This window comes from Cyprinus carpio, chromosome A13 (assembly GCF_018340385.1).
Source record: "Cyprinus carpio isolate SPL01 chromosome A13, ASM1834038v1, whole genome shotgun sequence".
Taxonomy (NCBI): Eukaryota; Metazoa; Chordata; class Actinopteri; order Cypriniformes; family Cyprinidae; genus Cyprinus; species Cyprinus carpio.
The window spans coordinates 421561-493283 of NC_056584.1; the positions used below are offsets into that span (position 1 = coordinate 421561).

Below are 71723 nucleotides of genomic sequence, written 5' to 3' on the forward strand. Positions count from 1 at the left end.
GTATGCTAATGATTTACAAATGTGTTGTAAGTTCTCTTAAAAACAATCAATAAATCAAACAGATCATTAGTAGATGGTTTGTAAGTTATTAGTTGATACATTATAAATCATTGAAGTATTTATGCCAAAATTGTTTTGTATCATTATCTCAATAAACAATTGCTAATGATCAAATTATGAACTAACCATTAGTAAATTATCAGTATATGATTTATTGACTTAGTTGTAAGCTGGTCTGTGATCAAAAGAACAAACATGCAGGTATGCTAAAGCACAATTTTTAAGAAGAGTAATTTATGTGTTTTGAAGTGGATAAACATTTATAAATGCCTTACAAATTTATAAATGCCTTGCCTTAGTTGTGTTAAATCAGGGGTGTCAAACTCAGTTCCTGGAGGGCTGGAGTCCTGCAGAGTTTAGATTCATCCCTAATTAAACACACCTGATCCAACTAATCAAGTCCCTAAGGCTTATTTGAAAACTAAATGGTATGTGTGTTGGAGCAGGGCTAGAACTAAACTCTGCAGGGCTCCGGCCCTCCAGGAACTGAGTTTGACACCCCTGTGTTAAATCCTTTCAATCATCAGCACAGACTTGTGTTCTGTATGGAGTGTGTGGGATCTAATGCTAAAGTGAACCTCTCAATCGGTTTACCTCCACTGAAGCTCAGAGTTAAAGACTCCATGTGTGTCAGAGAAGACCCTCACCAGTCAGTACTTACTGCACAGTTTAAGTGCTGCGCAGTAAGTGCTGCACTATACAGTGTATCTATAAAGTGTTCAACACCTGTTATAGATGATGTGTAAACACATGAATAAATCATTTACAAAGCTTTCTGCATCCCCTTATCTAAAGTGTAAACTATTCATCACTTCTAAATGTGTTACATATAATTTGCAGATCTTTATAAATTATGTACAAACTGCAGTTTGTAAATTTACCATTTATTTGCCATATGCAAAGGTTCTGGTATACCTTTCAGTTACAGGATATAAAAATTTATATGACACCCTTCACACAGAGAGAACGTGCTTTCAGAGAGCTTTTCATTTAGATGCCCAGGATTGAGATATAATATTTCAAGATATTTCTCGATTTCTTTTTTGTACTTCTGCTTTAATATGTGTGTTATTTATTGGTGTTTTGACGGTTGTGTGTTACTGTATTTTTCGACCTTTCAAATCATAGAAGGATGTGTAGAAAAAGAGATATGGAACATTATTTGATTTAGAGGGCTATAAAGACCCCATTTTTAATAAGTAGAAGAAATGAATGGTCAGTTCTTATACTGGATGTCCCATTCTACATGCACACCTCCTATAAAACCATTTTACTGCAGCATTTTCGAGATATGACACATCGTTACACTTTAAAGGGCTATAAAGACCCCATTTCTAATAAGCAGAAAAATCTAATGGTTAGTTCTTTTACGGGACATCTCATACTATATGCACACCTCATATGAAACCAATTTACTGCAGCATTTTTGAGATATGGGACCATATGGAGCTTTAGAGGGCTATAAAGACCCCATTTCTAATACTTAGAAAAAAACCAATGGTCAGTTCCTATAAGGGACGTTCCATACTATCTGCACACCTCATATTAAAAAACATTTTACTGCAGCATTTCTAAGATAGGACACATTATTACATTTTAGAAGGCTATAAAGACACCATTTCTAATAAGTAGAATAAATGAATGGTCATTTCTTATATGTGACTTCCTATACTATATATACACACCTCACACGAAACCATTTTACTGCAGTGTTTTTGAGATATGGGATATTATTCTACTTCAAAGGCCTATTAAGACCTCATTTCTAATAAGCAGAAAAAGCTAATGGTTAGTTCTTATATAGGACGTCCCATACTATATTCACACTTCATATGAAACCATTTTACTGCAGCATTTTTTGTGACATGACACATTATTACATTTTAGAGGGCTATAAAGATACCATTTCTAATAAGTAGAATAAATAAATGGTCAGTTTTTATACGGGACGTCCCATACTACATGCACACCTCATACGAAACCATTTTACACCAGCTTTTTGAAATATGGGCCATTATCCTACTTCAGAGGCCTATAAAGACCCCATTTCAAATATGCAGTAATAGCTTATGGTTAGTTCTTATGCAGGATGTCCCATACTTATATGCAGACCTCATATGAAACCATTTTACTGCAGCATTTTCAAGATAAATAATTTATTACACTTTAGAGGGCTATACTTTCTTATAAGTAGAAAAAGCCAATGGTCAGTTCCTATAAGGGACGTTCCATATCATATGCACACCTCATATGAAACCATTTTACTGCAGTGCTATTGAGATTTGGGACCATATGGCACTTTATAAAGACCCCATTTCTAATAAGTAGAAAAAAACAACAACGGTCAGTTCCTATAAGCAACGTAACCATATTATATGCACACCACATATAAAAAACATTTCAAACTGCAGCATTTTTGAGATATGACACAACTGAGGGCTATAAAGACCCCATTTATAATAGGTATAATAAATAAGTGGTCAGTTCTTATATGTAACATCCCATACTATATACACACCTCACATTTAATGTTTAACCTCATATTTAACCATTTTACTGCAGCACTTTTGAGACATTACTCTATTTCAGAGGCTTATAAAGACCCCATTGCTAATAAGTAGTAAATTCCAATAGCTCTTTTATGGGACATCTATATGCATATATACTATATGTTCACTTCATATGAAACCAATTTACTGCACAATTTTTGAGATACGGGACATTTTTCTACTTCAGAGGCCTATAAAGACCCCATTTCTAATAAGCACACCTCATATGAAACCATTTTACTGCAGCATTATTAGACACATTATTAAATTTTAGAGGGCTATAAAGACCCCATTTCTAATAAGTAGAAAAAGCCAATGGTCAGTTCCTATAAGGGACATTCCATACAAAATGCACACCTCATATGAAACCATTTTACTGCAGCATTTTTGAAATATGGGACCATTTGGTGCTTTAGAGGGCTATAAAGACCCCACTTCTAATAAGCAGAAAAAACAACAACAGTCAGTTCCTATAATGGACATTCCATATTATATGCACACCTCATATAAAAACATTTTACTGCAGCATTTTTGAGTTATGACACATTAGAGGGCTATAAAGACCCCTTTTCTAATAGGTAGAATAAATGAATGGTCAGTTCTTATACGTGGCATCCCATACTATATGCACACCTCATACGAAACCATTTTATTGCAGCATTTGTGAGATATGACACATTATTACATTTTAGAGGGCTAAAACGACCCCATGTCTAATAGGTAGAATAAATGAATGGCCAGTTCTTATACGGGACGTCCCATACTATATGCACACCTCATATTAAACCATTTTACTGCAGCATTTTTGAGACATCACTCTATTTCAGAGCCCTATAAAGACCCCATTGCTAATAAGTAGTAAAACCCAATAGTCAGCTCTTGTATGGGACATCCCATACTATATTCAGTCCTCCTATAAAACAATTTTACTGCAGGGTTTTCGAGATATGACACATTATTACACTTTAGAGAGCTATAAAGACGCCGCAATTAATAGAAAAATGCACTCCTCATATAAAAACATTTTATGCACTCCTCATATAAAAACATTTTACTGCAGCATTTTTGAGATATGGCACTTTAGAGGGCTACTGTATAAAGACCCCATTTCTAATAAGTAGAATAAATGAATGGCCTGTTCTTATATGGGACATCCCATACTATATGCAAACCTCATATGAAACCATTTTACTGTAGCATTTTTGAGATATGGGACCATATGGCACTTTAGAGGGTTATAAAGACCTCATTTCTAATAATAAATAGAAAAAACAATGGTCAGTTCCTATAAGGGACGTTCCATACTATATGCACAGATCATATAAAAACATTTTACTGCAGCATTTTTGAGATATGACACATTATTACACTTTAGAGGGCTGTAAAGACCCCATTTCTAATAAGTAGAATAAATGAATGGTCAGTTCTTATACAGATGTTCCATATGCACACCTCAAACGAAACCATTTTACTGCAGCATTTTTGAGAAATGGGACATTATTCTATTTCAGAGGCCTATAAAGACCTCATTTCTAGTAAGCAGATTAAAGCAATGGTCAGTTCTTATACGGGATGCCCCACACTATATGCACACCTCATATGAAACCCATTTTACTCCAGCTTTTTCGAGATATTATACATTATTACATTTCAGAGGCCCATAAAGACCCCATTTCTATTAAGCAGAAAAAAAAAACAATGATCAGTTCTTATACGGGACATCCCATACTATATGCACACATCAAACCATTTTACTGTAGCGTTTTCGAGATTTGGGACATTATTACACTTTAGAAGGTCAGAAAGACCACATTTCTGTAAGGTAGTAGACATGAATGGTAAGTTCTTATAGCTGATATTTCAGATCATATGCACACTAAATGAAGCCATTTTAGAGAAATTCACCATTATTTCACCTCAGAGGCTCATAGAGAAGTGTAATCTAGTAAGTAAAAAAATAGAGTTATAAAACTGTACATTTATCCATTCCAATAAAAAAAAAAACTATTCTTATAAAGGACCTCACCTAATATGTGAAACATTTATATAAAAATATTTTAGTGTAGCAATTTGGAGTTGCATGCATTTAGAATCATAAAAAATTCTGAGACCTTGCATAATTTCTCCAATTTTGAGACTTATGTCAGCTTATATAAGTAGAGAAAAACAATGACAATTTCATGCAAGGCACCTCCTACTCTATCAGCACAGCTAAAATGAAGTCTTTGTACTGTGGCAGTTTAGAGTAACGTATCATAATACAACAAAATGCTATTTAACCACATAAGTAGAAACACTATTGTTAAAAGGAACTTATTACTTGGCTCGGTGGGATTCTGACTGGTCAGTCGCGACATTCCGAGGTATGTTATCCCTGGATAACAACCTGTAAAAGCTAATAACACAGACTCATCTGGTTAACAGCAGTCGGCGCTGTACTCTTGCTTGAACTGTTGTTGTTCTTGGTGGAAGCTTTGCGTTTGTTTAGCTAATAAAATATTAAAAACTTGATTCAAAATGGTATACAATTCATCCTGGTATCGCGGACTCCCTCTCATTTCATACAAACCCAGCTGCTGCCATTTTGCTACGATTGTTTTGTACGCTGTAATGGATTATAAGAGAACTAACAAACTGGTAAGGCTTTAAAACATTTTCGTCTTTATTTTATTGCCTTAATTATTTTGTGGTGAAATGTTGTGTAATACGTGGTTTGACTGCACCGTTTCCCTTAAATGTATGTTTAGTTTGAATTTGCCGCTTGCTCGCAACTGCTGTCTTCACCGAAGCTTTGCGTTCAAATATTTCAACTCAAATCAGTATTTCGTGTCTAATTATTTACCTATGTGGGTGGCAAGTAGCCGTGTAATAAGCGGGATAATGTACATCCAGCCGGTGGTTCTCGCAGAATAAACCCCTTCAGGCTGATCAAGACAGATCACCCTGTCGGGGTTTATTCTGTGAGAACAACCGGCTGGATGTACATTATCCCTTTCATTTCAGTTTATGTTGGGTGTGTGGGTGGCAGCTGTTTGTTTATAGGCTGAGAGTGTAAACATTCGGATATATCCAGGTTCCCACAGCGGTTGTTAGGTAAGTGGGTGTTGTTTTTTCATTCTGTTTAGTAGATTATTTTATGTTAAAAAAAATTATTTTGTATATATCGTAGTGTGGATATTGCCCCATCTCGTTCTACATTGACTTGCATTGCGTTTCTGTATGTTTTGGGTTACGGTCATGTGGTTGGCCAAAAGAGTCTCGTCCTTTTGTGTGAATGTTTTACCTCTAACGGCTTGCGTGTTTGTCTATTTTGTGTTGCATTCATATTATGTTAATTTAGTCTCTGTATTGCTGACTCTTGATTTTCTTTGGTTTTCTCAGTTCTGTCCATTTCAATTCTTATCTTGTGGTTGTTTTGCAATTTGTGTATTGATTTATTTTGTTCTTGTTATATTGCAATTGAGTCCCTGTGTGTTACAGACACGCCAGGTTCCACCCTCCTAACCGGACTTCTCCACCAAGAGGAGATCCACCTGCTGGTTCTGGAGGAATCCACCGCTGACGTCATCCTAGGGCGCCCATGGTTGGAGCAGCATAACCCTGTCATCTCGTGGAAGACGGGCGAAGTCCTGAAGTGGGGCGACTCCTGTTTCCAGAGCTGCATCACCGGTTGTCCTGTCCCAGCCAAACCTACCCCTGCACCTCTTGCAGTTTGTACTACCTCAATTGAGAGCCCGGTGGAGAACCAATCCATCTTCAATCCAGCCCTCAGTGCAGTTCCTTGGTTACAACATTAACAGCAGTGGCATCCGGATGGAGGAGGGGAAGGTAAATGCTGTAAGGGATTGGCCCATACCTACCACCATCAAGGAACTCCAACGATTCCTTGGCTTTGCCAATTTCTACAGACGTTTCATCCAAAACTACAGTGCCATCACCAGCCCTCTCACTAGTCTCCTCCGGAATAAGCCAAAATCACTCTCTTGGACTCCAGCTGCCACAGAGGCCTTCAACTCCCTCAGGAAGGCATTTACAACCGCTCCACTCCTGGTCCATCCTGACCCCAACCGACCCTTCGTTGTTGAAGTCGACGCCTCTACTACCGGAGTGGGAGCAGTCTTATCTCAGCAGCAGGGGAATCCCAGTCGCCTCCACCCATGCGCCTTCTTCTCCCGGAAGCTCAACCCGGCGGAGGTAAATTATGACATCGGCAACCGTGAGCTGTTGGCCATCAAGTTGGCCTTGGAAGAATGGAGGCATTGGCTGGAGGGAGCCAAACACCCCTTTCTGGTTCTCACTGACCACAAGAACCTTGAGTATCTTCGGGTCGCCAACAGGCTAAATCCAAGACAGGCCCGCTGGGCACTATTCTTCACCCGCTTCCATTTTACCATCTCGTATCCCCCAGGGGCTAAGAACGTGAAGGCTGACGCCCTGTCCCGGTGTCACGCCCCCGAAGAAAACCTAGAAGAACCGGAAACCATACTCCCAGAAAAAGTCATCATCAGCCCCATTACCTGGTCTGCCGAGACTCTTCCTCCATCCGATCCGGCTACCAACACCCCGCCGGGTTGCCCACCGGGACACCAGTACATCCCCAGGACACAGCGCACTCCACTCATTCACTCCGCTCACACATCTCTTGGCACTGGTCACCCGGGGGTCAATGAAACCCTCTTGTTGCTAAGGGAACGCTTCTGGTGGCCCAACATGGCCTCTGACATCAGAAGGTACGTGAACGGATGTACAGACTGCGCCATCTCTAAAAGCCCACACCATCTACCATCAGGCAAGCTCCATCCTCTGCCCGTCCCTAATCGCCCGTGGTCACACCTAGGGGTGGATTTTATTACTGATCTTCCTCCTTCTGATAATAATACCTGCATTCTTGTCATAGTGGACAGATTTTCTAAGTCATGTCGTCTTCTCCCCCTGAAAGGTCTGCCCACGGCCATGGAAACGGCTGAGTTACTATTTAACCATGTCTTCAGGTACTTCGGCATCCCAGAAGACATCGTCTCAGACAGAGGTCCTCAGTTCATCTCCCGGGTATGGAAAGCATTCCATTCGCTCCTAGGTGTGGCCATCAGTCTGTCCTCTGGATACCATCCACAATCTAACGGGCAGACGGAGAGGAAGGTTCAGGAGATTGGACGCTTCCTCCGTACCTTCTGTCACGGCCACCAGAACTCCTGGAACCAGTTCCTAGGGTGGACCGAGTACGCACAGAACTCCCTGCAACAACCTACCACCGGACTCATTCCAGTGCGTGCTCGGCTACCAACCTCCACTCTTCCCCTGGTCAGGAGAACCCTCGGATGTCCCCGCCATCGACTACTGGTTTCTGGGGGGGGGGGGGGTGTTGTGGGAGGCGGACCACCAACTACTATGGTGGATAATACGGGGGCGGGGTGTGAGAGGAGATTTTCGGATACGAGGCTCCGGCATACCAACCCGGTCAGAAGGTCTGGCTGTCCATCCGGGACATCCGCCTGCGCCTGCCCTGCCGCAAGCTGAGTCCCAGATTCATTGGCCCATTCACCATCCTTGAGCAGATCAATCCGGTCACTTACAAACTCCAATTACCACCTGAGTACAGGATTCACCCTACTTTCCATGTGTCTCTCCTTAAGCCTCACCATCCCTCTGTTTCTCCCTCCACAGATCCTGGCGAAGCCCCCCCTCCACTCCTCCTTGAAGACGGTGCTGCCTACGAAGTAAGAGACATCCTGGACTCCCGGCGGCGTGGTGGACAACTTGAATACCTAGTGGACTGGGAGGGATATGATCCAGAGGAACGTTCATGGGTCCCACGCAACGACATCCTGGATCCGAACTTACTAAACACCTTCCACTCCAGTCATCCTAACAGGCCAGCTCCCAGAGGAAGAGGACGTCCACCACGTCGTCGGGGTCCTCGGCCCTCAGGAGTGGGCCGTGGGGAGGGGGGTACTGTTACAGACACGCCAGGTTCAACCTCCATTCAATCACAGCACACGCCCTCACCTGAGTACTGAGCACTTCCACCTGACCCTCATCAACAGTCAATCACCTCTGCACTACAAATACCACACACACGCACTCAGTCAGCATCCGCTCTCGTTCACAACAAGGTCTTACCTTTATGCTAACTCTAAGGACTAACTCTATCTCTACTTACCTCTCTCCAGCGATCTCCAGAAGTTCCCAGCCATCTCCGTGCGTGCGTGTGGTTACACCTCCCTACCTTGACGTCTCTACCCCTCTACTACGGATCAATTCATCACTGCCAGTCTCCATATCACTTTTCCCAGCACTACCCGCTCCTCTGCTTGTGCCTGAATAAAACTGTCTTTCTGTTTTTCGTAACACTGTGATAATGCTATGTGTTTGAGTTATTCTTTTTTCCCCTTTTTTGTAGGGATGCACGATACTGGATTTTGCCGATATCCAATATTTTTCAGCTCATTTTCCCCCCAGAAGATGCAGTGTTTGTTTACCCTAACATTTTATTTTAAGATTTAACATTTGTAGATGGTCTAAAGCAAAAGAGTTAAAGTTCAGAAAATCTTTTAGAGCTTATGAATTGTTTAAAAAATAAAACATATTATACATTAATGAATAAATCAGTATATATAAAATTATTTAATTTACAAGTGTCATGTTTGTGATTTTTTCATGTAAACTATAGCTTCTGACCTTTAAATCAAAACACTATTTTATGACATCGCTTACTGCTTTATTTAATTAGAAACACAGTCTAAATGTTATTTGTGTAGGCTATTTTACTTTTAATTTAATTAGAAGTAGGCCAGCAGTGCTCCCTACAAATTAAAACTCCTTTCCGAACGGGCATTAGGATCAGGGGGAGGCTGCCGCTGTTGCCACTGGACGTGCTATTACTATTTACACTATCCTACACCAAACGCGTCTTTCTGTATAGGTGCTTTCTCAGTTTAAATGCAGTGATCCAAAAGAGTGAATCCAGTCATCATTTAGACAAAACTTTGCTTCAAGACTGAGCCACACTGCTGACCTGAACTAATCACTAGCATACTTTAAGCACATTTTGGTCATTTGATTTTTTGTTTAATTTTGTAAGTAGAAAAATGAAAAACAGCTCCTTTTTCGTTTTTTTATTTTTTGCAAAAAACGAAAAACAAGAATTCGGCTTAATTTTTAGTTTTTCGTTCAGGGTTAGAAAAATGAATAAACAGCTTGAATATTCGATTTCTACACGTGGGCGGGAATTAAACTCCCCTTTCTGCTGATTGGTCAGACAAAAAAAAAAGATCAAACCATGCTGTCATCAGTCCTTCTGCAGTTCCGCACGGCAGAATACTAGTCCTCTGCTGCAGCAGCAGCAGTTGTACAGATTCTTATCTTTTTTATTGCAACTACATTTAATCTTTTTTCTCATCAAACAACCAGACAAATGAATGGCTCGACACAACCTGTTCTGTGGCAGAGCCTAGGGCTTTCTTCTGTGAAGATATAAATTCTATGCTTTGCATCAGCTGGGCATGCCAGGGCAGGATATATCCTACCCTGGTCCCCCAGTAAGTTTGTTTGTTTAATTAAGTAATTAATTATTATTATTATAAATATTATTAATTATTTCAAAATAAATATTTTAAACACTAATACAAAAAGGAAAGAATAATGCTTTGATTTGGGTATATTCAGAGCTGGGTAGATTACTTACAAATTGTAATCCGTTACTGATTCCAAATTACATGACAAAAAATGTAGTCAGTAACTAATCCACTACATTTGACGTTTTAGGTAATATAGTCAGATTACTTTTTGATTACTTTTGACCTAACTCGTTTATCACACTGATTTAAACAGGATAATCTTGTACCATAATGATGTAAACATACAAATAGTGAGAAAATATATTCCTTTCATTGTAATTAACAACATGAAGTGCATTAAACATTATATTACGTCAGGGTTTCCCAAATTGGGGTTCGTAAAGGAACTGCGGGTGGGGGGGGGGGGGGGGGGGGGGGGGGGGTAGAGTTTAATGAAAGGCTGAAAAGTAATTAAATCATAAAAATGTAAAATTAAAATAAATCATACACTTACTAAAAAAGCTTCATTTGTTTGTGCCATATCACCATTCATCTATGTCAGAGGGTACTTAAAGGATCACTGATTATGATTTCACTTTTTTTAACTTTAGTGTGTAATGTTGCTGTTTGAGCATAAATAAAACATCTGCAAAGTTACGATGCTCAAAGTTTAACGCAAGGGAGATATTGTCTTTTACAGAATTGCTGATTGACCACCCCTTTAAAGTAAATATGTTAGGTAAAAGAGGTTCAGAGGACAAAGAGTTTGAGAATGTCTGCAAATAAGAAATAATGAGAATTTGTGCATTTTAATGAGTTTGAAAGACAAAAGCCTTTCAACATAATAATACATGGTTAACCTACTGAGTGATCATTTAAATAAAAAATAATGCGTTCATCAGTAGTTGATGCAATGTTGAAACACTTCTTAAACCTGAAATTATTTTTGTAAACCCCTTGGTCAAATGCTGTATAGCCACCGGATTAATGACTGATAACTGTGTGAATGTCCACAAACTGGAAGACTTTCTGAGTGTATACAAGCGGTAGACTATTTTAGAAACGTACATAATTAAAAAAAAAAAAAAAAAAAAAAAAAAAAAAAAGAGGAATTAGAGAGAATCAATAAACGATGAATCATTTATTTCTATTGTGTGAATAATATGTAATCTATAAAAAAGTAACTGTAGTCTGATTTACATGTGCACTCGCACACAGGAATGTTACACAAGATTTACATAAATGTAATTAATTGCCATTTGGTTTGTTTCTCACCAAACCTTACTGTATACCTTCAGAACGTTTGGAATATAGCATACGCCACGAGATGCATATTATTTTATGACAGATTTGCATCCGCTTAAGAATGAAAAGTGAAAGTCACTGTTCTCTGCCATTAAATGGGTAAGTGCGAGCAGGACATTTTTTGTGTGTGTGTTTCGGAAAAAAGAAGGTAGACCTAATAAGCCTTTAGAACAACATCTGACTAGTTACCCTAGTTAAATAAAACAGAAAAACGCGACTTCTGTCAAGCACAGACCAGTATTGAAGTGCACAGGAAATATGCAGCAATCTAAACAGTTTATTTAATTAATATTGAGAATTAGTTGATGTTCACCTGGATTTGTTCCTCAAGAGGGGAAATAATTTAATAAGTTGTCATTTATAGTCATTTGGTAAAATGTATATTTTTATTTGTGTACATTCAAAATGACTACAAAATGTTGAAAAATAAAGAAAACAACAGAATCCACAGCTTTAGCGCAAAACATGAACCAATACACAGCTAGTAGGCTACATTAAGGTTATTTGACGTTAAATGCATTATTTAAGTCATTTTAGAATAAATCACAGTATATATCATGATAAAAAGTGACTTTACAGTTTGGAAAATATGGTAGGCTATGAAATCCCCCCCAGCAGCAGCAGAGGTATTCTGCCGCGAGGAACTGCAGAAGAACTGATGACAGTTTGATCTTTTTTTTTTTTTGTCTGACCAATCAGCAGAAAGGGGCGTTTAATTCCCACCCACGTGTAGAAATCGAATATTCAAGCTGTTTATTCATTTTTCTACCCCTGAAAGAAAAACAAAAAATTAAGTCGAATTCTTGTTTTTCGTTTTTTGCAAAAATTACAAAAAACGAAAAAGGAGCTGTTTTTAATTTTTCTACTTTCAATATTAAACAAAAAATCAAATGACCAAAAGATACACGGACCCAACTCATAAAAATGTAATAACTGCACATAATGTAAAAACTGCATGTAATGTAATAAGTATTACATTATTATTTAATTAAAATATTCATTATGTAATTTTCTCATAACGTAATAAAATGTTGAGCTCAAAATATAATAATTTTTAAATGTAATAATTTTTCACATAATGTAATAGGTTATTGTATGAGAAATCTATTCATTACATTATGAACACACTGTGGCAACTTATAATGTAATAACTGTTCATAAGGTAATACCAGCACATAATTTAAAATAATTATTATTATGTTTACAATATCATAATTATCTTTCAATATAATAAATTTGAGCACAAAACAATCATAGTTTTATTAAAAGAATATAGGCTTATTAAGCCCTATTCGGACGGGACTAGTTTTACAGGGGGTCGTTAGAGAAATCTGTGTTTCACAGACGTACTTGGTGATTTTAATCCCGTCCAAATCTGCCATGTCTGTGTTTTTCTCACACAACCTCTGTAATAATTCCAGAGCGAATTACCTACTGTTTTTTTTTTAGCAAACTCAGTGATCCTCTGAGAAAACTAATCCCGTCCGAATGCGAATGTCTGTGATTACCGGTGATATTTTATTTCACAACGCGTTTCCTTGTGTGTTTTGGCCAAAGGGAATTACCGTAGACACTCTTACCGCGCGCATGTTTGATATATTTGCTTCCCGGCAAAGAATTAATAATAATAAAAAAATAAAAATAATAAAATCAAGAGCCAGATCACGTACACTGTTAATATTGGCTATTGTAATATCAAGCGTCAGGTAAGATTAACGTTACTCACGTTCATTTATGCACTCAGTTACATAATGTTTTAATTACAGATGTACCTTTATGAAAATAAAAAATGGGTTTAGCCTACTACAAAAAACAAATTAAACTAAAGAAACCACACATTAACATGGTTTTGCTATACTAGCCATTTAGTTTTTAGTATTTATTGTGTAATAATACTAATGGTAATCGATCCGAATGACTAACGTTATATAGTACAATGAACGCGTACAGAGCGCGTGATCTCTGTGACGCCCAGATGCACAAAACAGACCCTCCCACCTCTGTAATAAACACGAAGATGTTAGTCCCGTCCGAATTGGTACATGAAAATTGCAGACGTCAGGTGGTAAGAATCGAAACTCAAACGTAGTTTAGAAAACTAGTCCCGTCCGAATAGTGCTTTAGGCTACATTGTGAACTTTTTTTTTTTTTTAATAAAAAGCTTACTAATTTTCAATATTCTTCTTACTAATAGTCAGAGCAAGATTCTTTGTTGAAACAGCTCAGACTTAGAAATTAGTCTGTGAAACCGGGGATAGTCATTTAAATGGTTGTTATAAAAACGTTTTTATATTGTACACAAACGTATAGGCCTAATGTATTTATAGTTTTGGCGACATGATTAGACAGTTTTATCTTCCTAAGGTAATGGTCATGTAACTGAAATATTCTTCACAGGCTGTTATACTGATGATTTCCTTGGTTAAAACCACTTATGGACACAGAAATGATGCGTGATTGTAAGTTGTACTTTATTTTTCAATATATCCTCTGATGTTCATTCACGTTATAACTTGTATTAAAGTGAAGAATTGTTTATTTAACTTGTGCTCTGTGCTGCCATTGCCTGAGGCAGATAACGCGATCTACCCCAGACTACATTAGACTTTGGAAACTTTTGTTTTTTACAAATTTGTTCATAAAAAATGCCTTCAATTCAAGAACATAGAATTTAGTAGGGGCGCAACTGAATTGTTCCTAGCAATACTTTTAATAAATTAAAATATATGTAACCACTGTCATTGTCATCATACCACGAACATTACCTGAGATGTTAAAGTCCACATGAAATCAAAATTTACAATATTTATTTTGTTAGTGCACATTGCTAGTCAACAATTAATCTGTGCAAGTTAATCCTCTGAAAAAAAAAAAGTTTGTTTTGGTAATCTTTAATCAAAATCTGATCATTTGCTTTCGCTCTGGAATGGCATGCCTTTCTGATGGCGTCAGTCTGACAGCTTGGGCAGAATATGATTACCATGCCCCTCCAACCATTAGTCTGCTGTGAGTGAGAGATGACCCCGCCCTCTACTCAATATTCCATTTCAGTTGGAAATACGCCACCACACTGAAATCCAGTTAGCAGCAACTTCCGGTTCATGCAGACTTTAAAGTATGTCAGCAAACTGTGCTCTTTCAAGGATGTGCATTTAATGCATGGCCAAAGAACATAAAGTGTTTAAAACATGTGCACTCAGTGCATTTGAAATTATAAAGGGAGCACTCTTTGCACACATACTAATGCATTCAGAATTTTAATTAAAGAGTTTTTTTTTTTTAAGATGCTAACACAATGTCCCCTCACTAAGATTCATTTTTTCAGAATAACTAAACTACAGCTGAACAGCTTTAGTTATTCTATATAAATGCTAAAATGAATCTCAGACGTTAACATATTTACTTAATCCATTCATGTACAAATTAATTCTAAAAAAAAAATAATTTGTATATGAAAAGATTAAGCAAAGAAAATAATATGTTCACGTCTGAGATTCATTTAGGCATGTATCTCTATCTATCTATCTATCTATCTATCTATCTATCTATCTATCTATCTATCTATCGGGCCGATGCCGATATTTACATTTAAAGTCATTATCAGCCGATTCCGATATCTTCAATTACTTTTGTCATTAATTTATGTGATTTAGATTTGTTTTTGTTTTCATTATTAAATTTTGTGTTTTTTGTTGTTGTTTTGTAGTTTTCTTGATTTGCTAATATTGTGCATCATTTTTTTTTTAGTTCCTTCTCTCCTTTGTGTTATTTTGTGGAAAGTGTATTGTGTTTAAGACCATTTGTAAATCGTTTAATATGTATAGGATTGTCTGTATTAATATGTGTGTACGTTTGTGTATTTTACTAGGAGCTACAGGCCTTGACTGACCAGGGAGGCTATTCCCCTTTTTAGGTGGCGGTGATGTTCCTCACTGAGTGCTGTGCATGGTCTGCTGTTCCACTGGGCTCTTTCTTGGTAAGTGATTGTGCAGTGTAGGTTAGGAGATCATTTATAATTGAAGAGTCTTCCCTGTTATCTAGGCCGTATCTCCATGAAGGTCTGTTAGTTACTTATATTGATGCAAGACTTTCTTAGAGTAGATGTGTCATGCTCTCACTCTTCCAACTTTTATGTCGTTTTAATATTGTCCTAATAAAGCATTTTGTACTTTTTGAGTAAAACCTGTGTCTCCATGTTTTGCTTGTCATTGGATATGCAACTTGTGCAAAGTCTCATGGGTAAAATCTTTGGCTGAGATTCCGAAGGTGGCATATCAGGCATTAATTGTATCTGTCCCTGGATTGGGGTCAAAATTATTGGTCAGGTCTACTGGGCCACATATAGCTCAACTACACTGTGCTATTTTTTAAATGGCTTCAAAAAATGGTGAGGAGTGGGGACAAAATCAACTTTGTCAAAAAGTGGTGGGGACATGTTCCACTTGCAAATTATACCTACAGTACGCGCACACACACACACACACACACACACAGGCTTGTCATAGTAAGCAAATATTTTACGCAGACAATATTCCTTCACTTCTGGCAACTTACAACAAACTTTACATTTCATAACTGAGAAAAGAGTCCATACAATCACTGAAAACTGTCCATGTATACATTTATTAAAAACTGCAGAGTATAAATCACAACACTTTTTACATAATTTGTACACAGACGTGAAATGACAATTAATGTTGAATATGTAATTTATTTAAAAATAAATAGGCTAATGCCTCATAATGGAATGTAGTGCTTGATGCTAGTTCAGGAAATCAGATCCCCAGAACAGATATGGTACTGTAATTAACAAGACTTTTTCAAAAGATTATTTTTGTTTTTATTTTTCAATTATTTTTTGCTTTTCAATGAGTTGGTTTTACAGCAAGTTCTTTATTTATTTATTCTTTAGATGCCAATGATAAAGATACTTACTTCAAAACGACACAAAAGAAGAGGAAAAAAAGGTACATCCATATAACATTAAATAAAAAAGTCTGTGTTGTCTTTCCTTATTTCAATAAATCATTCAAGCCCTAAAAAGCCATTTCAGATGGATACTGTACGACACAGAAGAGGTTCAGTTGTTAACAATTGCAATGGAGTGAGGGTATTGTGCAGCTGTGATTCTCTCAGCAACTGTCACAGTCAGAAGAGAACAGGGTAATCAGACATGCAGTATCAGTGTTCTCCAGCATATCTTTTGTAGGCTTTGGCTTCTTAAACAGAGATGGAAGGTTTCGAATATGCACTTCCTTCTTAAACTGCTGTCCAAGAGGTTTCTATCAGTACACACACACAGACAAACACACACAAACATTTTAATCAAATGAAATTAATTGTGCAAATTTCACAAATAATTTAAGACCAATTTTGTAATGTAAAAAAAAGAAAAAGAAATAAACATTTATTTTTAATAGCCACATGTTTCTAGGTTGAACTGTATGAATGAATAGGGCTGAGCGATACAGGTTAAAACTATAGTTACAAGCGGCAATCATCAGGGTCCAAGCACAAATGGTCCAAGTGGATTAAATGATACATCTGAAATCTATCTTTTCTAATATATTGTGGATTTTACAGAAAAGTCTGTTTGAATTCACATTGTTAGTCCGTGTTTAATGAAACCGGTTACAGCAGTACAACACCTGTGTCAAAAGGAAGACTTAACGTTTAACTAAATGAGAAGTAAATTTATATATATATATATATTATATATATATATATATATATATATATATATATATATATATATATTAATTAGATCAACTGCATGTTATAGCATGTTTTTTTTTTTTTTTTTTTTTTTTACTTCAAGTCTCTTGGCAGCCTCCTGAATAATATTTATTTTTTTATTTGTACATTTTTGACAGGTGCTCTGTTCTTTGGAATGTAATTGTGGTTCCTCACATATTGATGACTTTTACAGTATTTCATGGCACATCTAATGTTTTGGAAATACATTTGTACCCCTCTAGGGTACCATGCCCCATTATAAAAGGGCATGCCACAGTTGCTTTTGGCTTACACACTATATTTACTATATACTTAGGCACCATTATTTAAAGGGTCAAACTACAGTTTTTAAAGATGTTAACAGGTATAAGTTTATTAATAAAGTGAAAATGATAATTGTTTTGTGTTTTGCCAAGCTAATTTGTTCTATTTACAAAAAAAATAAAATAAAAAAATTACAAAATTTTTTATTTTATTTCATGGTGAAATGCATACCTAAATGGATAAATGTTATGCTAATTTGTAGGCCCAGTAGGGTACAATCCCATAGATATGAGGATCTCAATGTAGCTCCATGTTCAAACTATAATTTTCTTTTAAAAAAACTTTTAATTTTCTGTGTCAATGCCAAATGTGGGTCACTTTGCATACAGATGGAGGGAATTTTGAGCTTCAAAATTATTTTGTTCTTCAGACATTCCTCTTTAAACACAATAAGTATCAGCTGTTTGCAAAGTCACCTATTTGTTTTTTTTTTAGCACTGAAACTGGGTAAATTCAACTATTTGCACATGGAGTTCACCAACTGTATAGGGCCTTAAAATGAATATACCAAAAAAAAATGCTTGTTAAGATCGAGGAATCTAAAAAGATATTAAGATGTCTTTCACACTTCTTGAGCTGCAGACAAGTAAACTTTGGAAAAAGAATATTTATGGTACTCGTACACACTCAAAAAAGTGCTGGGTTGTTTCTGTAAACACATTGTTGGGTTGACTAAGCTGGGTCAAAATTCTGGGTTGTTTGGGGTCCTGTAAACACACTGTTGGGTTGCTCATGCTGGGTCAAATGAGTTGTAAGGAGTTCATTCACAGATAAACCGATAGTTGGGTTAATTTGACCCAGCAACTGGTTTATTATTCTTTGCCGAACTTGATTCTCAGCGAGCAGCATTTTGTGGTAAGTTAATATGAATATTAACCTATTAAAAATATAATTTCACTGTTCAAATGATCTTTGATGTGGAAGTATGGGTGTTTCTTTATTCAGGGAAACAGCCAATAACGTTATAGGCTATCGGTTATACTGTTTTGACAAAAATGGCTCATATCATATTTATCAGGGATTAAGTGAGAATTTAAAAGGCGGAAACGCGTTTTGTACGAAGTCATAATGCCATATATCCCTTAGCCCCTCACACGCAAAATCAGGCGGGAAGGCCTGTAATATACACTAATAGTGAGTTGTGCACGGAAAGTCTGCTGGCATAATTTAGGAATTCTTCTCAGAAGAAGAAGTATAAGGGGGTAACGTAAGTTCAAATACAGTCTTCGGCTAATGTTTCTGTCAAAACAGAAATCAAATCATTTTTGGGAGCTTTGTTCTGGTCAAGTGAGTTGTAAGGAATTAATTAAAAGATAAACAGCTGGTTGGGTTATTTTGACCTAGCAACTGGTTTATTTGTTTTTCATTCTTTGGCGAACTTATTGAATTTTAACTTCTGACACGAGGAGCATGCTAAATTACTCACCGCGGGTATTTCATGGTAAGGTTAGTTATGAATATTTACCTATATTTTAAGTTGTGGTAGTAGGAAGCTCATTTCACTGTTTAAAATACGTTACAATCTTTAATGTTGGAGTATGGGGACTTGGTGTTTGCTTAGTCTGTGAAACATCATTTAGCCATGCCTAGCTGGTCATGTTTTTTTTAAACCAAATCTCATCATTATATAATTTGAATACCAGCTACATCTGTAGCCCTTTGAAATTTGTAGTTTAAATTGTAGCTTATCTTATTCATCAAGGATTCATTTTGTATTAAAATGGGGAAAACGCGTTTTGAATTAATCCGAACGTCATATGTCCCTTATTTTATCCCCTCACATGTGGCGATACAATTAGTGGTAATCAGGGATACCTGTTTGAATGTCTAATAATCAGTCAAATAAACATCTCTTAGTATTGTGTTCTTGAGTCTTTCCTAACAGGTGCTTAGCCTACTGCAAGCACATATCTCTTGAAACAGTATTGTTCTAGTTACTTTTTTTTTTCCTTTCTGTTTTCAAAACTTAGCAGATATCACAAGATTTCAAGCAACAAGTGACTGAATTCTTGTGCATGCCCAGCAAGAGGAAAAACTATAATGGATGACACCAGGTAAGCTATTTTGTATGTTTTGTCATGATTTGTATGCGTAAGCATACTTGGCAATAAAGCTCTTTCTGATTCTGTTCTAATTCTGATTTTGTTTTTGTATTTCACACATTTCAAACACATACCAAATGGTAAATAAAACTTTGTTTATCTTATTATTTAGGAAATTGTCGCTAACATTGCACTGTAGTTACAGTGTCTGAAGTGTTTGAGCCTTTGCAATAAATGGTCCTCATTAATTTAGAAATGTGAGCATTATTAGTCAGTAATTTTACCATGATAAGCAAATAAGATGAAATATCTCTTGCTTGTCTCACATACTTTTGAAATCAGGCAATCCAGTGAACAGCAGTTATTAGATTTTTGTTTTTATAAAAGGCTGTCGAATCAACACTCATAGTTACTAATGAACACCAGGGCAGATAAGTCAGAATTACTACTTCAGAAATATGAATTGTTATATACAGTATACTTTTTAAATGTTAATGCAACACTATGTATTATTCTCAAATTGTTTAGCTGCTAAAAGCATCGAGACATCTTTGAAGGTCCTGCGAACTCTGCTTCCCCCATCCATCTACAAAAGAGGAGGAAAGGTCTTCAAACCCACCACTGAGGAGGTTCAGAGGACATTTATTGACATGCAACCGGTAAGTGGAGACGTATGTACTATTTGATAACTATGAAAGTAATTTAGTGTTTGAATGTTTAAAGCCTGAGACACACTGCACGATTTTTGGCTGTCCCAGATGAAAGATTGGCATCGTGAAACAATCGTGGCGATTTCTGTGATCATGGTTGCTAATCGGTGGTTCTGTGTCGTATAGAGAAAGATTCAAAGATGGCAGCTGTCTCAGTCTTGCATCCAAAAGACAGCCTACGATACGATACGATACGATACGATATATGATCAAGGCACAAAAAGGTAGTAAGGACATCATTAAAATAGTCCATGTGACACTAGTGGATCAATCGTAATTTTAAAAAGCTACAAGAATATTTTTTGTGCATAAAGAAAACAAAAATATTGACTTTAACAATTTCCTCTCTTCCATTTTAACTATTTTAACAATGGCTTTACTACCATTCTGGGCTTTGAACATGATAGTTGCATTGGTGTCTATGCAGGGTCAGGCTTTTTTCCATTCCACAAAAAAATCTTGATTTGCATGTCAGTTATATTCTAACATTAAGTTAGAATATGCCATGACATTGAGAGACTCTTTGCTGGAGGCTGATTTTGTTTGTTTTAAAGCTTTTTTTTGTGTGTTTGATGTAAATTACACCGTATCCCCCTACGCTGGAGTTTCTTAAGCATGCTGTGTATCAGATTGATGGACATGAGTTCTGTTGAATCTGTTAAATTTTTTAGGACAACAGCTGTTTCAAGTTTAATCATCCTTTTAAAGTTTGCTTCTGTTGCAGGGCTCATTGTCTGTGGGGGAGGTTGGGGTTTTAACATTGTATTCAAATCTTGTATACAAAAGTATTCAAAATGTAAAAAAAAAAAAGTAATTAAAATAATTAAATGTAATTAAAAACACATTTACAGGGGTCTCTCTATTTTACTGTATTACAGGGCAATGATAATTTTACATTAATTTTATTTTATGACAAATAACCCAGTACGTAAGTAACACTTAACCCAGCAAGTTAATTTCACCCACTGGTTGGGTCAAATGAATTTCCAAGTAATCTGGGTTAAATGGTAAAACCCAGCACTTGGGTAAAACCAACTGTTCCTGTGTTCAAGCCCATGTTCTGTCCAATAGTGACCCATCAGTGGGGTTAAGGTTGGGTTATTTTTTAACCCAGCAGTTTTTAGAGTGCAGGTATGTTGTATTACATTTTTTGATAGAAAGAAACAAGATACATTTCTAATTTAAACATTATAACACTTAGTGATAACACCTAGTGGTCAAAAGATATAGCAAAAGCTACAAATGAGCTTACAGCTTTTGAGAATTTTGTCCAATGGCAAAGAACTCCACCTCATTCCATTCCTTTGATCCTACAGAATGTATGTGAAATGTTTTTTGATAGTCTGCCATTTTGTCTGTCCGAAATATATATATATTTTTAAATTGTAATGACTGTGAACCATCCTCGAACTGCAACTAACAACCAGGCAGAACCAGGCCTCTTGTAACCATGGCGGTAGTCTCCCGTAGTCAGACGTCACATTGACGGCTGAAGGTCTGGTTTACATGGCAGCTTTCATTGGCCAAGGCCCGCCCATGAGGCCGCTTGACAGACATATCAAACAACCAATCATAGTTTGTTTCGTTTCAGCGTCACGTTTTGGGGCATGGAATTGTTAACAGAATAATTAAAACTCTCTGATGTATTTTAGAGATTCTATGCCGCAAACTTAACATATTTCACATACTTTTGAGAATCCAGCATTTAGTTGATCCTGAAAACATGAAGGCATCCTTTCGTGAGGGGGTTTGGCACCACGGTATCTTTGTTTCCAGGCAGAACGTTAAGGAACGCGAGTCACGCGACACACACGTCTCCCGAAATCCTGTATAATTCAACCAGTCCGATGATGACTTCAAAAGTCCCGAAGTGTTTGGCTGCAAAGACACTTCAGCAAGAAAATTTAGAGAGAGTTTTGACTCTCACCTAATTCATTTTGAAACCGACTAAATACATAAATAAATTAAAAAATCCTTTTAATCCTATAAATTCTACATAATGTTTTAGAATTGCATTCTATTAGTTAACCAAGATCACATCTCAAAATATATACCTGTACACAGACAGGTACTGGCCATTGGGAACACAGGGACATTCCAGGTAGGCCCGCAGAGCATTGGGCCGATCGCCGAAGCGAGGGAGACCTCCCCCATATCAGACGCTGTTTTTAAATTATAGCACATGCGAACTGCAAAGCTACTCCAAAAGTGTGAAGCAGCGCTACACGATGCAGCCGCCAGCCTTGCACAAAAGCAGATCGGAATCAGTCACCCGAACAGCGCTGCGCTTCCTCCATGATGTAAAGTGATAAACTTTGCAAGTCGCTTGATCCATTCAGATGTTACACAGAGTTGTGTTATACAGTCGTGTGATGCTGGCTGAAAACAGCTAAAATTGGCAAAAATTTATTTATTATAAATGTCATTGTTATAATTTATATTTAATATTAGTATAATAGGTAACGCTATAGATTACAGCCTGCAATGTACCCCGAAATTAAACAGAATTTACAGCGTACCTATTTGTAACTATAGAGTACCTCCACAGTACCTACTCTTGAGTATAAGGCAACAATATGCAATGTTTGGGAAATAAGGGGGTAATAACCTGCAAAATTATAAAGCATTTATACTGTAAGTATTTTATAACTAAAGTGTACCTATTCTGAAATTAAATGTAGAGTCCGCGATTTTCCACATCAGCCACTTAAAGCTGAACATACAGTAGGTGGACTTCTTATAAGTATTTTCTACCGCCGCTCGTACCGCGTACGCGGCGTCTGCAAAGTGCATTTGCAGCTTTTGACCGCTGAGTGGCGCTTTAATCACAGGTTTTCAAACAAGCTCATCAAAGCACATTTTCGCAAATAGACGTCAGCTTTGCCTCACCGAAGTGTTATATTTGATTGCAGTCGGGGAAAATGAAAGAAAAAATATTTAATATTCACAGATGAAAGTTTAGTCCTTATGAAGATATGTGCGTTTCTTAGAACGAATTCAAGCAGGATAAATGAGCCTGTGCTTATATTTTCTCTACACCATATTTTAGATTAGACACATTTAAATAGTGTGCAGTATTATTTATATAATATGAATTATGTGTTATATTATTAAAAAGAAAATGTGGTTTACTTTGCATCGGAGCATTAAAAGTGATAGCCTATTGTGAGCTAGGCTTGCGTGTTTTTATAAATTATTTTCTTTATTTTAGTAAAACGTAAGGCATTGTATAATTTCGCTCCCATTATTTAGGCCTAATTAAAACAAGAAACAAATTAAACCTGCACGATTTAACTAAATCATTGCAACTCTAAAGAATGGATGGATTAATAAAACATCCTCACTTATCAACAAAGTGCACACGATGTAAAAAAAAAAAAAAAAAAAGAGCTTTACTAATTGACAACTTCAGTGATTTTAAATGGAGTCTTCTTTGCTTGCTTTCATATAATTTAAGTAAAGTAAAAATAAATAAAATAAATAAATAAATAAATTGCAGCCGCATTTAAATGCAGGTTTGTATAATATTCCAAAAAATATCAGTGCAAGATTTGCTCTGCGTGATGCTGAGTGCACGCAGCATTTATTCTTATTTGTCTACATATTTTATCTTCATTACAAATCTTGTTTGGTTTTATTTTGGATAATTGCATGTAAAAAATTATTTACTTTGTAATTGATATGCAAAATGTGAATTATTATTTATATTCAAGTGTTTGCGCAAAAATTATTAGTGCATGACAGGGAGGCGCCCTCTCGATCACGTAATTTTTTTCCTAATAATGAAATAACTGAAAATTGTGGTGCCTCACATACATGAGAAATATATATCTACAGAAAGCTTGAAATGTCTTTTAAACTAATCAATTCAGAACGAAAGCATTATGTAATCTGTGAAGGTTGTATTTATGTTTAAAGGCGCGTCCATGTGGAGAGAGTCAGCACTGTGAATTTCATCTTGCAGCCGACAAGATAACATTTGTTTATTAATAAATAATTAAAATGTCTCCTTTTTCATAATTATTAGGCTACTTCTGCCTGTGCTTTGTGACGAACTTGATGCATGTTCTTGAGCGTGGAATATATTAAGGCTGGATTATAGTTGTAAATTTAATATAAACTTGCGATTAGTTGAAATAATGACAAATGAACGACTAGTAACTAGAAAAATCTTACGTGGGAAGCAGACCTATTAAATACCATCTAGACATCTCTGTTAAAGTTTTTAAAGCATTTTATACACGTATGCATAAATTCTTCATTATAATCTTCTGAACGGTCTGTAATGGAGAGATGCCTTAACACTGATTTTTCCTCTGAAACACAAAAACGAAAATTGAAAAAAAATAAATATTTTATGTTTTGAGAATGATTGGGCTCAAGCCTCCCCGCACGTTTGAGACACGCAGCCGAGCAGAGTATGAGCGGAGCGGAGTGATTCTGACTGAAGAGGAGCGGATTTTTTTAAAAGTCAGGAGCGTTGTGGTTTTCACTCGCTCCAGCACCGCTCCATCACGAATACAATTCATGCCAACAGCCCGTAATATAACTGCATATTTAGCAAGAATTCACATGATAAACATATTTAGCTATATCTTGATATAATCTCTCCGATCAGAAGACTATGACGGCAATAGTCAAACGGGATGTTACAGGCTAGTTCTCAAGGAGTTTGTCTTTATTTTACTGATTATTTTCGGGCTAAAGCATGATTTAAACAGATACAGCACATTCACACGTAATCGCTGTCGCAATGATGCATTCAAACAAATGTAATCTTACAGTAGGCTACTTCATCTGTATCTGATTTTGAATGAGCAGAAATCTGTAACAAATGCATCGATCTGTAGATAAAATAACTGACGAAAATGTAAACTGTTATTTTCATCACAAACAAAATTTGCACAGCAGAAAGCAGCAATTATACCTTTTAATGCTGACAATTTTATTAGTTTGGTGTTTGGTAGGACAAAAAGTTTACACACAATAGCCTAATCCCCTTTGAAACTCTCCTGTAATTTTATTTATTTATTTATTTTTATTTTATTTTTATAAGCTATTATGAACATAACATTTCAACTTTAGCCACGGAGTGAAGGCGGAGCAGTGTTTCTGGTATCAATGAACGCAGGAGCTTAGTGATTATTAAATGCTCGGAGCGCGGAGGGAAATTGTTGCTGCTCCACTCCGCTCACATAGGCCTACTGTACTGCCGAGTGAGAGATATGTTTCGCCCAATATGAACAAGGCCGTCCGGTGTAGACACGGTTAGACAGTGTCTGCTATATTTACAAATAATTGATATAAGAAATAAAAACTAAATACATAACATAAACCAGCGGCATAACGAGATGAATATATAGACTAGAAAACTGATTTAGGCCTACACTTGGTCTGTCCTCCGTCCATGACACTGACTCACTGCGGAGCTGCCAGTTTTAATCTGAACAGCTCTTAACGCAGAGTGGATGGCATGATGGGCTAGTATTAAAAAATAATATATTTTTATATTAAAACTTGTTTTGAACAATTTCTTTGTCATTTGAATATTGATTTTAAGTAGGGAGGCAAAAAAAAAATCGATTTAAATTGTAAATCGGATTTTTTTGTGAAAAAAATCGGGGATTTTTTTTAGGCCATATGCCTATCGCCCAGCCCTAATGCAACAGTTTTTTTTTTTTTTAAGTTAAGGCAACTTCCTCTGAAATTAAGTTATAATAACTAATAAACTGTATTGCGCTATACAGTAGTCAACATTTGAAGTGATAAAACCTTTCTTTAAAGTTGTCCTAAAACCTGTTCTGCAAGTTTGAAACCCTCATAAGACTGTCCATATGAAAGAGCAAGAAATTCACACCTTTATCTCGACCCCCACAAGCTATACATTTCTACCCCCAGCCCCCTCCAGCTGAACTGAACTCGGTCTGTTTTTTGGCTGTGAGGAACGCTGTGTTGTCATGTTACTGGGTTGAAACATGCCTTCACTCACAGCAGCTCTTCTCTTTTTATTCATTTTTTTCCGCAGCCCATATTATTATTTTCACTAGACCAAAATAATAACAAATTATCAATTGATAATTAATCATTATTTTTTGCCAAAATCATTGTTATTTGTGTACGTAGGCGTTTGCGGAAGGCTTTAAGACCAGGCGGAATCCTCCGTAAGCTGCTCCCGCTTCACAGCTGACCCAACATTTAGCAAGGCAGGAAAACATTCAGTCTGCCTGAAGGAAGACGTATTTCATTGTAAGTTAATGCTGTTAAATAGAGAGTAAAAAAAAAAAAAAATACAACTAGTGTAGACTATCCTTAAACTTGGAGCTCATTATATTGAAGTACAAATCCAAACACCAGAAGCAACCTACACTCTCAGTGTTCTTTCACTGAAAAATATGCATTTTATTTATTCACAGGCTATATGGTTGAAATAGTTATATTTTAGTTGAAAACTTTAAGTGCCATTGTTTAAAAAAATGCATCAAATGTTTCATAGACCTTCAGTTGTCATGCTTTAAAATCCCATGCCATTTGTAATTTCACTGTATTTTAACCTCCTAAATTACTACCCCAATTCTATAATGGTAAAATTTATTCAGACCGATTTTTTATGACATTATTTATTTTTATTTTTAGAATAGGCTAATTGTAACATAAATGGATGAATCAAGAACAAATATAACTTTTTAACTGCAGGCAGATATAGGCCTATATTATTGTACATTACAAATATTTGGATCCCTTATTTTATTAAAGAATAAATACTAATTTTCTTCAAGAATAAACATTATAAATAAATAATTAAAGAAAGAACCTCTATTAGCCCTTATTTGTAGGTTGTAGGAGATATGCGAGCGATTCATAGATTTAAAAAAGAGAAAAAAGTGGGTGCTTGGTTTCAGAAAACGAATACAGCTGGTAAAAAATGCTATGATGAAAAAGTAATCTTAACTTATTAATTCATAGAAATAATTTAATTAATTTTTTTTTTTTTTTTCGAGATTCAACTTGAATTTCAATACTATTAAACTGACTTTAAAAAAGGAGTTTATAAGTTGAAACGGTAAAATGTCACAGTGCATGCTAGCCTAAATGAACTTGTATCTTATATAGTATCCGAAGACTTGATTGCATGTTAGCATAAAACTAACAAAATAATTAGATTTTTTTTTTTAAATGAACAATTCCTGTATAAAATGTGACAGCAACCTTTATATTAAACATTTTGAAATCGTCCACAGCTGAGCAACGCAGGAAGCAGATCTGAAGTTATATTTGTTTGTTCACGAAGTGAATGTGATGCACAAAGTCATTTTTAGATGCAATGGAAAATATAAAAAGCTGGATAAAAACATACACGAAAACCCACTAAAAAAAATAAATTACATTTGTGAGAGTTGGATTTTATTACATTCAGAAATAATAACGGCAGGCCTAATAATGCTATAGGCTAATTTACCAACAGGACATTTTTAGTTCCCTTCACTTTACAACAAATCCTTTAAATTTAAAAAAATTATCAGAACAGAACAAGAATTACAAATATATAATTCTAATGGATAAATATAATTGCAGCAGCCTATATAATAATATAGGCTTATAAACAACAACACATAATAATAATAATTAAAAATAATATAAAGCGATACATTATGTTGGGCTTATCTCTCTCATTTCGGGACAAATCCAAACATGTTGCCCATTTGAAGCTAAACTCTTATTCATTAGGTAAAATAGGCGTTGGATTTCACACGTGTTTCAGTATCGACGAAAAAAAAAAAAATTATAATGAACAAAAATATGCCAAAGTGGACCGCTGCTCGTGCCGCATGGCTCGGTGAACGACTGCTGTTTCCAATGAATATGTGCGCGTGAGGCACCAGCGCGATCAAAGTGACAATTCACAATTATTGGTCACACAGTAAAGGCATAATTAAAAAATGCAAAGTGTTAGCAGTTTAAAAAATCAAGAATAATAACAGAGTTAATAAGAATTATTTGTAAATGCTGGACCGTTCTCATTTCGCTCTGCAAATGGAACCTGAAGATTATTATTATTATTATTATTATTATTAAACCAAGAATGAACCGAAATGAAAAACATTTTAATCCGTATATACGGATTAAAATGTTTTCATTTCGGTTCATTCTTAGTATAAGTATATATATATAAAATGACTGTTTAAAAACAATAGCATGCATAAGAGCCTTTGTGTAAAGGTTTATTTTTTATTTTTTGATGAGTAGAGTGTAGCCTAAGACTATCCTATTTTTAATGGCTTTTAAGGATGTTATAATGTATACTATAATGTTATTGTTGTTTAACGTCTTCCTTTCATTTTACAATTACATTCAGTTCGCAACCCGTCCCTTTGTGCCACCTGGTGGTAGTTTCGCGAATGATTTTAACACGCGACTGATTTGCAGTTAACGCCGCGGCGGCATTACCCATTTTGGTTGTCTACCATCTGTACATGTACTGTAGGTAAACGGAAACAATTGGGGAATAAGGGGGTAACTATTCTAAGATTACGTGGTATTTATAACCTACTATGATAGGCAACAATATTATGATTTATAATAAGTTGCCTTATTGTAATAACACAAAATATATGATGCAACATTTTTACACTATGTACTGGGTTAGCCTACTTATTGTATTATTATATATCTTACATGACATTGATACAAATAGTAAACTGTATTATACTATAGTATAATTTAGTAATTATAGTGAAGTTAAAAACCACCAATCTTTATAAAATTTTACCAGTTTACTAAAGAATATATGCTATAGTTTTTACTAGTGTTATTTATGTGGGGTCATGGAGATTACTGAACAACTCAGCTGAAAGTATGTGGTAATTATGTGATGAGCTTCTGATTTGATTTGGTTTATTATACACAACATGTATAATAACTGTATAATTGATGCTTTTTTTATAGCTGTAGTGCTGTTGGTGCACTTTGGGCTTCTGTATGTAGGTTTGAGGCAAGTAGAATAAAATGTACTACAACCTTTTTCTTAACTACTGTGCAAACATACACCCTTGTTATTTGTCGTTATTGTGTAAGTGTAACATACACGGCCTGTAATTTAAAGTGATCCCTGGTTACCCTCTTGTTACGTGTAGTTACTGTGTAAGTGTAACATCCGCGGGCTGTTATCTAAAGTGATGCCTGGTTACCCTCTTGTTACGTGTAGTTACTGTGTAAGTGTAACATCCGCGGGCTGTAATCTAAAGTGATGACTTGTTACCCTTTTGTTACATGTAGTTACTGTGTAAGTGTAACAAATAAATATTTTTTATTATTTAACAAAATTTTAACAGATCTTTTTCAAGAACAGAATGCAGAATTAAACTAATTTGCAGCCACTTATACAAAATACAAAGAACTGTAAAACACACACACAAAAAAATGTTCTACATTTATTTTTAACAGGCATATTGTCATTTTAGCCTTTCAGCTGTGGGCCGGAATCTACACATTTCTGGAGATCTTTTGCATATGCTTGCAATATGAGGGACAGTGTTGGGAAGGTTACTTTGGGAATGTAATAGGTAACAGATTACAAGTTACCTTATTTAAAATGTAATAGTTGTGTAACCTTTTCAATTACTTTATTAAAGTAATGTAACTGATTACTTTTGATTACTTTTCAAAATTTCTAATGAATGCTTATTTTCAACTGTTAATCATTTTCAAACATTTACACCATGCAGGGTTTGGTTAACCTTTGTGTTGTGCTCTGTAATGTTTTAATTTTAATTTATTTCTTGAATTGAGTTGATATAATTTGAACACATCCACCACAAAATCAGACTTTAGTACTGCCTTTTACTTTGAGATTGAAGTAAAATGCTCATGAAGTGACTCAGATCAGTTCTAGAGATTAGGTTTAGGTGTTCATGTACTCATATATTGAGGCGGCAGAGGCTGAAAACACAGCGAGCTTCAGTAGCCCTATGTGTAGTAAATGAAACCGCATGTCTGCGCCATTAATTTCCACAAGGGGTGGACTGGGAAATAATTTCAGAACAGGAAATCTCAAACTGATACAAACAAATTCTGAAACATGGACAAACCTATTTTTTGTATGGACCTGACATAAAAAGGTTTAAATCTTTAGGTTGGGGACAGGCAAAATAATTAAAAGTTCTCTCCTGAACTGCACCATCACATCCATTTTCCTTTTCAGTCTCTTCATTTTGCCCTGATATCTATCTCTCTCATGACTTTAATACTCAAGATTTAACAAAACTATACTTTCTAAATTGCCTTCATGTCAAAATTAGTGCATCACTACAATATCTTTATAGAAAAATCCTAATACTGAACATGAGTCATGTTTTTCCCTTACAATTTATTTTGGCAAATGGAATACCATTTGTATTTATTTTTAAATAAATTAATTTTTAATTTGTGGTTACCATGGCTTAAGAATAGTACCCATTATCTTTGGATTTATAGTAAAATCATGTTCATTTTTGTAAGGGTTATGTTGTTGTCTGGCCTAGCTCCCCCTAAACTTATCATAAAATATGATTATTTTTTTTGCTAAATTACTACTGTAACATTACAATAGATGATAATGATGTCCTTTTGTACAGTATTTTGAGTGATGACTGATGAGCAATGGGCTGCTGCTGCTTGACTAAGTAAACAAAGACAAAACTACAATAGCATATTTACAGATGAAACTGACCTGACCCTTGAAACCCTGAACAGCTTCTTGCTTCTCTGCTCCACCTGTGTGGTTCCACAGCCACTCCATTCTCTCTCTCGCATTGATTACTCTTATCCAAACCGTTTGGTGGAGGAGCTCAAGCATTGCCAGTCATGACTAACCGATTCGTTTTTTATTGTAGATTTGATTGTGGGATGGTGGATTCTGAAATAATCACTTTAGTACATTCGGCAGGCAATTATACAATAATAATATTAAAATAGCGGGCCAAATCGGCTGCCAGGGCAGGGGGATTTGTAATGGTTATATTGATGTAGAGTGCGCGGCTGATTTCCACAGACACGTAGAACGTGCAGGATTCATATAATTGTCTTTTTGCGGCTTAATATTCACAGACACTAGTCCATATATCATTTTGATTCAAGTATACTGACTTACTTTTGATTTATTCGTCCAAAATGTGGCATATTCCGTCCGCGTTAGGAGTTCCGTTTTTACGACTGGATTCTACGAACCAGTCTGTGTTTTCCGCATCGGTGAAATTATAGGGCCATATGTCTCAGAATAGTAAGTGCAATGTGGGAAAGAAATCAATTAAATCTGTATGTGGATGTGCGTCAATATTCAAATGTAATCCCCTTTATAATAGTTAACATTTTCATAAGTAACTGTAATTTAATTACACATTTTTTCTTAGTAACTGTAACTGATTACAGTTAAAAAATTTTTGTAATTAAATTACGTAATGCTGTTACATGTAACTAGTTACTCCCCAACACTGATGAGGGAGCAGAAAAGTCCTCCCCCTCTGATGCAGTTTTCACCTGTGATCACAATAAGTGCAAAATACATTGCAAAAAAAAAAAAAAAAACACCAAAAGAGAAAAAAAACAACTACAACAACAACAAAAAAACACTGTTAATACGTGTCAAGTTTGCATAATGTAAAGAAGTGTTGTACAAAGCTGATATTTAACCAAATATATAAAATAAGGACTTCTGTGAGGTCTCTGTGTCACAGCAATGTTTCAAGGAAAATCTGTAAGAGTTGCCAACAGTGATATGGTAAAGCAATAAATACTAAAATAACAAAGGACTACAAAAGTACACAGGTAACTGTCACGGGTCGTCACGGAAAGAGAACAGCAGACGATGATTTATATTCCAAACAGACTTTACTGAGACTTCGGACTTGGTACAACTCATAACATACGCTAATAACCGACAAACGTTAGAACAGAAACAGGACTATAAGTACACACATTGTAAATGAGAAAACTAAGAAGGAACAGCTGGACAAGGATTAACTAATCAGAAACCATGGAAACTAATGAGAGCTCATAACAGACAAGACCTTTAACTAAACGTAATTGTGACATTAGCTCCCCCCTCAGAAGGCGTGACCTCACGCCACAACAGTAGATGACAGAAAAAGTGAAACGAGGGTGGAGGCTTAGGTGAAGGGCGTGGTGCTGGTGAAGGACTGGAGCCTGGAGAATTTTGAGGAGGCCAACACCATGGTGGAGCAGACGGTGGGAGGAACCAGGGAGGAGCTTTGGCTGAAGGACAGGGCAACACCCAGAGGCTGATCCACGGAGGTGGAACCAGGGTACCTGGAGGAACCAGCGGAGCGGAGAGATCGATGGACCAGGGCGACATCACAGGCCTGGAAGCCCAAGGTGGAGCGGCTGGCTCGCGTGCCTGAGGCGGAGCCGGGGATTCGGCTGACCAGGGGGACGATGGAGCCAGTGAGGACGACAGGGAAACCAGAGGAAGGGAGGAGCCTGGCAAAGCCGAAGGGGTGGAGGGTCGAGGCGAAGCCGGAGACCCGGAAGTCCGTGGCGGAAGCTGAGCGACGACCGACCAAGGTTTGTCCGGATGTACGAGGGAGCCCAGAGGAGTCCTAGGGCAGACGGGCTTTGGTGGAGCCAAAGGAATGCAGAGCCGGAGTGGAGCCGGCGGGCTGACAGGTCGAGGTGGAGACATGGGCCTGGAGGGCCGAAGTGCAGCTGGGGACTCAGCGCAATCCCAAGCTGGTGGAGGAGAAGCCTGAGGCGAGGCTGATGAGCTGCACGGAGCTAGCGGCAGAGGCAGAGCCGAGGAGCTGGATGACACCAGTAGAGCCGACGAATCCAGGGGACTGGCTGAAACCAGTGGAGGAGATGGGACCATGAAATCTGATAGGGTCATCGGAGGAGGAAGATCTCCGGACGGGACCGGAGCCTCTAACAATCCGGACGGGACCGGTGAAGAAGACAATGGTTTGAGGGTGGGTACTAGGGTGGGAATTGGATCTGCGGACCACAGATCTATAAGGTTCATGTCCGCTTCTGGCTCTAAGGTGGACTGATCAGCGTGCTTAGTCTCCTTGGCTTCTGTGGGTTCTGGCTCTGGTTCCTGAAGGAGCCCTGTTGGTGTCTCGGGCTCGCTGATTTTGAGGGAAAGGCTGCCGTGCTGGAGCATCCAGCCCAAATACTCCAGCCACCTTCGGCTTTCTGGTCTGAGGAGGAGACGTAATACTGGCGAGTCATCCTTTCTGTTTATTCTGATGCGGTCGGTTATTCTGTCACGGGTCGTCACGGAAAGAGAACAGCAGACGATGATTTATATTCCAAACAGACTTTACTGAGACTTCGGACTTGGTACAACTCATAACATACGCTAATAACCGACAAACGTTAGAACAGAAACAGGACTATAAGTACACACATTGTAAATGAGAAAACTAAGAAGGAACAGCTGGACGAGGATTAACTAATCAGAAACCATGGAAACTAATGAGAGCTCATAACAGACAAGACCTTTAACTAAACGTAATTGTGACAGTAACTGGAAAATAAAAACTAGAACTTAATAGTACAACAAAATAGAAAATACGTGACAGTAAGTAGGTGACAGTCAAGTCCACTCTGATGGGCTCCAATTCACCTTAAAGGAGTAGTTCACTTATGGAACAAAGATTTACAGATAATGTACTCCCTTGTCATCCAAGATGTTCATGTCTTTCTTTCTTCAGTCGTAAAGAAATTATGTTTTTTGAGGAAAACATTTCAGGATTTCCCTCCATAAAATGGACTTCTATCGTGCCCCTGAGTTTGAACTTCCAAAAAGCTTCAAAGGGCTCTAACAATCCCAGCCATGGAAGAAGGGTCTTATCTAGCGAAAAGATTGGTTAAACGCACCTCTTGTCTAGCTCTGCGTGAACTGGTTTTTTTCTGGTTCATGACAGTTAGGGTAGGTCTAAAAACACAGTTAACGCATAGCTAGACAAGAGGAGCATTTGAGGTTAAAATGTATAAATTGTAACTTTTTTTTAGAAAATAACCGATCGTTTCGCTAGATAATACCCTTCTTCCTTTGAAGCTTCATTGAAACTGTGTTTTTAATCTTCAATCCACTGGCCACCATAAAAGTCCACTGTATGAAGAAAAATCCTGGAATGTTTTCCTCAAAAAACAAAAAACTTAATTTCTTTCTTTGTGACTGAAGAAAGAAAGACATGACCATCTTGGATGATATAGAGGTGAGTAACTTGTCAGGATTTTTTTCAGTTGTGTTTGTCATAAAATTATGAACAAATACATTAAAACAACACCATGGTTTAAAATTTAGAGGGTTTTCAGTCCCTCTTTATATTGAGTGGCCTTAACATTTAAATGAATCATTCGGTACTATGCACATATTGTGTACATATTTTTTTTTTTTCCATTGTACTTATATTTTAAAAATACTTGCATGTAATTACATCTGTAATTTATTTCTGTAATTACATTTATAATTACACTGTTGAACCATAACTTACTCCTTAATCCACCCTTTCCTCCAATTTGTCGATTCCTGCCCACAGCTGAAAGGAAAAATTGATAATATGCCTATAAAAATAAATGTAGAACATGGTTTTTTGTGTGTGTGTTTTTACTGTTCTTTGTATTTTATATTAGTGGTTGCAAATTAGTTTTTTTCTGCATTCTGTTCTTGGAAAAGATCTGTTAAAATTTTGTTAAATAATAAAAATATTTCTTTAACTTAAGGTCTTTGGATCTTGCATTTAACTATGTAATACAGTTCATTGTTAAAAACTTTGAAACACATTTATTGTAGCATAACAAAAACTGTTTAATGTTACACTTAAACAGTAACTACACTTAGCAAGAGGATAACAATGCATCACTTTAGATTACAGCCCACGGATGTTACACTTACACAGTAACTACACGTAACAAGAGGGTAACCAGGAATCACTTTAGATTACAGCCCGCGGAAGTTACACTTACACAGTAACTACACGTAACAAGAGGGTAACAAGGCATCACTTTAGATTACAGCCAACGAATGTTACACTTACACGTAACAAGGGTGTATGTTTGCATAGTAGTTAAGAAAAATGTTACATAGTACATTTGCCTCAAACCACATACAGAATCCCAAAGTGCACCAATAACACTACAGCTATAATTTTTATTTTTATTTTTTTTAAACATCAATTCAGTAAATGTACATGTGTATTATGATGTTATATTTATATGCTATATACTGGGAGCAGCTGGAAACAGGTAATCTAGTTTTCCACTGTACTGCACCTGAATGGACATGATTCATTGCTGAGATGACCATATGAAACCTTGTAAATGGTGATCTGAAAACTGGTGTGCGAATGTGTGAAAAAAAGTTTTGAAACTCTGAAAACAGAGTTTTGCAGGCTTGCAAAGTGGTAAAAATATATATATATTTATATATATAACGACTGAAAATAGTAGGATATTTTGCTAATTACTTATTGCAAATAGTTGCAATTATATTCACCTCAGCATTGTAATACATTATAAACCAGTTTGAGTTGAGTGCAAATTGAGTGTAAATTTTAACTCTAATTATTAAATTGATGCCACCTTATTGGGGAAAAATGCCCTCCCTACACCTACCCTTATCCTACCCAATACTTTACTTTCAACTTTTTGATGATTTTCTTCAGTTTTATTAAAAATAAATGCTTTTCTGATGTGATTTGAAGTTTGAAAAGGGAGAAAAAGTTCGCCAAAAGGCAGATTCGAACCCAGGTCCATCGCGTCAAAAGAGTAAAATGACACACCCTTTTACCATCTACACCACTGGATTTGACTGTTCTTTTTTTGCGTAAAATGGACATCGATTTTTTTTTCTTTTCTTTTTTTTCCCAACAGTTAAACAGTTGCCCACAGAAAAAAAACTGCAGCACCCCCACTTCCCGCGCCTATGAGTATGGCGTGCGGTCCGGTCCAAAAATAAAGCTACCGACTTGTCGCGGGAATTCATTATACAATTGCCAGTAGCCAATGAGTTTACCACTGATAGGCCGGCGGTGCATCAATATACACACTCACCTCACGCAGCGAATGACTCACTTTCCTCACGCAGCGAACGACTCATTTTCCTCAGCTGGCGACTCACTTTCCTCACGCAGCGAACGACTCACTTTCCTCACGCAGCGAACGACTCATTTTCCTCAGCTGGCGACTCACTTTCCTCACGCAGCGAACGACGCACTTTCCTCAGCGAACGACTCACTTTCCGCGGCCGGTGACTCACTTTCCTCAGCCGGCGAATCACTTTCCTCAGCGAACGAATCACTTTCCGCAGCCGGTGACTCACTTTCCTCACGCAGCGAACGAATCACTTTCCGCAGCCGGAGACTCGCTTTCCGCAGCCGGCGACTCACTTTTCTCACGCAGCAGACCACTGACTCTCGCTTCATGTAGGGACCGAATATTATAATTAAAGTGACTTCTATAATGTATCCAAAAGAATATTTAGATATGATATTTAAATATTCAGAAATGTGTACAATGCTTTTTTTTTTTTTTACTTTCATTAAAATATTTCAATAAAATGATAAATAATTGCCTATTGCAAATTTATGAATGCTTGGTTAACTTTTTTCTGCAGTCACTAGGCTATATGTATTGAGACATTTTAAAATCTATATTTTGTAAAAATAAAAAATAAACCTGAATTATAATCTAAACATCTGTATTTTCATACAATTTCATAAATAAGTAGGCTTATAAATATATAATGTTTAAAAAATATGATATAAAGTATTAAAGTGGGAGCTAAGCAATAAATATACACGTTTTTATAAGCTGTCGACCCCAGGAAACGTAATCGGCAACAGGAAACATTAATTAAAAAAAAATTATTAAGCTATTAATCTTCACCTTAATTTATTTTATATTTATATGTATATTAACATTATATATTCAAATGTATTTATACAGTGATCGAATTGTAAAATTGTTTTAGGTTACAGTTTCTTTTTCGGGGGATGGGGGGTTGGTCCTGTAGCTAATTTCACATAATGATTACAAATTACAAAATCATAATTTTGAAAAAGGTTTTATTGAAAAAATTTGCCTTATTAAATGAACTATTATTTATAAGATTTTTTCCTCCTTTGGCCTGAAATGGATGAATTTTGGTCAATATTTTGCTAAATGTGTTTTTGTGCTGGTATTAGGCCAGTGCTGGCACCTTGTCTGGTCTAGGCCTGTCATGGATAAATAATAATGACAAGAAAACCGCCAGTAGGTGATAGCAAATCCATGGTTTAAGTATTTATTGAATCAGTCAAATCAAACTTTTCGTTCAAAGCGGCTGATTCAATTAGAAAGGAAACGAGTCCATCTGAATGGACTGTTGAATCACTGGCTCACTTGATTCGTTGAAAAACTGATTAATTCAAGGAACGAAACACCGTGTTACTATGCACTGTTGTAGCTATAAAATAATAGCACATTTGTGCTCGCGCACATGTGCTGACACTCAAGCATTGCTTAATGTGCAATGAATATAAAAACGTAAAACATTTTTTTTTAATTGCTTAAATTATAAGGACATTCTAACTGTTTTTATTAATTCTAACAGGCTTCACTGCGCAGTGAATGCTTTTGGACTCTCAGGACGTGTTTTTGTTTGGTTTTTGCAAAGTCGGTGACTCCAAATATCAGCTCTTTCAATCTGTCACAAACAGCGTATGAGGACAATGGAAGCAATCAAAAACAACAAAAGAGCAATTTTTTCCTTAACACAGTTAAATTTTAGTGATGTGGTGGAGAACAAATACTTTATATCATATATTTTTTTTAAACATTATATATTTATTAGCCTACTTATGTTATATATACTTATATATGTTATATATATAAATATATATATATTAACTAATATAATATATGAAAATACAGATGTTTACATTATAATTCAGCTTTATTTTTTATTATTTTTACAAAATAAAGATTTTAAAATGTCTCAATACATATAACCTAGTGACTGCAGAAAAAAGTTAACCAAGCATTCATAAATTTGCAATAGGCAATTATTTATCATTTTATTGAAATATTTTAATGAAAGTAAAAAAAAAAAAAAAAAAACATTGTACACATTTCTGAATATTTAAATATCATATCTAAATATTATTTTGGATACATTATAGAAGTCACTTTAATTATAATATTCGCTCCCTACATGAAGCGAGAGTCAGTGGTCTGCTGCGTGAGGAAAGTGAGTCTCTGGCTGCGGAAAGTTATTCGTTCGCTGCGTGAGGAAAGTGATTCGTTCGCTGCGTGAGGAAAGTGAGTCGCCAGCTGATGAAAGGGAGTCGTTCGTTGCGTGAGGAAAGTGAGTCGTTCGCTGCGTGAGGAAAGTGAGTCATTCGCTGTGTGAGGAAAGTGAGTCGTTCGCTGCGTGAGGTGAGTGTGTATATTGATGCACCACCGGCCTATCAGTGATAAACTCAGTGGCTACTGGCAATTGTATAGTGAATTCCCGCGACAAGTCGGTAGCCTTATTTTTGGACCGGACCGCACGCCATAACTGGCAATTGTATAGTGAATTCCCGCGACAAGTCGGTAGCCTTATTTTTGGACCGGACCACACGACATACCAGCCATGGACGCGGTTCTTGCAGCTCTAGACGGGACCGCCTTGTGGCCAGAGATCCGTGCATCCTCTGTTTGCGTATCCTGTGCGCTTTCGTCATTGGCAGAGCAGTCGGTCAAATCCCACCTTTCCAGTAAATACGACTTGTGTGATTGGACTGTACGTCAGCAGACAGCAAAGCATTGGCCAAGAGCAGAAGGCCCTCCCTCCAGGCTTTTTTTTATAGTTGCGAGGTTGCGAAGCTTCATTTTCGCTCAGTCTGAGTTTCAGAGTTTCAGAGCAGAGCTGCGTGACAACGCTGCCACAAATAACGTGAGTTGCAAGCGCGCAACTGGTGTTGTAAACTCGGCTCTGAAAAAATAGTCTGCAATAGGAGTGCAAATGTAATGTAACGTAATAAGTTCCCTTTCGATACTTCACTCATACTGCGTATGGGGAAAAGCTCCTTTTTCCTCGATACTGAAGCCTTTTTTCAATAACGCAGTGCAACTGCACTGCCATTGGTTTAATATGTAAACTTTTTTAAACCAATGACAGCGCTGCGTAGCTGCACCAAAGCCCGCCAAAATGGGTGGGGCGAATGGCTATATAAGCAGGCAAATCGCCAGAGGAAATCAGATCTTACTCCTTCAGCGACGACTTCACTTCGTTGGATCTCTGCTGAATGCCTTTGCCTGGAACGAGCTCTCGGCGTCGAAGAGGCACCGCAGCAGACCAGCTGAGACCGCCTGCAGCGCCGGCGTTCTCGCAGACAGCCGCTTTTAGCGCCGTTCTCGGGCTGCCCGCTTCCCGCTTCCGGCCGCTTCTCAGCGATCTCCTGCCGCCATCCGGCGATCACAAAAAGAGCTTTTTCCAGCAGTTTTCACCGCTCTAAAAGAGCGTTTCTAACGGCGTTTTAACGGTGGCGGCCTTTTCTCGCGGTGGCTGTGTTAAATGAAGTTCTCATGTTGGTGGTGTTGAAGGCCATGGTGAGTGTGTTTTCTGCCTGGGCAAACCCCACGCTGAGGCTGCACTCACTGAGACCTCATGCTGCTTTTGTGAGACCATGAGTTGGATTTGGGTGAGCTCACGCCGGCTCAGCACCCGCGTGCCTCACCCTCTGCAATGAGAGAGCCGCCCCTGTCCTCTTCTCACGCCCAGAGCAGCGTCCCTCGGCTGAAGCGAGCGACCTTGTCTCTTTTGGGAGATCGGAGGACGAGCCGCTTGACGAATTTGTGTCACTCGCGGCTTCTGAAACGGAAGACTGGGCCGGTTATTCTGACCCCGCCCACTTGCCGTCACTAGAGCCCATCGATGCCAAAGCTGGGATGGATGCCGAGCTTCTCCGCATCCTCTCCAAGGCCGCTGAGGAACTCCATCTGGAGTGGGCCCCCCCTGAAGAGCCGACACGCGGCAGGCTGGACGAGTGGTACCTGCCAGGACCCCGCCAGGCCCCCCGCCAGCGCTCTGCCCCATTCTTCCCTGAGGTTCATGATGAGCTGACGAAGTCATGGTGCGCCCCCTACTCGGCCCGCCTACGCACTTCCTCTGCAGCTCTCAGCTCTGTAGATGGCTCTCAGGAGAAGGGCTATGAGCAATTGCCGCCCCTGGACGAGGCCGTGGCTGCTCACAAACGCCCCCCCCCCCGCCGCTGTGGGGTGGAAAAGCAAGAGAGCCCTTCCTTCAAAGCCCTGCAGGACGACCTCTGCCATGGCTGGCAGAGCCTACACTTCTGCGGGCCAAGCCGCTTCAGCACTACACACCATGGCCATATTGCAAGTGTTCCAGGCAAAGCTTCTCCGTTCCCTGGATGAGTCTAGCCCTAGTGAACCATTTCATGCTCCTATTGCTGGCCAATCAGTGGGTCGAAACAGCCTCATTGTGCGTTTCCTGAGAGGTTCTAGGCGGTTGAAGCCCCCACGTCCTCTCACCATTCCCACTTGGGACCTTCACACGGTCCTTGGAGCACTCAAAGGACCTCCCTTTGAACCGCTGCGGTCAGCTGACCTTCGGCCCCTAATGCTCAAAACCGCTCTGCTACTTGCTCTAGCATCGGTCAAGCGTTTTGGCGATTTGCAGGCCCTCTCGGTGAGCCCTGCATGCCTTGAGTTTGGGCCCAATGACTCGAAGGTCATTTTAAAACCCAGGCATGGCTACGTCCCTAAGGTGCTCTCGACACCATTCAGAGCACAGGTAATTTCCCTCTCAGCTCTGCCTCCGTTGTCAGGTGAGCGAGAGCTGGATTTGCTCTGCCCAGTGAGGGCTTTGAAGAAATACATTGAGCGGTCACAGCCGTTCAGGCAATCTGACCAGCTTTTTGTCTGCTTTGGTGGCCGCACCAAGGGGTCTTCGGTCTCAAAGCAACGCCTGTCACGTTGGATAGTTGAAGCTATCGCTCTATGTTACTCCTCTATGGGCCTTGAGTGCCCCATAGGAGTAAGAGCCCACTCTACTAGAGGGATGGCCTCTTCATGGGCCTGGTCTAGTGGTGTCTCTATCAAGGACATCTGTGAGGCGGCCAGCTGGTCCTCGCCGTCCACTTTTGTCAGATTCTATAACTTGGACATCCCGACCTTGCACGCTCGGGTTCTTTCGGTTTGATACGACGGCCTCTATCAGACTCCGTCATCATACCAGCTCCAGGGAGCTAGCTCCCTCTTAGCAGTGTAGCGTCAAGGGTTCGACGGCTCTGGCCCTCTCACTTATCCTCTGGACCCCAGGGTGTTCAAGATAAGTCTTGTCGTTCCCTACCGTGGCACGGCGCAGTTGAATTCGTTCCCCACACGCAGTATGAGTGAAGTATCGTAAGGGAACATACTCGGTTACGAACGTAACCTCGGTTCCCTGAGATACGGAACGAGTACTGCGTTATATGCCGTGCCATGAGGCAGTGTCGTCGCTTCAGTCGTATGACCTGATTTCCTCTGCCGATTTGCCTGCTTATATAGCCATTCGCCCCGCCCATTTTGGCGGGCTTTGGCGCGGTGCATCGCCACAGGCTCGCGCAGCTACGCAGCGCTGTCATTGGTTTAAAAAAGTTTACATATTAAACCAATGGCAGTGCAGTTGCACTGCGTTATTGAAAAAAGGCTTCAGTATAGAGGAAAAAGGAGCTTTTCCCCATACGCAGTACTCGTTCCGTATCTCAGGGAACCGAGGTTACGTTCGTAACCGAGTACGTTTCGCCCTTTCGAACCTCAGTTTTCAGAGTTTCAAAACTTTTTTTCACCTATTCGCACACCAGATTTCAGATCACTATTTACATTGTTTCAAATCTGGAAAACAAACTATACACTGGGAGAACAGTGACAAATTTAAAACTCTGAAAAAATAATTGCACAACACCGTAAAAAAGAGCGTTGCACTTCTGAAGAAGGAAAAGTCAAAAACATTTAGAGAGATTTTTTTTTTTTTACATTTTGCAAGCTTGCAAATCTTATTTTTCGATCTTGCAAAACTTTTTTTGTAAGATTTTAAATTTTCGAACACTTAGTTTCAACCTTTCAGAACTTTATTTTCAGTTTTGAATCATGGCAGGATATTAATCCCATATAGTATAGCCCTACTACAGTTTACTATTTGTATTCTAATTCTATTCTTAAAAAAAACCTAACTACCTTTCTAATCTTTTTGTATTCTATTTATTTTCTTTTCATTTATTTTATAATTATACAAAAGACCTCTAACACTAGCTTGCTATATACTTTTTCTATTCTATCTGTTTTCTTTTTATTTATTATATTATTTAAAATCCCTTGCTATGTGTACTGCGTTTAAGCTAACTGAGACTTGTTTTAGCACTTATATATTGTTACTCTTTTGTTGTTTTCGATTGCTTCCATTGTCCTCATTTGTAAGTCGCTTTGGATAAAAGCGTCTGCTAAATGACTAAATGTAAATGTATCAGTGTCAGGTAAGATTTATGATGTAATAATACAATAAGAACCCAGTATGTAGTGTAAAATATACTGCATCATATATTTTATGTTATTACAATAAGATTTGTTCTAAATCATAACATTGTTGCCAAACACAGTAGGCTATGCATACCACATAATCTTAGAATAGTTACACATTATTTATGAAATACTAACAGTATAAATAATTTTAATTTTCCAAGTCATTACCCTCTTATCCCCTAAACTTTTCACATTGTTTCCGTTTACCTACATGTATGTACAGCTGTAAGTTATGCTCATGAAGAAAATTGCGCTCTGTGTGTCATACATACAACATGATTTCAGAATAGGTGCCCTTTAGTTATAAAATACTTACAGTATAAATGCTTATAATTCTGCAGGTTATTACCCCCTTATTCCCCAAACGTTGCATATTGTTCCCTACCTATGAGTAGTTACTATGGAGTTACTCTGTAGTTACAAATAGGTACGATGTAAATTCTGTTTAATTACATGGTACATTGCCGGCTGTAATCTAAAGTGTTACCGTATAATATAGAATATATTTTATATATAACTATTATAAAAGTCGTTTTTGTAGTTACTCCAAGTTAAGTTTTTTTTTCTTTTTTATATGACAAATTCCATAGTTTGTTACTTTTTATTTATTTTAAAAACCATATAATCATGGTAATGAGGACCACGGTTTTATTTGTTGTGACCACCATCTTACTAAACTAGCCAGATAAACTCTGGATTTTAAGAACTATAGTAAATTTCATTAGGGCAATGGATAATTTAACAGAATAGCTTTAATAGTTTCTTTCTCCTTAAATGTTTACTTCTAATTAATTGTATTTGAAGTAAAATGTTATTCAGTAAGAGCCTGATTAAAGATATTTTTTTTATTTATGTTACGTTTATATTCTTAAAGGGATAGTTCACCTAAAAATGAAAGTTGGCATCATTTACGCTCCATCATGCCATTCTTCTGTGGAACATAAAAGAAGATCATTCGAGAAATTTTTTGTCCATACAGTAGAAATCAAGGGTAATGATTTATAAGTGATGATAACAAAATAGTTTGGTGAAATTCTACTAAATATCTTCTTAGTATTCCCCAGAAGAAAGCAAATCATACAGGTTTGGAAGGACATGAGGGCGAGGAAATGATGACCTAATTTAATAGCAGTAAATTTTCTGCATTCTAGCTCAAAATCAGTGCTTTGGTGTCAAGTGCATTTCTATGTGAAAAAAAAGTTTGTTGCATTTGCAGTGAATTCAGTAATATCAAAATATTTTTTTCTTCATTCGTTTTATTCTTTTATTCATTTTCTTTGTTTTATTCATTCATTTATTTTCTCCAATTTAAGGCCCTATTGTCATGATCATCAGCTGGAGTGCCCATGATCTCCAGCAGAGGGCACTCCACTCAGGACTCTTGCATTTGGTGTCCATTTCCATTCCCAACTCCATTTCCCATAATCCTGTGCTTAGGTCTAATCACCACCAGGTGTTCCCCATTACCACTCCCCTATATAAACTGTGTTTGGACTCTCAATGATTGCGAGGTCTTGTTTAGCCTGTCTTACATTTCTGAGCGGTTTTCCCAGTGTTTGTTCCTTCCGTGTTTGACTTTGGATTGTTTATACTGACTGTGATTCTCTGCTGCCTGCCCCGACCTCTGCTTGTTTCTGTTGTTGATTTTGGATATCCCTGTACATACATGACGCTGTTCCCCGATCATTGCCTGTTTGACCATTCTGATTATTAAACTACTGCAAATGGATCCGAACGTCTCTGACTCCACGTTACACCTATAACCCAGCAAACATTCACAGAGGAATTCGTGGGCCGGATTGGATGGATTTGTCCAGGGCTGATTTTGAACTCTTTTGCTGAATGTGTGGGCAATCAACATCTTTGTACTTTACTTACCTTTCACTTTGGTTACAGAGGAGTTTAAGGCAAACAAGTTTTATGAAGGGAAATTAAATCAGACATTTGATTTTTTCCCTTTCTAGTCACAAAAAGAGGCAGATAGATTTGTGAATGCATTTTATGCATGCATGCAAGACCTAATAGTACTAAATAGGCAAAAATGTACAATACACAACTAGATCTGCATGGAATTCTGTACCATATAATACAAGTATTCAACTTGACCTTACAGAACTATAGAAAAAAGTTCTTTCACAATTCATTTGATTTAACAGACATACACTAACAATGTTAAACATTATCAACAATGAAAAATAACTGGATCACATGCAATGTTATGAGCACAGGTGACAATGTAAAGAAAGGAAAGAAAAGGAAATTAAAGAAAAGTAGCAAAGTAAAGAAAAGTGGCCATACCCCAACAGTGCCTGCAATGAGCCTTTTAAATTGCTCCTTCTTTTTCTTCTCCCCTGCCTTTGATACAGTGGATTGTATGGTCTTCTGATCAAATTGTTCCAGGGCCTCAACATGGATATCAGGGATCTGATTCATGATAAAACGCAGCTCAGCATATCTAGGCCTCTGTATAGAAACATCAGAATGAAAAACTCTTAAATCATTGTTAATTAAATTTTTCTCACCAATGCGTTGTCACTACCATTTAAAGGTGAATTCAGTAGTACTTTAATGTTAATATCATTGTTCTTTGTGTACTTAAAGTAAAAAAAAATACCACAGTGGTGTTAGATGCCTCACTGCCTTCTATGTGGATCAGCAGAACCAACTCTGACTCAGGTAATTTACACAGACACTAGTGAGTTATAAGCCCCTTTCACACTGCGCGTTGGTCCCGGAAAATTGCCGTATCAGGTTGGGGACCTAATACAATTGCCAGGCTCAGTCGCACGTTATATTGCGACTCTTTTACCAGGTGTTTTGAAGGCAGATCAACATTCGCAATGAAAACATATGTGCAAACTGTAATGAAGCAGAGATCAGCTAGCTCCTCACTATCCAGGCTGAAGCTGAGATCATTCGCCAGCTTAAGTGAAAGCATTTTCGACTCGTACATTACACGTCACATCCTGTTGTCACTTGTCATTACGGGACCTTTACAGGTTGTGTGTGAACGCACGCACAGATTCCAGGAAATCACTGGCAGTGTAAAAGGGGCAAAATCTAGCAAACCGAGAACAATTATAATTAAAGATGTGATTAAACCACTGGTTTAGACTTAAAAAGATATGAAACAAGTTCGGTATTGATCAGTCTAAACATCCTTTCTATAGTAAACAGTAATTATAAACCTCAAATACAGTTCAATTAAATTATCCTTAAAGCATCAGCAGTAACAAAAGCTACATAGGACTTTGCAATTACATAGGAAAAGACATACGCTGGTATCCAGTAACTAATTTTCAGAATTGTCTAGAGTTAGAATGCACATAGCTCCTTTTTCGTCAATGGGTTAAACAACACTGCATGTATGCTGTGTGAAAATTCTGTCCAATTTATATGTTGGTCTGAAAAAAAAAGGCAGACTTTCTGACAAGTAGGTGGTGCTTATGGAAGAGCAAAAATTCAGCGCTTACCCCAGTTAACCGTTTAAACAAACCAGCTTTGAACATCTTTCTGTTTCTGACACCCACTTGTCACAAAGTCATTGTCAAACAGTATTTTAATGTTTTCAAACAGCTACTTGAAATTTTGTATTTACTTTGGAGTTTAACAAACAACACCAAATACTTAAAGACTTAATAAACAGCTCTGGGAAAAATTAAGAGACCATTGCAAAATTATCTGGTTTTGCTATTTATAGGTATGTATTTCAGTAAAATTAACATTTTTGTATTATTCTATCCACTACTAGCAACATTTCTCCCAAATTCCAAATAAGAATATTTGTCATTTAGAGCAGCGGTTCTCAATTCCAGCCCTTGCGCCCCCCAGCTCTGCATATTTTGCATGACTCTCTTTGTTAACACACCTGATTCAGATAATCAGTTTTTTAGAAGTGAGCTCTGTGCATGAACTGTGTTCTCATTGACATGGTCCCTAAACAGTATTCATTGCTTCTTACTCCCAAAGCAGGGGAAATCTGTTGAAGTTTACCTCACTTCGGAACATTCATTCACGGATTTGCGCTGTGCAACTTCTTCAAGTGTGACATTATATACCTGTGTAAATAAATACAATTTAAATTCACATATCGCACACTTCAACGCACTTTGAATGGAACATATACGTTTGCTTAGAACTGGAATCATGGCGGAATATCCAGTGATGTCCACTTCGCAGGGCACTTTAGTTAGTGTAGTACACTTAAGGTGTATTGGAACATACAATAACTACTGAAATAGTGTAGAGCTGGGGGGCGTGAGGACTGGAATTGAGAACCGCTGATTTAGAGCATTTATTTGCAGAAAATGACAACTGGTCAAAAATAACAAAAAAGATGCAGTGTTTTCAAACCTCAAATGATGCAAAGAAATGCAAAGAAGATGCCATTCATAATTCATTTTTAAACAACACAATACTAATGTTTTAACTTCAGTTCAGAAATCAGCATTTGGTGGAATAATCCTGATTTCAACCACAGTTTTCATGTGCCTTGGCATTCTCTTCACCAGTCTTTCACATTGTTTCATATAAAGTCACTGTTGGGTGACTTTATGCCACTCCTGGCACAAAAATTCAAGCAGCTCGGCTTTGTTTGATGGCTTGTGACCATCCATCTTCCTCTATCACATTCCAGGATTTTCAATGGGCTTCAGGTCTGAAGATTGGGCTGGCCATGCCAGGGTCTTGACTGCTGGTACTCCAACCACATTTTGATTTGACTGTGTGGCACAGAGTATTGTTCTGCTGGAAGTTGGGGAATATTATCAGAGCAGCAACAACAAATTTCACAGTGGGTGCGAGACACTGTGGATTGTAGGCCTTGCCAGGTTACCAGGTGTTGGGCAAAACTGAAACTGGACTCATCATAGAAGGTCCAATCCTTATGGTCTTTTGCAAACCTCTGCCTGGCTCTCCTTTGTTTCTCATGATGAAGGGCCTTTTTCTAGCTTTACGACATCAGCCCTGCCCCTAGGAGCCATCCTCACCGTGCACCGTTTTACAAATTTACATTTGGAAATACACATAAAAAATGTACATAAAAAATACAGTTTTACAAATTTCTAGCATTTGTAAAACTGCATTTTTCCACTTCAAAAATATATCTAAATTATGACCTATGCTCTCAATGTCAAATGCAGAAATGTTAATCCTTGCGTTGACCTCAAGGTTAGATTATTGTAATGCTTTATTGGGTGGCTGTTCTGCACGCTTAATAAACAAACTCCATCTGGTCCAAAATGCAGCTTATCTTGCTTATTACTTATAAATCCCTGAATGGTTTAGCACCTCAGTATTTGAACAAGCTCTTGTTACATTATAGTCCTCCACGTCTGCTGCATTCTCAAAACTCTGGCAATTTTTTGATAATTTATTTAGCGCCCAAATTCTGGAATAACCTACCTAACATTGTTCGGGAGGCAAATCTAGATTAAAAACCCATCTCTTTAACCTGGTTTACACATAACACACTAACACATTTCTAATATTCAGATCTGTTAAAGGATTTTTAGGCTGCATTAATTAGGTAAACCAGAACCGGGAACACTTCCCATAACACCCTACATCGTTAGAAGAATGGCATCTACGCTAATATTAGTCTGTTAGTCCCCTGACTGAACCTGGTTTCTCCCAAGGTTTTCTCTCCATTCTGTCACCGATGGAGTTTTGGTTCCTTGCTGCTGTCGCCTCTGGCTTGCTTAGTTGGGGACACTTCATTTCCAGCGATATCGTTGACTTGATTGCACAGATACTATTTAAACTTGAACTGAGCTGGATGATGACATCACTAAATTCAATGATGAACTGCCTTTAACTGAAAAATGAGTGTCTACTGTTGTATTTTTGAATTACTTGTTATTTGTGGGAGTTATTTCATATGTAATTTGTGCAGCAACAGTATTTCCTACATGCTCACAGCAATAAATAAAGGTGACTTTACTTGACACTGTCTTTCTGCCTGTAGAGCCAGAATTGAACCTTTCTTTTCCTCACTCAGAACTTTTATTTTAAACAGTTTTTTTTTTGGCAAGGTCAGTAGTTATTATTTGATTCCAATTACTTTTGAGGTACTACTAGCATTGTTTTTGCCATCCAGATGTCATATTGCTAGAGGATAGTGATGGCGTTCGGAGGACAGCAGTGGTTTTTATACTTTTCCTTACTAAATAAGATTTGGTTGAGGTGATCACCTAATCAGTATTTCATTAATCAGAATGAGGTGTGCCCGTGTTGGAATTCAATAGACACTGGAACAGACTGGCTACCATACAGAGATGCTGATTTAAGAACAATTTGGAGTGGTCTCTTATATTTCTCCAGAGCTTTTTCAGTTTATCATAGTTAATAATAGGCTTTAATAATATCTTTTTGCCACTGACAAATGACAAGATAATCAAAGCTGAGCTGGCATGACGCACTAGAGACTCGTAGATGAGCAAGGCCAGCTGAGTTAGCGCAGCATTGCAGCCCTCGTGTTGTCCATGCATCTGTAAACCCTTAAGTACACTGGTGTAGAGCCACGTCACAGCCTCCGGGAGCAGGTTACAGCCAAGCACCTGCAAAAGAATTCATCCACATATACACACAGAGAATTTTCATAAGGCAAAAGATTCAAAAGTAAAAGAGCTGTCAGTTTTAGAATGCAATTCTAATGATAAATGCAAACTGACAGAAATATTGTGGTGAATTGTCTGTGTTAGATAAAAATTATATTAAGAGGGAAAGAAAAAATCAGCACCTGTTTTAGCAAAGTCCAGCAAAGCACACTAGCACTCCGTTGACAGTTTATTGTGTCCTCCCAGGAAAGGGAGTTAAAACATATTGCCAGGAGAGTCATATATATATCCTAAAAAGGAGGGTGTAAAACATTTTAAAACAGTTCACAGAGCCCAACTATAGAAGCCAACTGATGGAGAGCACAAAGAAATATTCAGTTTGGAAGTTACCTCACTCTGGAGAAGGCACTTGCCCAATTCTGAGAGCTCATCTGAAGGTGTATTCATTTGAATTCCTTGTGAGGAGTCCACTGACACCATCTCCTGGTCTCCTAAAAAGAAGATGATTAAAAAAAAAAAAGAAAAAAAAACTTACAGTACCAGTTTAAAACTGAGAATGGTCCATATGAAAACACTGTAATGTGGACTGGATCACAGTATTAAACCAGAGACAACTGCAGGAGGTTGTCTGATTGCCGTGCATGTGTTTTAGCTGATGATGACATCATTAGCTCCAAAAACCACAGTTACAATTGTGAGTGAAAAGTAATTAGAGTTGCAAATTAATTGCTTATAATCTAATGTCTCTGTTAAAAAAATAGCAACACAAACTGTACTACCAAGGGATGACTCACAGATTTTACCCTGATTTAAGTGTGCAGACATTTAGAAACATTGTTTAATGTTGTGTCAGTAACTCTAAAGGCTGATTTTATACTTCTGCGTCTGACATACGTAGTAGCCTGCATACCGTAGGCTGTGCATCGGTTTTCATTTATACTTCTGCAGTTTTCCGCGTCGTTGTGTAGTATACACCCAAACCGCTAGTCTGCAGTGTCCACAGGCATGTTGCTTGTGTTACCCGCAGTACCACAACAAAAGCCGAAGAAGTAGCAGCTTGTCGGAGAAGCATCAGCCGTGACTGCGGCAAATAAATATCAAATAACAGATAATTTATTTATAACTACAAAAAAAGAGATGAGAACTGAATAGCATAAGATGGCATTCTTTCAATCTCCACAAGGACTTGTAACGTACCATGACAGAACAACAGTTTGTCGTAAACAACAAGGTGATGTAATGCTACATTTTATAATAAATGATAAGACACTTGATCTCTGGTTTGATTTATTTTAAATAAGAAGGTGTAACTGCAATATATTAAAGTGCAAATAACACACACAAGACTCAAATACATACAGAGGGAGGGGTACTGGCAGACCAATCACAGCCCTTGCGGTCCATGTAGATTTGACACACTGTGACATTTTTGAAGAGGTGCACGTCATTTTTGGAGTGGGCTGCATGTACTACGCACAACCTATGGCGTAGCTAAGGCGTAGTTTTGACGCAGAAGTATAAATCAGCCTTAATAGTCTTAGAATGGTCTAAAGCAGGGGTGCCCAATTCAGTTTCAGAACTTTGCAGAAAAGTAGCTCTCCACAAACAGGATTGGGAACCTCTAGTCTAAAGGTATGCATATGCTCTATATTGTGCCAGTATTCACATCGAATAAACGTTTACCACTGCCCTTTCTGGGGGAATATTGCTAACAGCAACATGTCGGTACTGTAAGTGGCCACCCCCACCTTTTTTAGGTCCTGAGCACCAAAAGTGCTAAAGCGCTATTGTTCTTGAAACGTTATTTATTTTTTATTTTGTTTCTTCTTCATCCATTTTTGAAGCCTTTGCCATGCTCGAAAATTCATGAAAATTTGCAGACATCAGAACTACAAAAAATTAAAAAGTTATGTAGTGCTTGAGCCTGGGCTCTACAGCGCCCCAAATGCAGGCTGTGGTTGGGATGAAGTTTCTCCGGTGTGCATCAAATTTGGTATGGTCACTGAAAACGTCATATAGGACAAAGTTCACTTGGTTTTATTTGACTTCGCCCAACAGAAAGTTAGCCATTTTGGATGGAATATGAGTTTTTATTTTGCCACACTGGTCTTACAATGGCTAAAAAATCATGAAAGTTAACAGATGCATTTGTCATTGGACATCTTTTGATTTGATACTGCAATTCAGAATTCAGTGCCTCATCAGCTCCTAGCACTCCCTAGTATATTTCGTCCCTTTGGAATATAAGAAAACTCACAAAATTGTGCACACTCATAGAGGACATTTAGCAACATTTAGCTATCCTCTGGTCATTTGTCTTTTGCTTAGCCAGTGGATTCCATAGCGCCCCCTAACATTTCCAAATGTATTTATCACTGCAGTTTTCACCAGTTTTGTCTAATATTCACAGGTTTGGGTGAGGACATTGTCCTCAACATGGCAAACATATTTCCTATTAACATTTATTAGTTACACCCAACAGGAAGACAATAATTTAGGAATGTTTGAAATGTCATTAAAACACTCCTCCTAGTGGATATATGTGACTGACTCCAAACCTAGGTAGAATCATGCCAAGACACTAAAGATGCTAAATTGCAAAGGATTTTTTGATATCTCAAAATGTGTTGCCATTGCCAAGCACTAAAAAAGAAAAAAAAGGACAAGAAAACAGGAAGTGTCCTATATATTCTGCATGCATCATGCGATTTATATAAAACTTGTCACACATGTTTGGCTTTGTGGGCTGATCACATTGATGTAGCTTGTATGGGTCATGGTTGTAGTGCCATCTAATGTAGTGTAAGGGAAACAGGTCAATTTAGCTCAAAAGGAATCATTTAAGATTTTAAAGGGAATTTGAACAGAATCACTGTTTCACGGCTGATTACTCAGCCATTTAACATCAAATCTGCACTGGATATTAATATCCAAAGTATAGTGAAAACACTATTAATTAGCACAGTAACAAGATTGGCAGTTTAAAACATTAACTTGTAAGCACAAAACACAAGATACTTCTCTTTTCAATATGAATAAGGCTTTATTAGATAAATCTAAGACATATAAACTAATCTAACACAAGTACAGGCACTCACATTCACACAAGTTGCAGGAGGATAGAAACTTAGGAAAGAATGGGTTTAAGAGAATGAAAATGTGAAATCCCAAGTTTACAGCAATATGTGAAATTGCATAGACACGAACAACCATCAATCAATCACTTAATTAACCCTCGCATTGAGTTCCTCAATGAGGTTAAAATTGTATTAGATACACCAGTACAGATGAGAGTCTGGAGGTAAAGTTACTTGCGTTGCCTGTGTAACGGGGGTTCCCTTTGTTGTCTTTGAAAAGGGGGTTTCCCGAGGTTGCTGATTGGCTGGAAGTTCAGTAGTCGTTGAAGTGACGTCTTGGGAAGCCCGTGGTTGGGCGTTGGCTGACGATGCGGAGTTGTGGGCTGGTTGAAGTTTCAGACGGGCACGCGAGGTCCGACTCGGAGACACGGCGTTACAACAACTTAACTCAGAACACGAAACTCTCAACGGAAAAGAAAAGAAACTAAAGTAAAAGAACAGAAGTAAAGTTTGACGAGACTAGGTGGTGTTTCTTCTCATCGTGGTGAAGTAGCAACTGGTGTGCAGGCCGAAGCATGCTGGAACCGCGCTCAGAGAACGCTAAAAGTGATGACTAAAAGCATGACTAAAAGCAAAAGCTAAAAGCAGGCTAAAAGCCAAAGCTAATAGCAAAAGCAAAAAGCCAAATTTGATGATGTCCTGAGTATTTAAACTGGCCTTTTGGCCACACCTCAAATGTTGTCTTGACCAATTAGATATTGTCTTTGCTTGGGGTATCATAAATCATATGTTATCTTATCAATCACATGGTCCGAATTTTCCCGCTCTTGCAGAGTATAATTTTGGACATGATTCCTATGATAAGAATATGATACATTTGACAAATAACTGATGGTCAGAAACGTTTCAAGCAAGAAGATTTGAACACACACATACTAAACATGAATATGAATACTTAAGCTATTCAATAGTTATTAAAAAGACATACACAGTAAGTGATTAGAAACATGATAGTCAAATGTGTGGGTTTCATAACTGATAAGGAGTTAAGCAATGGACTGATATTCCTTTAGAAGTCTTTTTGTGTTCATCTGTACAAGACAGTTTCTCTGCTTTTCTTTGACATAAGGATGTTCTGTGGAAACCAGAGGTTAAAAGGTCCCCTTAGGAATTTCAGTCTGGTTCTGCTAGGTGGGGGAAGTCAATCCAACGATCTTGTTTACTCTCATGAGTTTACAAGTGATGGTCAGGCTGTGCATCTCTTTGACCAGCAATCTTGATCCCTCTCCCCAAATTTAACAATCTTTTCTCTGAATTGAAATTGTCAATAATTGTTCTAATGGTGTTAATTTTGAAAGCTGTTCTGTGAAAGAGCTGGTTGGTTATTTTGCTTCAGACTGTGGTGCTAGGAGTTGATTTACAACATCCTGTTGCCTTTCTGAGGAATTCTGCTCCTCATGTTTCAACCATGGTCCTGATCGAATCTTTAATTTGTCTGGTTCGGGTCTGATACGCTACAAGTAGATAATGAATGTAATTTTTAACAAACTTTGAAACATCCCTTTTTCCTTTTTTTTTTTCTTTCTGAAATGCTTCAAAACTTATTTTAATGTCAATAAGGTACAGATTTAAAATTAAATAATTTGTATGTTTGAATTTTCATGCTCTTTTTCACTCACATTAGACTTTCTGCAATTCATGTGATATAGCAAGTTGTGCTCTGATTGGCCAGCTATCCAGTGCGTTGTGATTGGCTGAATGCCTCAAGCGTGTGATAGAAATGTTACACCCCTTAACATACTAAGCCGTCTCCCAGGCCAGCAACATGAGACTCAGTCCAGCTGCTATGCTTGTGCACATCTCATCATCGGTTCTCTTTTAGCAGTTCCTGTTTAGGAGTAACTGAATAACTCGGGATATTGGTTTATTTCGCATCAGATGGAGTGTAAGGCACGTTTATAAACCGAATAACTTAATTTGTGGATTAGTGCGTACTGGAGATGCGAACCATTTCAAACGATTCAGTTCGATTTGGTGAACTGGTTCGACCGGTTCACTAAGAAGATCCAGTTAAATAGAAAGATTTGTTCGCGATCCGGACATCACTAGACAAGACAAAACCAATAAAACCCATTACAAATTAGGCATTTGTTGCATCCAGTGGGAACATAATTACTGATTATACTGACTTATGCTGTCTTTTTACGCGTTGCATTGCATATTGCGCGGCATTAACATAATACCATGTCTGCATTTGTGATCTGAGAAACAATAAACAACAAGCCTACTCTACTGCTCAAAACTCGCATTTGAATCAATCACAGAACGGTCTGTAACAGAGAAATGCCTTAAAAAAATGTTTTCTCTGAAACACAAAAACGAAAATTGAAATAAAATTGATATTTTATGTTTTGAGAATGGTCAACCCTTTTCCATTCTGCAGATATTGTTTATTCTGGTTTGTGCATTGTAAATCACAAAGTCTACAAAATGTTGTCTGCCAAAAACCTGCCTTTTTTTGTCACGTCTGTAACGCACGTGTATTTCCCAAATCTAAAATAGCCTATAAAACATGTTCATAGAGGGATACTTTTTTGATGCCTGGACTCTGTTTGGGATTTAGAAAAACATAAAGAGATGATTAAATATATTGGTAATGAATACATTCTGTGAGAATTTATATTTCAGGTTTTGACTGCGAATGTCACGTCAGTAACGCTGGAATTGCCCGATAATGAAACTAAAAATAATTAAGCCTATATGATGTCTCGGGACAGTTTCTTATTACTGCAGTATATTTTTACATTTGTATTGCCAAAACGACTGCAGCGTTGCCGCGTACATTTAAAACTGAAAATAGTACAAAGCAACATAGGCTATACATTAAGAATAAAGTTTTTGTCTCTTTTGCAGATGCGCATCTCTTTCGCCAGTTTCTTTGTCTCTCTCTCTCTTAGAAGCGCCTCATCTTTCCTGAGATAAAACAAAAACATATTATATTGTATGTAATACTCTTTATGCCTATGCAGTTGCAAAAGCCAAACCCAACGAGGCATGAAAACACTTTGCCTAAACCTGCTCTGCAAGTCTGAAACCCTTATAAACTGTACATATGAAAGAGCAAGAGATTCAGACCTTTATTTTTCAACCCCCACAAGCTTTACAGAACTACCCCTAAACCCCAACCCCCTCCAGCTGAACTGAATTCAGTCGCTATGGTTGCTTATTGTAAAATGGACACGCTCTATCTAAAAAAAAAATGTAAAAAATGGTGTAACAAACCAGCAAACTGCAGAACACATTTGTATTAATCATTTTATATATTATTTTATTATATATAAATAAAAAAAAATAAAAAATGAAAAAACACCACAACCCGGGATTTGAACCTGTGTTGCTAAAATCATGACTAACTTGATAAACCAAACTTCCCTTCTCCAGACACGCTCTTCATTCATCTCACTTCTCAATAATAAAAATAACCGTGTCATCAAGCAGATAATTCTTGTGTTTATTGTGTTTAAATGCTGATCTTTATATATACAGTACAGGTCAAAAGTTTGGAAATATTACTATTTTTAATGTTTTTTAAATAAGTTTCTTCTGCTCATCAAGCCTGCATTTATTTGATAAAAAATACAGAAAAAAAAAATTAATATTGTGATATATTATTACAATTTAAAAGAATTGTTTTTAAATTTATTATACTTTAAATTATCATTTATTTCTGTGATGCAAAGCTGAATTTTTAGGATCATTATCACATGATCCTTTAGAAATCATTCTAATATGATGATTCATTATTAAAGTTGGAAACAGTTCTGCTGCTTAATATTTTTTCAGAACGTGATACTTTTTAAGGATACTTTGATGAATAAAAAGTAAAAAAAAAAAAAGAAGCTATGTTTTTAAAATATAAATATTTTGTAATAACAGTATACACTACTAGTCAGTAATTTGGGGTCAGTAATTTTTTTTCTTTCTTTTTTAAATAAAAACAATACTTTTATTCAGCAAGGATGTGTTAAATTGATAAAAAGTGACAGTAAAGACAATATATTATTAGAATATATATTATTAGAATTTTTTATTTTATTTTGAGTAAATGCAGTTCTTTTTAACCTTTTATTCATCAAATATATTAGACAGCAGAACTGTTTCCAACACTCATAATAAATCAGAATATTAGAATGATTTCTAAATGATCATGTGATAGACTGGATGTTACATGTGACACTGAAGGCTGGAGTAATGATGCTGAAATTCAGCTTTGCATCACAGGAATAAATAATTTTTTTTAAGTATATTCAAATAGAAAACTATTATTTTAAGTTGTAATAATATTTCACAATATTACTGTTTTTTTTCTGTATTTTTGATCAAATAAACGCAGGCTTGATGAGCCGAAGAGACTTCTTTCAAAAACATTAAAAATAGTAATGTTTCCAAACTTTTGACCTGTACTGTTTAATAACAATAGCATGGAGTAAGAGCATTTGTGTAAAGGTCTTTCTTTTAATTTTTGATGCGTAGACTGTAGCCTAAGACTATCCCACGTTTTTGAAATTAACTCACTGTAAATTTTCTAATGGTTTTTAAGTGTGTTACAATGTTATTTTATAATGTAACTGTTGTTTTACTTTGTCATTTCATCTCCATTTACAAACCAAAATTATACAATTACAGTCAGTTTGCAACCTGTACCTTTGCGCCAACTGGCGGTAGTTTCGCAAATAACTTTAACACATGACTGAGAACACGTAAACATGAGCACTGAGCTCACGCTGACCTCGTGGAGCTGATCGACTCCAAAATTGGTGAAACATTTTTAAATAGGTACTGTTTTTATAAATAAACTGCATATTTGAGTTTTAAACAACTACATTCTCGCCTGAAATACTTTTAAAACTACATTTCATGACACGATAACAGTAATATTTTGAAATTTTTGTGAATAAATGGTGGTTTAAATCACATTGCTGTGTGACCTCAACCAATCAGCATTTGTTTAGCGCCCAAGTCCCGCCCCTGAAAGTTCCGGACCTTGAAAAAGTACTACCTTGCCAGCAGGGGCTTTCTGAGGGGCAATTTTTTACCTGGAACTTTATTTAGATTGTGGTTCCTGCTGTGGAAACACATGGAGTACAAGCCCAAAGTCAATAGTTCCTGGGTAAAGTTCCAGTAAAGTTTTGGCAGTGACACAAATTTTGTGTTTTGCAAAGTTTGCTGATTCAGTATTTGTAGATTATTTTTCCACATGTATCTATGGTATAGTGAAAAACAATGATAAGCATATCTTTAGGTTTAAAGGCTTTTTCTTGCAGGACATTTTGATACCATTCTTTATTCCTGGCAGTGTTTCTGGGCAGAATTATGAGAGAGCCCACACATGCTTCACTGTTGGCACAACACAGGACAGGAGGAGATGGTCCTGGTGCTTGCTGGACACTCTGGGACATCCTGAAGACTTCTTCACTGCAGTCGAACTTAGGGCTGTGCGATATGACGATATATATCGGATTGACAAAATAAAAAGTCTATCATTTCACAACAACAGAGCTATATGCGTGTGCCATCTCTGTTTCTGTGTGAGATGGGCAAATTTTTTTTTGCCACTTTATTGGCTTTGAAAGATTAAATAAACACTTACAATAGATGGCCAACCAGAGTGTGCTTTCTACCGCTGCGAGTGCCACCGCGTCTGCAAAGTGCATTTGCAGCTTTTGACTGCTGAGTGGGGCTTTAACCACAAGCTTTGCCTCGCTGGTGTTACATTTGAGGCTGCAGTCAGCACAAAATGAAAGAAAAACACTAGTTAAAATATTTAATATTTGTAGGTGAAATTTTATTAGTATTCTTAGTTGGTTATTTTCGTTTCTTAGGTAGCTTACTTAAGTTATGTTCGTTTCTTAGAACGAATAAAACATGCACATACTTTGTTATTTGTTACCTCTACTTGGGGAAAAGATACCTGTCTGTACACTGATTAAAAAATTGTTGCGTGTTTTATAAATTATTTACATTATTTTAGTAAAACGTGAGGCACTGAATAATTTCACTCCCATTATTTAGTCCAAACTAAAACAAGAAACGAATAAATTAAACCTGGTCACGATTTAGCTAAATCATTGATACTGAAAAGATTGGACAGATTAATAAAATGTACTCACGTTTTAAACTCAAGTTCTCCCATCATAATCAACAAAGTGCACATGATGTCAAAAAGCTGCATTAAAATGCAGGAGTGTATTCTATTCCCTAAAATATCAGAGTGCAAGATTTGCGCATGATGCTGAGTGTGACGGACAACATTTATTCTTATTTGCCTACATATTTTTTCTTCATTACAAATCTTTTTTGGTTTTATTTTGTATCATTGCATGTAAAGATAATTAACTTTGTAATGCATATGCAAAATGTGAAACTGCAATCTTATTCGCAGTCTATAGCATTTTATAATTATTTGTACAAAAATATGTAAATTGTCCTGCTTTGTATCTTTTATTAGTGTATGGGATTTTTTTTTTATTTGTCAAAATCAACGAATTGGAGCGGCATCAGCCGTTAGATCATTTTAAAACGTCAAATAGCCTTTAAGGAATTCACACCTTTATCTCGACCTCCACAAGCTATACAGAACTACCCCAACCCCCTCCAGCTGAACTGAACTCGGTCTGTCTTTTGGGCTGTGAGGAACGATGTGTTGTCATGCTACTGGGTTGAAACATGCCTGCACTCACAGCAGCCTTACTCTTTTCATTCATTATTTTCCCACAGCCCATATTATTATTTTCACTAGACCAAAATAATAACAAATTATCAATTGATAATTAATCATTATTTTTGCCAAAATCATTGTTATTTGTGAACGTAGGCGTTTGCAGAAGGCTTTAAGACCAAGCGGAATCCTCCGTAAGCTGCTCCCGCTTCACAGCGCGGGACTCGCGCTAACTGACCCAACATTTGGCAAGGCAGGAAACATTCAGTCTGCCTGAAGGAAGACGTATTTCATTGTTAGTTAATGCTGTTAAATAGAGAGTAAAAAAAAAAAAAAAAAAACGAGTGTAGGCTATTCTTAAACTTGGAGCTCATTATATTGAAGTACCAATACAAACACCAGAAGCAACCTACACTCTCAGTGTTCTTTCACTGAAAAGTATGCATTTTATTTATTTATTCACAGGCTATATGGTTGAAATAGTAATATTTTAGTGGAAAACTTTACGTGCCATTGTTTAAAAAAATGCATCAAATGTTTCATAGACCTTCAGTTGTCATGCTTTAAAATCCCATGCCATTTGTAATTTCACTGTATTTTCACCTCCTAAATTACTACCCTAATTCTATAAAGGTTAAAATGTATTCATACCGATGGCATTTTTAATGACATTTTTTATTTTTATTTTTAGAATAGGCTAATTGTAGCCTACATAAATGGATGAATCAAAACAAATATAACTTTTTAACTGCAGGCAGATATAGGCCTATATTATTGTACATTACAAATATTTGGATCGTCCCTTATTTTATTAAAGAATAAATACTTATTTTCTTCAAGAATAAACATTATAAATAAATAATTATAGAAAGAACCTCTATTGGCCCTTATTTGTATGTTGTAGGAGATATGCGAGCGATTCATAGATTTAAAAAATAAAAAAGTGGGTGCTTGGTTTCAGAAAACGAATACAGCTTGTAAAAAAAATGCTATGATGAAAAAGTCATGCTAACTTATTAATTCATTATTAAATTAATTTTATACTAGATTCAACTTGAATTTCAATACTATTAAACTGACTTTAAAATCTCAAGGAGTTTATAAGTTGAAACGGTAAAATGTCACAGGGCATGTTAAATAGCCTAAATGAACTTGTATCTTGTATAGTATCAGAAGACTTGACTGCATGTTAGCATAAAACTAACAATATAATTTGATTATTATTATTTTTTTAAATGAACAATTCCTGTATAAAATGTGAAAGCAACCTTTATATCAAACATTTTGAAATCGTCCACAGCTGAGCATCGCAGGAGGCAGATCTGAAGTTATATTTGTTTGTTCACGGAGTGAATGTGATGCACAAAGTCATTTTTAGATGCAATGGAAAAATAAAGCTGGATAAAAACATACAGGAAAACACGCTAAAAAATAAATGACATTTGTGAGAGCTGCATTTTATTACATTCAGAAATAATAACAACAGGCCTAATAATGCTATAGGCTAATGTACCAACAGGACATTTTTAGTTCCCTTTCAAGGGAACTTCGAACTGCGTCCTCTAGGGGTCGCTATGGGGAAACACCTCGTCGTGACCCGTGTCTGAAGCATACAAATGAAAAAAACACCAACGAGTTGGCGGCGACGACAGCCTCTGACGTCACTACCGGTGCGACTATAAAACAGGCACTGGGAAACACGTCATTCATCTTCTTCGTCTTCACTGACTGTTTTGTTTGAAGCGTGCATCTGAAAGAACCGGTAAGAGCGCTCTTTCTCTGTCTATCATGGCGACTACTAGCAAGCGTTTAGACAATGTATGCATCCGTGTCGGCGTTATTTGACACCTGATGACACACACGATCTTTACGTGATTTGTTTGGGTAAAGAGCACGCACGCGATGTCTTTGAGGAGGCAATCTGCGTGCATTGCGAGCATTTTTTCAAGAAAAAAAGCTCCGCTCTCGTTCGTCTCTCTTTCCGAAAAAAAAAAGGCAGCCATCTGCTTCCCGCGGTTCAGGACCCGCCGTTGCTGAGGCACGGAGGAGAATGAGCTCGTGAGAATTTCAGGTGGATCTGTCTGAATGGTTTAAAGAGGGACTTTCCCTTTCGCGCTCAAAATGGCGGCGGACGAGAGAGAGCCTCGGGAGGATGATGTTATATCTTTAACACTTTCTGATACTGAGGTTAGTGCTCTGCTGGGTTTTTACCCAGGAAAAGCAGGGGATATTTGAGGATGGTGAAGAAGCTGAGGCTGAGCCTTCTCAATTCTCCTGCCCTGCGTATGTAGAGCTGTTGGAGTTTATGGATCGCACCTTGATGAGCGTTATCTTTCCGACCATAGCCCTCCAGCTCAGGTGAGCCTTCCATTTCTGCCTGATCTCCATACAGAGATCGAAAGGAAATGAAAGAGGCCGTTTTCTTCTCGCATCCATCGGTTTCAGCATAAGAGTTTTGCCGACATCGAGGCGATGCGCGAAAACGGCTATGAGAGGATGCCCCCTGCAGAAAGAGCTTTCATTCTGCGGGGGAGACATCCTCTCTTAATCTCCCTCTTTGCTATCTAAGCCCCTTCAAGCAATGCATCTGGCTTAAATGGAAAGGCATACGCAGCAGCAGGTCAGGCTGTGGCTTTATTACAAAATAAATGCTTCAAGCATATCAGACTGATCTGCTGAAAGACCTGGATAGAGGCAAAGGCCTTTTTCCTGATCAGGTAGCCGAGCTGCGCCGCACCACATGCCTCTCTCCGGGCTACCAAGCAGGCCGCCTCTGCCAAGCGCAGGACTATGGCGGCCATGGTGGTGGCGGAGAGACATCTGTGGATGAACCTGGCAGACATCGGGAAGAAAGAAAAGGCTTTCTTCTCGATGCTCAGGTTTCGCCTTCTGAACTTTTCGGTATTTCCGTTGAGGCGGTGATCGAGAAGTTCGGGGAGACGAAGGCGCACTCCGCTGCTTTCAGATCCTTCGTTCCACGAAGGTCCAGGTCTGAGCCCGAACAACATAGGGGTCCTGGCCTGTCTCGATCTGAGGATCAAAGACGGGCACAGAAGGCTAGTGTCGCGACTCACGCTCCTCCCCCACCTGCGGGCAGGGTTAAGAGGAATTGTGGGTCACAAGGGGGGTAAGCAGAACCTAAGGGATGTGATCCAGACGAGGCAGCGTTCTCGTCTGAGTCAGAGTGATACTGAGGTATCTACTCGTTCCCTTTAGGGATTTTTAACTTCTGCTTCTATCCTCCCCTTCCTAATTCCCCTGTAACCACCAGCTCTCCACCTGATCGAGGTTAGGTGGAAACCTCTAACACATAACAGTCTCCTTTGCTGGACCTATAATGTTTTTGGCTGGTTCTATGTTCATAGCAACCACCTTACTGATGGTCCGGACTAAAAGGAGGCGCCCCTTGAGCGGGGGCTCCAGCGCAGGAGGGTGGGGAATATAAAAAATAACCCTTTCTGTATATACTTATGTGTAAATTGCTGGTGGTTATGTGTCTACTAATAAACTCTGTGAGTTTCCTTTGCAGTGCTCAGTTACAGTGTTTACTAAACACTCGTCAGCACCAGCCATCCGGCTTCATGTTCCGGTATTAGGCGGCTGAGATCACAGGTTTCTGCGGGAGCCTCCTTGATCATCAGGCCTGGCACAGCACTGCAGGGAATTTCATGGATGTCCGGCCAGGTCACCCTGAGGGGTCTCCTGGCCGCTTAGGTGCTGTCGCATCCAGCGGGAAGTGAAGGTGGCAGTTACAGAAGTCTTCTTGTATATGCTGCCTCAGGTGATGCTCCCCTCGCTAGAGGTTTATAAAATTCGAGCTTGCCTCTCCCGTGCGGTTCAGCGCCTCTGCGATGCTTAGGAACCTTTAGGTACACACGCTAAGCTCTGTGTACTTTCTGAAAGCCACATGGTGGTCAGTGTGCACGTGAACACTTTGCGCACTTTCTAAAAATCCACGTATTGGTAAGTGTGCACGCAAGACTCTGCGCACTTTCTGAAATCCTGTATGGTAAGGGTTACGCGCTCCGCCTCGTTCCCTTTCTTGAGATGATTAGACCTTGGTTCCTTGGGCTCCATTCAGCCAGTGTGTATTTGTTTATACACCTCAAGCATCGCTTCCCTCAACATGAAGGGCTATTCGGGCGATTCTCGTGGTAGTTTAGCAGCGCTCCCCTTTTCCAAGAAGGGTCGCCTATGAGCGCGCTTCTCTGTATTCAGGAGTTCTCCTCTCATATGAGACTGAGTTCACTGTTTTTCCCAGAGCGCTCCAGCATTATTTCCACAGATCGAGTTGATGACTCTCAAACATACTTTTTTGAGATGCACCATTCCATCTATGAGCTGCTCTATCAGAGTGCCACGAGAGCCCTTCCTTAGAACAGTATTTGAAAATCCATGATATGGTAAGTGTGCACGTGAAGTCTTTGCACACTTTCTGAAATCCACACGGTGGTAAGTTCGCACGTTAGTACTCTGCGTTCTTTCTAAAATCCTATATGGTGAGGGCTTCGCGCGGTTGCTTCGTGCCCTTTCTTGAGCTGGTAAAAGCCCGCGTTCATCTTGGGCGCCACTCCACCCATGTATCCTCGGATACCTATCTAAACAGGGTGTTGCTACTGGAGATCTGTTGAGACAGCTCCTTCAGCAAGCTTTTGCGGAAGCAAGCTGTAGCCCCTGTGTGACAGGCTAGACTTAGTATAAAATGCTAGGTTCCTAGCTGTATCCCTTTAAAGGAATCTTTCCTGATTCCAAGCCTTTAGCTCTACCACCGGGCCGAGGCCCTAACAATTAAGTTGGGTATGTAGCTTAGGCCTTTGGCCGTAAGGGGTATTGTCACAGACAGCCGTCTAAACGTCCCGGGGGCAACTCCCATTGAAATGGTAGAGTTGGTACTTAGTGTTCGCCATGATTCTGGCCTGCACTCCCCTCAGCATGGCGGCGTGGGTATACTGTTCCCCATAGCGACCCCTAGAGGACGCAGTTCGAAGTTCCCTTGAAAGGGAACGTCTCAGGTTACGAATGTAACCATGGTTCCCTGAGTAGGGAACGAGACACTGCGTCCTCTAGCTCCCTGCCATGCTTCGGACGCAAGCTTCAGACGAAGAAGTGAATGACGTGTTTCCCGGTGCCTGTTTTATAGTCGCACCGGTAGTGACGTCAGAGGCTGTCGCCGGCCAACTCGTTGGTGTTTTTTTCATTTGTATGCTTCAGACACGGGTCACGACGAGGTGTTCCCCATAGCGACCCCTAGAGGACGCAGTGTCTCGTTCCCTACTCAGGGAACCATGGTTACATTCGTAACCTGAGACGTCATTTTCACTTTACAACAAATCCTTTAAATTTAAAAAATGTATCAGAACAGAACAAGAATTACAAATATATAATTCTAATGGATAAATATAATTGCAGCCAGTGTTAATTTCGTTAACGAAGACGACGACGAAAAATATTCGTTAACGAACATTTTTTCTGTGACTTAAGGCCTGTTCACACCAAGAACGATAACTATAAAGATAACTATAAAGATAACGATATTAGCGTCCACACCAGTGAACGATATCTTCTGTTTATTCTAAGCGCACGCTCGTCTGGCGCTTTAAATTCTCGAGCGCGTTACAACAGGATGGATTCTGATTGGCTGTCAGTTTTTTATCGTTCATCAGCTGGAAAAAAAAAATCGTTTTGAAAGTGATTCCAACGATATCGTTTTTCTTTGTCTTTATCGTTATAGTTGTGGTGTGGACGCTGCTGTTCTTTAATACTGAAAACGATTTTTAGAACTATATCTTTATCGTTATCTTTATAGTTATCGTCCTTGGTGTGAACGGGCCTTAAGACGAGACGTTGACGAGCTAAAAATAGTATCTGATGACGAAATTATGACGAAATTTATGCCGCGTTTTCGTTAACTAGACGAGACTGGACTATAATGTTATCTGAGGACTACCAGACATTCAAAATGCATCCTATAGGCTTTTGTCTTTCAAAATGTGCGTCCCTGTCATTGGATTGTGATCAGATAAGGGGCGTTTGCATATCTAGTCAGTATAGCAGCCGCAGTGGATGGATAGACTACAAAAACGCGAACTAGCGATCTGAAACAATGGCCTCAGCACCCGAAGGGGTATGGATAAGGTAACCAGACGTCCCGTTTTTCCCGGGAGTCACAATTCGTTGTCGATTAACTTAAAGTTCGTGAAGGCGGGATAGGCGAAATCACGCTGATTGAAGTGTTCTCTCTGTCGCGCGTGCGCACGCTCCACTTCCTCAGTTCTCATATACAGCGCGCAATCAGTTCTCAACGCTCAAATACACACACAGTAGTCCAAATGTTTATCGTGTAGAGTATCTCACGTAAATACAGTAGGTTATGGATTAAGTGAACGTGAACAGGTGGGTGAAAACTGAACGTGTGTCAGTATTTCATGCATGCCTTCCGTCTTAAAAGGACAGCATTCCAAATTAAATACCTATCTGTCATTAATGTTAACTAACAAAAGATGTTAAATAAATGTAAACATGTTAAGTAAAACCTACAGTATCTGAAAAATGAGTTTAATTTGTATCTCTATTGTATTTGTCTTATTGTGCTTCTTTAAAAAAAAAAAAAAAAATATATATATATATATATATATATATATATATATACACACTATTTTTATAAGTTGCTCCTTTTTCACTTAAAGAGAAAGTTCACCCAAAAATGAAAATTGTCATAATTTATTCAAGATTTTCCAAATTCAGTCCTTGATTCAAATTTCTCATAAGCTTAATTGATTTGGTCTAAAGAGAGAAGAATTAATGATTATTTTAATTTGAAAACTACATATAAAATCGCTACCAAAATAAATTCTGGTAACTACAGTTTGGCTAAAACTATTGACTAAAAGTAGTGACTAAAAGTTGACTAAAATGCAATAACTTTTCGTCGACTAAAAGTAGACTAAAACTATGAAAGACTCAAATGACTAAAATGTGACTAAGACTATTAAGCATTTTCATCTCAAGACTAAGACTAAGACTAAATCAAAAACGCCTGCCAAAATTAACACTGATTGCAGCAGGCTATAAAATAATATAGGCTTATAAACAACAACAAAAATAATAATAATTAAAAATAATTTGAAGCGATACATAAGGTAAAGTTGGGCTTATCTCTCTCATTCGGGACAAATCCAAACATGTTGCCCATTTGAAGCTAAACTCTTATTCATTAGGTAAAATAGGCTTTGGATTTCACACGTGTTTCAGTATCGACGGAAAAAAAAATGAAACAAATCATAATTAGCAAAATTATGCCAAAGTGGCCCGCTGCTCGCGCCGCATGGCTCGGTGAACAACTGCTGTTTACAATGAATATGTGCGCGTAAGGCACAAGCGTGATCAAAGTCACAATTCACAATTATTGGTCACACAGTAAAGGCATAATTCAAAAATGCAAAGTGTTAGCCGTTTGAAAAATCAAGAATAATAACAGAGTTTATAAGAATTATTTGTAAATGCTGGACCGTTCTCATTTCGCTCTGCAAATGGAACCTGAAGATAATTATTATTATTTTTTTTTTAACCAAGAAGGAACCAAAATGAAAACATTTTAATCCGTGTATATATATATATAACAACAAAAGCATGCATAAGAGCCTTAGTGTAAAGGTCTTTCTTTAATTTTTGGATGAGTACACTGTAGCCTAAGACTATCCTATTTTTTAATGGCTTTTAAGGATGTTATAATGTATATTATAATGTTATTGTTGTTTTGCGTCTTCCTTTCATTTTACAATTACATTCAGTTTGCAATCCATCCCTTTGCGCCACCTGGCGGTAGTTTCGCGAATGATTTTAACACGCGACTGATTTGCAGTTAACGCCGCGGCCCTGCGGCGGCGGTACGTGCGGCGGTATTACCCATTTTGGTTGTCTACCTACTGTATTTGAAAAGCAATGATTTAAACCTTAGGCTATGATATGAAACGAATGAATGGAACAAGCACAGCGCGCTCACCAATCAAACAGCCGCGTTGCGTGCCTAAGTCTCTCAAAAACCAAACCAGTTCTCTCTCAAGAGTAGGCTAATAATAAGCTTAGATACAGATACATTTTCTACTTGTCCTACATGTTTGCATCTTTATCTTTTGCTGGTTTGCGTGGCCCATGCACATTTGTTTAGTGAAGTTCACAAAAAGACTCGCTTAAAGAGTTCTGCGTAATGAAAATGTGCACATTGAATTAATTCACTTGTGTTCAAATGATCACTAAACGTTTGTCAAGACATCTCTCTGCTTGCATGATAAATATATTTTTATAAATTAATAATTATTTTAGTTTAACACGGCCTAGGCCTACTTGTTCAGTGATAACTATAGTCATAATGGTCTTATCAAGTAACTGTATGACGTTCTATCCGAATGCAGATACGAATAATTTTGTGATTGTTACAGATACAAATACAGATACAAATACTGGCTATTACATGAACATTTAAATATATAAAGTCATAATTATAAACTTTTGACAATTTACATATGTACGGTGGGTACGGAAAGTATTCAGACCCCCTTAAATTTTTCACTCATTGTCATATTGCAGCCATTTGCTAAAATCATTTAAGTTCTTTTTTTTCCTCATTAATGTACACACAGCACCCCATATTGACAGAAAAACACAGAATTGTTGACATTTTTGCAGATTTATTAAAAAACAAAAACTGAAATATCACATGGTCCTAAGTATTCAGACCCTTCGCTCAGTATTTAGTAGAAGCACCCTTTTGATCTAATACAGCCATGAGATGCTCAATTGGGTTTAAGTCAGGGCTCTGGCTGGGCCATTCAAGAACAGTCATGGAGTTGTTGTGAAGCCACTCCTTCGTTATTTTAGCTGTGTGCTTAGGGTCATTGTCTTGTTGGAAAATGAACCTTCGGCCCAGTCTGAGGTCCTGAGCACTCTGGAGAAGGTTTTTGTCCAGGATATCCCTGTACTTGGCCGCATTCATCTTTCCCTCGATTGCAACCAGTCGTCCTGTCCCTGCAGCTGAAAAAACACCCCCACAGCATGATGCTGCCATCACCATGCTTCACTGTTGGGACTGTATTGGACAGGTGATGAGCAGTGCCTGGTTTTCTCCATACATACCACTTAGAATTAAGGCCAAAAAGTTCTATCTTGGTCTCATCAGACCAGAGAATCTTATTTCTCACCATCTTGGAGTCCTTCAGGTGTTTTTTTTAGCAAACTCCATGCGGGCTTTCATGTGTCTTGCACTGACGAGAGGCTTCCGTTGGGCCACTCTGCCATAAAGCCCAGACTGGTGGAGGGCTGCAGTGATGGTTGACTTTCTACAACTTTCTCCCATCTCCCGACTGCATCTCTGGAGCTCAGCCACAGTGATCTTTGGGTTCTTCTTTACCTCTCTCACCAAGGCTCTTCTTCCCCGATAGCTCAGTTTGGCCAGACGGCCAGCTCTAGGAAGAGTTCTGGTCATCCCAAATGTCTTCCATTTAAGTATTATGGAGGCCACTGTGCTCTTAGGAACCTTAAGTGCAGCAGAATTTTTTTTGTAACCTTGGCCAGATCTGTGCCTTGCCACAGTTCTGTCTCTAAACTCAGGCAGTTCCTTTGACCTCATGATTCTCATTTGCTCTGACATGCACTGTGAGCTGTAAGGGTTATATAGACAGGTGTGTGGCTTTCCTAATCAAGTCCAATCAGTATAATCAAACACAGCTGGACTCAAATGAAGGTGTAGAACCATCTCAAGGATGATCAGAAGAAATGGACAGCACCTGAGTTAAATATATGAATGTCACAGCAAAGGGTCTGAATACTTAGGACCATGTGATATTTCAGTTTTTCTTTTTTAATAAAGCTGCAAAAATGTCAACAATTCTGTGTTTTTCTGTCAATATGGGGTGCTGTGTGTACATTAATGAGGAAAAAAATTAACTTAAATGATTTTAGCAAATGACTGCAATATAACAAAGAGTGAAATTTAAGGGGGTCTGAAATACTTTCTGTACCCACTGTAATTGTTGCATTAGGCTATGAATTAATAAGCGTTTATTGATAAGAACTATTTCATGTCTTTTCATTTACAGTAGCATGAACCACGAGTAGTCGAGTAACTCGAGTATATTTTAAATAAGAAATCGACTAGCAGAAATCAGTAGTCGTGCAACCCCTAGCCTATATAGAAATGTTTTACTCAGCAAGAAAAAAATAAAAATAAAAAAATAGAGGGAACATTGGGGAAGACCCTGTTGAAATTGCTCCATTTCTTCTTCTCCAAATTAAATTGCATTTCTGAGGACATAAACATGCTCAAAATCTCAGGAAACTTTGCACACACACCAGAAGTGGCAAATATTTATGTGATATAGGTTTCAGAAGTGGATGTGGCAAAATGGCTCGATAGCGCCACCTATACATTTTCAACAAAGTTCCCATCAAGCTATGTTTCACATGCATGTACAAAATTTGGTAGACACATGTAACATACCAATACCTACAAAGTAGTCTCTTGGAGCAAAATCCCAACGGTAAGTCAGTTATTTTCTCACCAAATTGTGAGTCGTTTTTGCCATTTTCAGGCATTGTAGTTTAACAAACACCTAGAGATTTAATTAGATCACCACCAAATTTGGTCAGTGTGATCCCTTTGTGATGTTAAAGTACAAAGATCTTGAGGAAGTTGTTATAACTCAGGCATACAATGTCTGATCTGCCCCAAACTTCACCCACAGTGGCAGCTGGAACACCAAAAAATAGATGCAGAATTATTTTTTTATAGTCTTTTTTTTTTTTTTTTTTTTAACTTGGTCTATTGTTGTTGTTGTTGTTTTTTTACAATATTTGTTAATTTAAAATTTAATTTTGCCATCCAATCCACAAACATTTGCTGACTGTGACGTGTGACCCCAGTATCTAGGGGGAACTTTGCTGCACATTCTTTCTAAACAATAGAGAATCTTTGACTAAACCTTGCTAGCTAGCAAATATGTCGCGGAGCTCCCTGCTTAATTTTTTTTTTTTAGTAAAAAATCGCCGGCCTGACAGCCGGAACACAAGGCCTGATGTTACACCTGATAATAATAATAATAATAATAATAATAATTCCTTACATTTATATAGTGCTTTTCTGGGCACTCAAATCGCTTTACATATAAGGGGTATCTCCTCAACCACCACCAGTGTGCAGCATCCACCTGGATGATGTGACGGCAGCCATATTGCGCCAGAACGCCCACCGCACATCAGCTTATTGGTGGAGAGGAGACAGAGTGATGAAGCCAATCAGCAGATATGAGGATGGTTAGGAGGCCATGATGGTCATAGGCCAATGGGCAAATTTGTCCAGGATGCTGGGGTTACACCCCTACTCTTTTTCGAAGGACATCCTGGGATTTTTAATGACCACAGAGAGTCAGGACCTTGGTTTAACGTCTCATCCGAAAGATGGTGCTTTTTGTCAGTATAGTGTCCCCATCACTACACTGGGGCATTAGGACCCACACAGACCACAGGGTGAGCACCCCCTGCTGGCCTCACTAACACCTCTTCCAGCAGCAACCTGATGAGGATGTTTCTCCCTCCCCTGTCCCGGCATCAGCAGGTAGGGTTGCCAACCGTTCCAAATAATACAGCATCGTCCCGTACTTAAGGCATCAAAGGAGTTTGTCGCATGACCACCAGACCATACGAATAACAAATTCTCAATTGATAATTAATGATACTTTTTCCACAAATAATTGTTTCTTTGTGAAAATAGCTTTTCGAGGAAGGCTTTAAGACCAAGTGCAATACTCTGCTGGCTAGTTGCTCCTGCTTCACAACAAGCGGGACTCGCGCTAACATCAATAGAGACAGAGCAGAACCTATAATGCTTACTACAGGGAGTTGAGAGGGTCTGTATTACTTTCTATGGGAGAAAGCATGACGGTCATCTTGGATCACATGTGCCTTAATAACTAAATAACATACAGCCTTGTAGTGCCGTAAGTAGTGCCGTAAGCTAAATCCACCTGTCACAAAAAGTCAGTGACTTAGATTAGCCAGTGAAGATTAGCCAATAGGCTGTTGATTCATTAAATGATAAGCTGTTTCCTCCATAAAGTTGTTTATTCAGTGTAGTGAAGCCTCTCCTCCATTCGCCCTTTCGAACCTCAGTTTTCAGAGTTTCAAAACTTTTTTTCACCTATTCGCACACCAGTTTTCAGATCACTATTTACAAGGTTTCAAATCTGGAAAACAAACTATACACTGGGAGAACAGTGACAAATTCGAAACTCTGAAAAAATGATTGCACAACACCGTGAAAAAGAGTGTTGCACTTCTGAAGAAGGAAAACTCAAAAACAAAATGATGTTTGCAGAGATTTTTTTTTTTTTTTCCCACTTTGCAAGCCTGCAAAACTCTGTTTTCAGAGTTTCAAAACTTTTTTTCACACATTCGCACACCAGTATTCAGATCACCATTTACAAGGTTTCAAACCTGGAAAACAAACTAATACAGTGGGAGAACACTGACAAATTTGAAACTCTGAAAAATTCTTTGC

General features: G+C 37.9%; 1 protein-coding gene across 1 annotated transcript; it reads right to left on the reverse strand.

Annotated features, from left to right (window-relative positions):
- Positions 1 to 16070: 16070 nt before the first annotated feature.
- Positions 16071 to 49893, reverse strand: LOC109079214 (exportin-5-like). Its single transcript, XM_042768340.1, has 5 exons — positions 49769 to 49893; positions 49561 to 49668; positions 49241 to 49378; positions 45120 to 45284; positions 16071 to 16752 (listed from the first exon to the last, which is right to left on the reverse strand). The coding sequence occupies exons 1-5, from the start codon at positions 49856 to 49858 to the stop codon at positions 16603 to 16605; spliced, it is 651 nt and encodes a 216-aa protein (XP_042624274.1). The 5' UTR covers positions 49859 to 49893; the 3' UTR covers positions 16071 to 16602.
- Between the last annotated feature and the right edge of the window lie 21830 nt (positions 49894 to 71723).

What these genes read in the sequence shown, in the direction of transcription:
- LOC109079214 (XM_042768340.1), bottom strand. Translation starts at nt 49,858, where the DNA reads ATGGTGTCAGTGGACTCCTCACAAGGAATTCAAATGAATACACCTTCA. An exon ending in AGTGCCTTCTCCAGAGTGAG is followed by an intron (nt 49,669 to 49,768) that starts GTAACTTCCAAA and finishes CCTCCTTTTTAG; the next exon opens with GATATATATATGACTCTCCT. An exon ending in TGCTCATCTACGAGTCTCTA is followed by an intron (nt 45,285 to 49,240) that starts GTGCGTCATGCC and finishes GTTTCTATACAG; the next exon opens with AGGCCTAGATATGCTGAGCT.